The following is a 72,089-nucleotide window of genomic DNA, read 5'->3' on the forward strand; positions in this document are numbered from 1 at the left end:
CGGCAGCTGCCTGTTATATGGAGGAGCATATTAACTATTCTCTGTGTGTTCTGGTTCCTTGCTCACAGGTGTGCACACCTCAACACTCACGGGTCTTGCTTTGACTCCCAAACCTAATGACCTGTTCCCTGTAAAGACAGATGCAGGTGGTAGCATAGTTTAGGCTGCACCTTAGCCACCAGCAACAGTTAGCGCATCTGTCTTTTCCTTGATACCTTGGGACTGCCCTCTAATGCAGACAGTCTGAAAGAGATAATTTTCCTCATGATGCTATTAAAGAACTGTAGCGTCTCTATCAGATGAGAAACCACTCAAAGAAAGAAAGACTAAAAATTAAGATCATTATGCTACACCTTTTATGGAAAGTCTATGAGAACAATTCAGTGAGGGTTGTGAATTTAAGAGTATGATTCTTTCTATCAAAATAAAGTGATTCAGCAGGCTATCATCTCAGATTCTCTTTTTAAAGCTTCCCAACTGCCTTTAAAACTTAAGGATCAAAAGCAATTGTATTATCTTCCTGTTAAAGAAGAGTAAAGCAATTTAGTCTTTGATGGTTAATCTTGAGCTGTCTTTCTGCCTGCCCATGGGCATGATCCTGTAAGCCGTCAGGAGCCTCCCAAGTTGCCTGCAGCACTTAACAGGGCTGGGCCAGCTCATGTCTCTCCATGAAGTCAGAGCATGGAAGGCCTCCTCTTCATCAGTTTTGTGGTGCAGATGCTAGACAGGCACTCCAAAGATCCAAAGCCCTGTGGATACCTATGACACCTTTGACAATGTCACTCCCTGTGACCTGAGTTCCTGATCTTAAGTGCTAGAGGTGGGGTTTCATCATTCAGTTGTTTCAGATGCAAGCTCTTCAAGGCAGAGACTGTTCTGTACAGGAACTTCTCTGCTGGTCTAAACCAATCTCCTTTCTCTCTCTCTCTTTCAAGAAATGCAATTCTTGCAAGTAACCCTTTTACCTTTCCTTACCCATATGAACATAGAAATTAAAGGCACACAAGCTGCTTGTTCCTGGTTTTTTGTGTGTGTGTGACTCATGCTACTTCAAAACAAAGAGCAACTAGATATAAAATAATTCTTCAAGGCCCAACCTAAATGCACAGAACTTCAGAGTGTATATATGCTTTTATGTTTGTAGATATAGAATTCCAAGAAATACATATTGAACAAAAGTAGAATTTAATCCCATGTCCTGGCTGGCCCTGTCATGGGGGCTTGTCGCATCTATGGGCTTGTTAATTTAATCTCACTTTCCTATATACTTCGACAGGTTAAAAAAAAATAGGGTCCTATAATGTATATGGACATCAAGATGCACTTTATTCATCATTCTCCTTTTACACTCATGGAAAATTATCTTCAGTTACCATATTGACTTGAGGCAACTTGTAATAAATTGAGGAATTTGTTCTGAATTACTGTCTTTTCCCAGTGGTATCACTTTCACCCATTGAAGACCCAGCACTTTTTTAATATCTGCCTCAAATTCCCTTATCCCCATTACAGGCAAAGATGAAGAAGATCATGCTGAAGATCTTTCACTGTCATAAGAGCAAGATCCTGTTGGAGGAATGGACAAATCACTCTGATTCATTTGCAAAAAATTGGGGCTCTTCTGCAACAAAACTCAGTCTCTTCTTCATAAGACAAAGTAAATTTATTTTAGCTGAGTGTAATGTTAGCCAACAAGTTCATGCAGAAAGCAGAAAAAAATGCTGTTTCTCAAGGTGATGAGATTTTTAAGGACTGATCCCACCACTCCTGCCCAGCATCACCATAGGTGTGAGGTTTTTTCCCCCCTAGAAACATCGTAATTCCCACAGTTTCACATTCCTGTCCCAGATTCAATGATGTTTAAACTAGTTGTTAGATAGGAAACGCTTTTGAGATGAGAGACTGTGAGAGAGCCACCTGAGAATGCTTCAATGGGCTGGGGCACTCTGGAAACTTCTGCTGAAATTTTGTCATACTGGTAACATAGAAACATCATGTGTTCAGACTGAATTTCAATCAGAGCTTTTAAAAAGCTTCATGGTTGCATGACTGTTTAGTGTCCCTCTACTGTTGTCCTTCTGTTTAAAGCCTAAACTAGAAGATGAGACTATTATCTCTCTGTTCAGGTCCTATATTCAAGAATCTTAGTGGAAGATCATCTAGACTTTGAATCTGTGTAGGACTGAGAAAAAAAATGCAAGGATTTTGGCTTTTGTGCTTTAGACGTTAGACAAGAATTTTGAAGATCTAGATGTCAGATTCGGATGCATACTGTGGCCATCCAGCAACAAAAATGTTTATAGATGTGCTCACAGATGTCCTCATTTTGCCATCTTTTTTTACTGTAATGCAGAATTTGATTAAATACTTGATTTCACATGGGGCAAAATCCGGGCTACATAAAAAAAGTCAGTGGAGGTTTTGCTGTAGATCTCATGAGGTTTCAGAAATTGCCAAATTTAATGATTTCCTCATTAAGAACACACTATTTTTGGTACCTTTGAGTTTCATCTTTCAGGAGGCAGAGGGCTATGAAAGTCTTTCTTTCCAATATACATGCAATACACACAGGTGCATGTAAAGCTTAAAACTGTGAATACTACAGAGCTCTGAAACCAGATAAAGTGAACACTAACTGCATGATCTTTCAAACAAAATATCACCACGGCCTTAAGACTTGTAAGCCAGTCTCACGACAACTCAGGGCCTGGCAGTAGAGAATGCATTCAGTATGTAAAAAATATTCCGTTTGATATGAAATCACTGGAAGGTTTGGATGATTTGTTTTGTTCATAAATAACCATGTTTTGATATGCCATTTGCATGAAGGTTCGTAAACAAGACCGCTAGGTGATTAAAAAAACACAGCAAAAGGCAATTTGGGGAATTTAATTTTGAGACTACTTTGCAAGTAATATTCAGCACGTTTTCACCAGCTCTGCTCAGCAATCTCTAAGCAGCTTTCAAAGTCCCCACAAATCTGTTGGAAGGTAGTAACTCAACAAGTGAATTGAGCTGATGCTAATGTTAAGCTTGGTGTATTTACCGTACTTTCAGAAAGAGAATATATATCCTTCAGAGATGTTTTTCTCCATTTCTGTGGAAGCAGAACTTTTGCAGCATGAGAGAAGGACGTGTTGTTAGCATGATTATTCATTTAGGGGAAAGGTCTGCTGTCTGTAGAAACAAAGCCTTCATTCTCATACATATTGACAGAGCGTAGGCACAGCCATGGCTGGAGGTGGCTTTTCTGCTTCCCTTGGTCATGTCCTCTGTATCACTAATCTGGAATGATGCTGAAAATATTTGTTGTTGTTGTTTTTATTAAAAAAAAAAAGGAAAAGAAAAGAAAAGTACCCATGAGCAAGGAGGATTTCTCAAATACTTATTTATGTGTTAGTGAGATGATGGCAGAAGGAGCAGCTCTTCATGAACATATCAAGAACTTCACTTAACCGGATTCCGAGGACCCTCTGCATCAAACCTCTGAAAAAAACAGACAAAACAGACAAAGCAGAGTCCAGCATTCCCTTTAAATTGTTTTCCCAGTTGATTAATGATGCCACAAGAGAAAAGATCATATTCAGCAAAATCTTCCTAACCCTATTGGTCTGAGAAAGATCCTTAATATCTTACCAGGTAGAAAGAGGAGGAGAGATCTGAATTGGCCACGGCCTGTGCAGCTTCTGGACTCTTGGAAATGTGCGGACAAGAACTGGTTCACTGAGCCTTTCCTATGTACAGACCCACAAACAGATGGGGAAAGTTACAGGATGATCTAAATAAAATGCATGAGCACTGCTGGTGGCTACTAAAATACCGAACATGCAAATATCATTGATACATGGCAGCATTAAATTGCGAACGCATGCCGCAGTAAAGGGCGTGCAGCCACTAATAAATGTAAACTATTAATACCAGCTCTTCAATAAATAAAGCCACAAATCATGCCAAGACTTACCATGAGTGCTGCAGAGTGTATCGGCAACTGCTTTATTTCTGTTCAGGAAAATAATCATGACAATGACAAAAAAAAAAATCAGGCAGAAAAATGTATTGAGATGAAATAATAATAATAATATTAATAATAATCTTGCTTCCTCTTTAACAAAAGGTATAAGATCTTTCTTTGCGCTAAGTGAAATATTTTTACAGGCTTATACCTTAAGTTTGATTTTTATTCTTTTTGTAGTTCTTTCTGCATTGTCCTGCCCACATGCAGGACCTTGAAGTAGGAATCAGGAGCTTTTACTCCTGCTCTGATCATAATACATATTTTTAGAAAACATGTTTAACCATTCGGTCTCAAAACACTTTGAAAAGGAACTTTTTAATCGCCAAAATGGGGCAACAAACTGCATGAAAAAACAGTTTCCCCAGTCATCACGTAGACCCCAAAGGTGGTTGGAGGCAGAGCAGTTTGCTGAGCACCATGCAGTTCACTCTCCAGTTTGCAATCCTGCTAATTGTGGGGCCGGGCAGGGGAACCTGAGGGTTTGTGCAAAAACCCATCCCCAAAGACCTCAAGCAGAAGGTGCCTTCGACTTCAACGACAGCAGGCACAAACCCTCAGGTTTCAAATTCCCACTGGTCTTTGGGGATGGGTCTGTGTCGGCAGTCCTTCTGCAGCATAACGTCCTGGTGCTCACAAGGTCTTGGCTCCTCTTTAGTCAGGGGACTGAGGCAAGTGGGAAGGAAATCCAGGGGTGAAAACAAAGAATTGCAGTCAAATAGCACTTCTGAACAATGGGGCTACATTTTCACACAGACCCCAGCAGTGAGTTTAATTAAATACTACACATATTTACTTACTGAAAAATCCTGTTTCATTAACATAAACAGATAGGAGAGCATCAGTGCATGACAACCCATAGGGCACTGGGGAAAATCTGTTTTGAATTTCATACATCAATCAAGTAATTCATATACATGGTATTTGCAACTGATGGCTGACTGAATAGAGTCTAGTGATTTTTACACCAGGGTACACCACTAAAAACCTCTCATTAATAGATAATCAGCTTCTACTGATCAACTCCTCGGCTGCATTCCAAAGCATCTGTTTCGCCTGTTTTGTGATTTAGAGCTGCTAAGTGTGATGAAAGCAGTTTTGTGTTATTTCTTTACTCATTAACCTTATTATACTATTTCACCCTCAGCAGTGCATTTCTATTTATTTTAAAGAAAGATGATAAAAAGCAAGTGAAAAATACATTAGCCCACTAACTGGCCCATTATTTCATTATGCTTGTTCTAACAATGTAATAGCAAAAGCCATTCCAAGCAAATATTATTTTTAAAGAAAAAAGTCATGAGAATAATTACTTTTTTAGCCAAATTGAATAGTTTATCACTAGACTTTTAGACTTCAAGTGATTTTGTTGGGATTTTTTTCCTACTAATGTTACACAATGAGATGAATGGGAAATTAGTACATGAAAAATGGCTTACAGGAATAACATTTTTTACTTAAGGCATGTAAAATGTTTATCATTTGCTTTTCAGAGCGATATTCTAAGAGTTGCTTTAGGCCTTTTTGTTCCACTGCATGGTAATATACTTCAAAATGCAGGGATATTTTTTTTAAAAGGTGCTAGCTGTGCCTATGAACATATGGTGGTTTCCAGCTTTGTTTTATGTTACTGCACCTGAAGCTATTTATGGTCAAAGCGCTCATGTAACATCTATATGTTGTTTATATATTTCAATTTGGAGATAAAGTAGCCAAGGGCTAATCACACCTAGATCAGATTTGCCGGTACTGTTTTCTGATGTCACATTTTTCAGGCCATATTAAACCTGACACAATGATAGGTGGAAAGGAGAAAGAATACTAAATAAATAAACCAACAGTAAGCTTTGAGAAAAGAAAAGCTCTCAGACCAGTTTGCTGTAGCTGTAATTTGTTTCTTTGAAAATCTTAGCTGCTAAAAACCTAACCTGCGGCTGACATCCAAATTACAGCCCCAAAGGTAACCCATGCAGGGCTCTGAAAAGCATTCACTTATCCTCTCTGCCCACTCTTTTTGTCCATGTTGCTTTAGCTCTGTGGATTAGGCAGCAAACCCAGAAAGATTAGTTGCTCAACAAGATCTGCAGAGCTCAGTAGCAATCCAGGATCTCCAGGGTATACTCAGCCAAAGCGGATGCCATGATGCTGTCACTACTCTGGCTTGTTGGTAACCCACTGGCTAAAGTGACCCTCTTCTGACCAAGCTGTGGTCCTTGGCCCATTTCCCAGGATGCTGGCCCAAATGGCAGCTTGCCTCTCTGTGAGATGCCATCTCCTGAATATGTTGGCCCTTGCTCTGAGGGAAAATATCCAGAGCCAGCTCATGCTGGTATGAGCTCAGCCTGGGCTTCAATCCATCCTCACATAATTCTGCTCACATGGACAGGGAGAGGCTGTATGAGAACTGGATCCCTCTTCAGTGATACCTTCTGGAAACATGAGCTTGTCCCTCACTATTTCCCCTTGTATTAGAGCATGTCAGGCTCCTACCTCACACCTTATTATTATGATCATCATCATCCTGAAACATTTATATTCTCAAGCTGCTGAAACTTTGCTTATTAGGACCTCACAAATTCCATTTAGTGAACTATTGCCCATAGTCAGTAAAGCCACCTTACTGGCAGCGCAGTCTGTAAGTGAGCAAGGTTTAGCACAGGCTTTAAAACAAATAAACATGGATAAATGAAAAAAAAAAAAAAGTTATCCCATTTCAACAGCAGATGTAAAACAAATTACACAGGAGTCTCACTGACTCAATAGAGCATCCAGAGCTGAGGGGTTTTCTAGAGTTGTAGCTGGCACATGACCCTCTGTCCTGGTTTTGGCTGAGGTAGTCAATTTTCTTTCTAGTAGCTGGTACAGTGCTGTGTTTTGAATTTAGTATGAGAACAATCTTGATAACACACTGATGGTTTTAGTTGTTGTTAGTTGTTGTAGTGCCTGCACTATGTCCAGGACTTTTCAGCTTCTCATGCCGCCCTGCCAGGTGCACAAGAAGCTGGGAGAGCACAGCCAGGACAGCTGACCCAGGCTGGCCACAGGGATATTCCCTGCCATAGAACCTCATGCTCCGGATAGAACTGGGGGAGCTAGCTGGGAGGCAGGAGCGCTGCTGGGGAACAGACTGGACATCAGGTTGCTTTTCTCTGCAAGCAGTGAGTAATTGCATTTGTGCATTACTTGCTTTATTATTATTGTTATTTTTGTTATTATTGTTATTACTATTATTATTATTCTATTCCTTTGTTATCCTGTTAAACTGTCTTTATCTCAACCCACGAGGTTTTTTTCCATTCTCCTCCCCATCCCCTCAGGGTGGAAGGGGTGAATGAGCATCTGCATGATGCTTAGTTACTGACTGGCTTAAACCACAACACCCTCTGACTTTTCTATCACTTACTCTTTCTGGGAAAGGGATGTGACATCCACAATCCCACACATTGGGTTTTCTCTGTCAGTAGTGGCTATTGGCAGCCCCATGTAAATTAAACCAGTCCTGGGACTTGCAGCTTTATTTGCCTATGGCTGGGCCATGCTGGGTACAAGTCTGCTGCAGCCTGGGGCTGGGGCCATCATCTCCAGCTTTCCTCAAGGGCCATGTGGAGCCCTGGGAGTTTGTGTTTTCCAGCTGCTGTGATCTTGGATGCTTCTGCACTGCAGCTTCTACTTTTGATTTTTAATGGATTTGGCTCCTTTTTTTTTTTTTTTTTTTTCCAATTCCAAGAGAGAAAGCTTCTGAAAACGAAATTGTCATAACTGAGATTTATCAGTGGTTGAGCAAAAGACTTTCTGCTTAGTAGTGCAAACAGCAATCTGAAGGTACAGTTGAAACGTCTCCTCCTGGTGAGTCGAGTTCAGGTACAGACAGTCTTCACAACACCCTCTGGTGGCTCTGTGCGTCATTTCAAGGTATGGGTCTAGTTTTCACAACCACTTAAGAAGTATCTCCACATAAGTGAATTAATTTACTGTATTTTGCAACTGAATCTCTTCCCAGGCAGAAAATTTTATTTTTTTAATTTATTTACCTACTTATCAGTGAGAAGAATAATCTGTGTCAGCATAAACAGATGCTTTGTATGCAAAAAACATTCATAACTGCTACCCGTTTTTTTCTCTTCACAGAGGAAGACAGAAATTTGTACATTTGTAATGTTTAAAAGTTGGGGTAGAGAAAACTGCAACATTTTACTACTAGATATAAACCAAATATCTCAATGCAAGCTCAATTGCTTTGCTCACCATTAATGAGCTAAACATCACGGGAAGTTTTGCTGGCTTAACTTCATGGGAGTCCGTGGAGTTGGAGCGGTATGAAAACTAGATATTCCTCAGCTACAGGCGCATGGTATTCAGCAGGTCTAGGTGTGGTTTTCTCCATCCACAGGATATTAGCAATGATGTCATTCACTACGGGACTTCCAGTGATAAATAGTACATGCAAAATGCAGGATAAAGTATGTCAGTAACCAGTGGAATAAGACATTAAAGAAGGCAGAATTTGATCCTAGGAGGTCTTTTTACAGCACCAAAGTTAACTTGCATTAGTTTCATACCTACCTATGTTCTCACAAAGAAAAGCAGGCTGTCCGCTGACTTTCTGGTAGTGTCCAGGTTACAACATAAACTGTTTGACCCAGACAGAGTCATACACTGAGAAGCTGAGAGCTGCAGTCCAAACGCATGGACTGTCTCACTGCGTCAGACTTGCGGGGCCCTGGCTGCAGACTCCAATGCAGGTAGGAGCAAGCACTGGAGCAGGGTCCTACAATACCATGTAGGGACTTAGACTAAAATCTTCAGAGATGCTGAATGTCCTTGTCTAAGACAACCTCATCTGGACCCAAAGCTTCACTGCAAGTCATTGCTACTTTCGGTCTAGTGTACCAAAGCTAGCTTTTGAAAATGAGATGTAAGTTCTTAAATCACATACACAATGCCAATGATTTTATTTGCAATGGAAGTAAAGAAATGAACAAAAAAGAAACATCACCTGGGAAATAAGAAAATTGACTTCTATTAAAGTCTCATTCTATTAAAGTCTCATTTCAACTCTTTGACTACGACCAGGAAGACTGATGCTTTGTCTCCTTTCCAAACTCTGAAGCAAATACCAACACTCCATGAGACATTCTTTGATTCATTTATGTACTTATTTTTAGAATGAGAGTAAAAAGCTGTCTTAGCTTTTCTGACATCTGATAGGCTAACTGAAATTAATACAAGCACAATTAAAATTAACTAATTGGTCTCAAACCTGATCTTTAAAGGCATGCCACAGTGGGCAGCCAGGCAGAGCAACACAGTCAGCGTTCCAACAGCGTCAGCCTTAATCAGCATCCAGGCAGCTCAAATCTCTGGAGGGTTTACTAGACACCTTCTCTCATTATCCCTTTCCTAAGGAAAATACCACATCCCCAAATCAATAAGAATATTTGATTGAACTATAAATATGCCAAATGGAAAAATCAGCTTCAAAGAGCGGTGTCTCCACATCGGTAACAACTCTCAAGAATGTCATCTTAGTTTCAGCCAGATTTCTTGGTATGGTTTGAAATGGCAAGCGTTCTTGTGTTGCCTGCCATTCAGACTAATGTGGTATTAATGGCAACGGTTTCTGTCACTTTTTCTACCCCTGTTTTGTCTAGGACTGTTCTTCTTCTCTTTTAAATGGCTGCAAGAAGTAAATGTGTGCTATCTCTATATATTATTGCGCTTCCAATAATGCATCCATTATTTACTGCCTTCATTTTTAAAGCATCGCTTCTTTTTGTCAGGTCTGTTTTAAATCATCAAAGTAGAAAAAAAATGCCACACAGTTATGAGGAAGGTCCATGGGCAGAAGCTTTGCAATCTTACTGTGCACTTCTTTTCCTTTTTCTACCAGTTTTACCTACCAGTGCAAGCTTCCTGTACAGCTGGAGTGAGGATCTAGACCTGTCCCTGGCCCCACTTTGTCATGCCCATCATTTTCAACAGTAATGGTCATCATAGGAGTGGACCATACCTTAACATATGTTTCTTCAGTCCTCATCATGATAACACCATAAACTTACTTGTTTGAAATTTGATGATTCAAAGAATTTGGGGGGGGGGGGGGGGAAGGGAACACAAACAAACAAACAACAACAACAAAAAAAAAACAAACCCGGAAAACCCCAGAAAAGAAACAATACAAAATACAGTCCTAAGAATATATTGCCCTGCTTAGTCCATGCACTGGGAATGAAACTCGATCAGTATTGTTTAAGTGTGGCACCAGTAAATCAGAGAGCATAGCTTTATTTCTGGAGAACAGCTGTACAATTAAAAGAGAGCCCATCATCAGCATCAGCTCCCCTCACCCGATACCATTCACTGCTTTGCCTTCTTTCAGGAACCTCACGAGGTACATTGAACCGGCCCTCCTCTCCCTCACCCCCAGCATTCCTGTGCAAACCATATGCCAGGACGGAGGAATTCAGTGACAGGCATTTGCCAGTGATGGCATCGGGTGCCTATTCTGCCACAGAGGTGAGCAGGAGTTGAGATACCTAAGGTGAGCTGCAGCTGAAATTAAGACATATATACTGACATTCAACTCAATTGGCCAGGCACATAGGTATAAAGCTATAGGATATGCTTAGGCTGCCTGAGGTACCTGCACAGGACTGGTAGATGTGGCACAGGACCTATGGGAGACCTGTAGATGGAGACCAGGCAGAGCAAGACAGGATATCTCAAACAGTAAGAAATGCATATTGATGGAGAACAAAACTGAAGGCCTTGTCAATACAACATGCAGCAGTTTGGCTGAGGCTCAGCTTGGTTGCCTAACATAGCTGTCCAGAGCTATTCGACATGGTTTTGGTTATTTGAGGCAGCCCTATGGGGCTAACAAATATTGCGTAAGTTGGCACTTGGACACCTATATCTAGTCAGCTGGATTGCGCTCCTGCTGCCTCCTGAAGAGTGTGCTGAATGCTCCATTAACTATATTGATTAGATCTTCATGATTTTTCTCTTTATCACTTGTTTTTGAACTGCTGTCTGTGTACTCAAAAACATTCACATTCAAGTCGACCTTTTGAACCTCCTCATATTGTTTAAGGAGGTTCATAATGAGGCAAACTAAAAATCTCTGCTTTTCTTTGCCCTGCTTAGTCCATATATTATGCACTGGGAATAAAACCCAATCAGTATTGTTTAAGTGCCAGTGGAGTAAATCAAATAGCATAGCTTTCCTTTTAGAGAACAGCTGTACAATTAAATAAGAGGCATGTGATTACTTAAAAGTGATATCTATGTAAAAAGAAGTGATTTAAGGTAAGCCTCGCTGTAAATCCATTGTGCTCGTTGCCAGGTAGTTCAGACATTCCACAAAAGCTTGAAATATGGAAAAGTGTTACCTGCAGGAGCTGCTCTTTTAAAACATCCACACAAGCTCCCGACCCTCATTTATCAAAAGCTTGCAACTGAGCAATTGTAGTGGTAGTGCTCATTGCAGTAAATTACCAGCACGCGTGCACACACACACATGCGCGGCTGCTAGGCAGTATCAAAAGAAAGGAGAACAGTCTTCCCCAGGTCACTTTGGTACTTTTCCTTAAGAGTTAAATATTGTTATCACTTTGACCAGAGCAGTCAGTAAGTAAATGGGAACTTGTTGGACTATTTCCATTTAAAGAAATAGTAATGTCTGGTTTGAAACAGGTTATAGTCTTTGATGCAATCTTGTTTCTTTGCAAAGGGTGAACAAAGCTCAGTTTCTCCGAACAGGCAGAAACAAATGACAGCATACAACTCTTTCACTCACAATTTCCAAACCTATTTTTCCAGTGCGTTACATTCCCTAAAAGCACTACCTTGCTGTTTTCCCTCAGGGATATGCTCACAGCTGTTTCTCTAGTTTTGTGCTGGTTTTGTCTTCTCTTCCTCCCACACATTCAACTTGTCAAACAATTTCTTAGCCTCTGTATTTGTACCCAGTGTCAGGGACCCCTCTCCCATGCTCACTATTGCTTTCCTATTGCTGGGTGCCACCATTCCTGGAGCTGTGGCTTTTCATACTTTTTCTTTACACTGAAGTACTCGACCCTCACATGGTTCCCTTCAGTTAGCTCCAGTGAAGGCTGAAAAAGACCTGTCAGCTTTAAATACATCTACACTGGTCTTGTGAGCTAAGAGCTGCTTGATGGCAGGTGCAAACTCCAGTACAGCCCAGTTTAGGAGTTGTATCACTAGGATAATATGTGCAATGTTGGTTATACCCATCTTCCCACTCAGGCCACAACATTAACTTTGAATGTCAAATTAATTATAATCGTGCAAGCAGTCACATACACACACACACAAATAATATTACAGAGCAGGATCAAAAATCAGGTATAGTCTCAAACATGTTTTTCACTCATACATATACAAGAAACTGAAACTATTTTTTGAAGACAGAAGGAAAGGTGATGATTCATAGGCCAAACTCTGAGGTTCTTACTCTATTTTGAAGCAATACTACTCTAAAGTGAAGGAGACAGTCATTTCCAGCAGGATTTATGAATTATTTTGGATATACTGTAACCACGACAAACACAAACTTCTGGAATAAATCAGATTTGATAGTAGTGTTGAAAACATTCATAATTTGGCAAAAGTAGGAATAGGAGTTTGATAAAAATGATCTTATTTTTATCTTTGCCAGAGTTTTAGACCTATTCCAGGATATCAACATCGAATGGTGTCCAAAATCAGCTGAGGAATAGCGCTTAGACAACAAACCAGGCTGCAGCTAGAACAGATCCATGGAGTTTAGGCAAATGTAGGCAATACCCAATTTTCATCTGTCAGGCTTTTCGGTTTCACATACAGACTGCTTATCACAGCAACAAACCACTCCATAGCACTCTTTCCCAGCGTAGCAGTGTGGAGATAAGGAAGGCATCTCTAGTTCTTGCATCTGTTTTACACACCTACATGAGACAGGGTGGTAGTGAGACCTTATCAGGCAGCGTGCTCCGTTACGGACTATCTCAGGCAATAAAAAGCTTCTGTAAGCAACAGAGCTTAGATCTATCCAAGTTTTCCTGTATCTAAAGTGAACAGATTTCACTGGAGCTTTGCAACCTTAGTGATGTTCTAGTAACAAATAGTTTGGGTGCCATAGCCATAATATATGGTTGCTTTGTAGCAAACGAGAGGATAGCTATGGCTCATCTTCTAATGACTGGAGTGTGCATTTGTCATTAGAAAGATGCAGAACTCCACCAACTCCGATTGAAATATGGCATCTCTCAGCCAAATGGCAAAGTGAAATAGAGAATGTCTTTGTCTACAAGTAGTCATTCAAGAAGGCTTAGAGGTGCGTAAGTATGGAAATGTTAGTCATCATAGATCTCATTGTATGAATACAGCAAGCCAGGCAGCCTCAGGGTATCACTAAGTTGCCTTTAGGGAACCAAAAAAACCCCACATAGATAACTTTTCTCACACCAGTTCTTGAAGCAAAACAAAAACCTGTGGCTATGGTAGAGCAGTGACCACATGCACTAGTGCTGTATTAATCTTGCTTATGATTGAACACTTGGGAAAATAAAAGCATGAAAAGGTCCTACAAAAGAATCCAAAAAAGAATCACATAAAATTCCCCACAGATCTATTTCAGCCATCAGAAGAAGTGATTTTCAGCTCCATCCGTTAGAAAGAGTGTTTATAACGCTTGCTTTTCTTCAGAGAGCTGAATACGAATTCAGAACTCAACTATGTAGAAAAAATTAATTATTGAGAGGGTGCTGAAAGGCTTTTATGAAGCTAATGAATTAGCTCAAATTGGAAGAGAAGGTCAGTAAATTCAAGGCTTTCTGAAAGCTCACTTATCTTCCTCTATAAAAATAGCAGAGACCTGCTAATACTCATTGGGCTGTCCATTTCCTGCAAGCTTCTGACTTGCTAGAGCAGGAAGGAAGAATTTGGCGTCTCTGTGTTAATGCTTGGGATTCGTACAAGGAGATTTTTACACTTGACATGTTTTCTAAGACCTCTAGACCCTACAAAAGGGCTGGCCTCTTTTTTTCAAACATGGCATGACTGTTGATGGAGAATTAGTCATGATTTACATCAAAACTGAGAAAATAAAATTCTTGGTATCTATACCTTTGCAAAAAACCAATAAATATCCTACACTGCTTCTTTACTGCATAGCAAGCTTCAGTGTGCTCTTGCTGTCTGGTGATTTGAACAGACTCTGCTGTATACCTACATTTCTCATTTTGTAAACAGTAATACTAATAAAAAGAATTTTAAACATATTTTAGGGTATTTTACACTAGGGAGTATGGCTTAGCTTTGAAAAAAATATGGCACGACAGAGTTCTGTGTTTGCTGTTTCTCAATGATTTCCAGATCAAACACATTGACTTTATAAATATTGTACAACCCTCCGTGCAAACTCTACTTTGAATCTGAGAGCTCACACTAAGATCTTACTTTCTTGTGTATCTTTGCCAGTGGTAATGATTCAACAGAACATACTGCATCCTCAACACTAAGTCTCTACCTGAAAAATGCAAAATGGTACAGAAATTCTTGAGCAAGTAGATTCCTAAGGGGTAAGTCATTTCACATGGCTCTGCACAACAGCTTGGGTGTGGAAATACCTTTCTGTGCTACCACAATGTTAGGCAGACATAGCACCGTGCTAACATAGTTAAGCCGCATCCAGACCCAAGCTGATAAAGCCTTCTTTGTCCTGTATCATGTGTAGGTGTCCACAAACTCAAGCATATCCAGTACACCTAAATTACTGTGTTGCTTCTTCCTGGGTCCCCACTGCTTTAGAGAGGGAGGTGAAATAAAAACCTAGAAAACATGGGTAATTCTGGGGAAATGCCAAGTAGGAAAAAACAAAACAAAACAAAACAATCTAGCACCAGTGAGAAGGGAGGGAGGGACTAACAACTTAAAAAACTGCCTTCGCAGCAGGGTTTGTCTTCAAGCAAAGCTTTAATGATATTTCAGCACTCAGGCATTTGTCATTATTTTTGAACACTGAAATGAAAAAATCTCACCCAAAAATGTAATTGCATTTTAAAATCACAGAGGCATCACAAGGGACTTAGAAGACACCTAGGGCCAAGTACTGTGTAAGGTAAATGCAGCCATTCTGCTCCTAAAGGAGCTAACAGCAATACAGCCAGAAACAATTTGCACCAGTGTAGGTGTAACCTACAGGTTACAGGGTTTTCAGCCAAGTCAGGTACATGTGATTAGAGAGGGACCAGGCAATTTAAAGGAAGCTGTCTGATCCTAAGCCCTACATGCTTTTAAGACAGTCCACTGTCTGAGAGAAGAGCTACAGTTTGGATGAGAGAATCATCACCAGATAAGTCTTTACTGCTTTTACCCATTGTGCTCTGTATGACATAGCGTTTGACAAACAAAGAATGCTTTGCTTCTGAGAGATTGTTCCTGTGACACGTTATTTCCTGATCTCGGAGGGAAAGTGTTTTTGAATGCTGGTAAAATGAGCTGCAATGTCAGTGTGAAAGTGTCACGTGATGCCATTCAGATCTGGTTTAACAGGTGAAATCTGTCCCCTGTAGGCTAAACTGAGTCTAAAGCATATGTTCTCTTTAACATCCATCTTCAACCTACATATAGTGTACATAGATAAATAGGTTAAAGAGACCATTTGCACCATCTGGCTTGTCTTTATGCACAGTTTGGACCATATATTTTCACTCAGCAGTTCCAGAAAGCATGGATGAACTGGAGAAATTCTTTACAAAGACATGAAAATTGAGTTTAAAGATTGAGAGTGGAAGAGAATAAAGAACATGACGAGCAGACATATTTTTTTCATCTCTGGCATAATACTGAATCAATAAAGGAGTAAAGCAGTCAGCCCACAGACATCTTTTCACTGCAACTGGTGGAAAGGAAGAACATGACCTTAATCAATATTAAGGTAGTGTAGAATCTGTTCCTAACCTACCAGTTACTATGAGCAACCTTTTAATTTGAAAGATTATTCTATACCTTCAAAGTTCATCGGTTAGAAGAAAAAAAAAAAACCAACACCGCTAGGGTTTGGGGGTTTTTTGCATTCATGGGAAACTCATCAAAGGCATAGAACTAAGAACCAATTACTGTGGGATAAGCTCAAGGGGAGTTTGGGGGCCAGTATCTGGAGAAACCAGCTGTTAACCTCACTAACCTTTGACAGTCATAGAGCTTATGATATTGCCCAATCTACCTCTTCTTTTTATATTAATCAGTTTGCATTTCACAAGAGAATTCATGGCAATACTGGAAAAATTCACCGTTAAGAACAAACAACCTAAGAATTCTTTCTCACAGTTTCCTTCTTTCTTAGGGAGCTGTAGGTAGCTGCTGATGGAAATACTGCATCAGCACACACTGAAGTTTGAGAAACAGAAAATGTTCTCACTCAATATGCAAGTGATGAGATCAGTCCAGTAAAGAACATGGTCTTTATCACACTTGTCACGTTCACAGGACGTTATCATGACTTACTCAAACTCCCACAAAAGTAAAATAAAACCTGAGGTTGCTTAATCTTTGAGGCACATTGAAATTCAAGAGGAATAATAAATACAGAAGAGCTGTTCCTAGAGAAGCTTAGGGATTTATCTATGCAACTTCCAGTAATATATATTTGATGGGAGCTGAGGAAGTAAATCCCCATGCACTGTGTTGAACATTTGCAACAGGGTGCTGAAACAAATATTTATATTTGAATATGATTTTCCCCCTCCAGATGCTAAATACTGTGTGTATTTTCCCATGCCTTTCCAAGGCCAGTAGTGTCCCCGGTGTCTTGCATCTCAAAGCGTCCCAGTAGAACTAGGAGAATCATTTCACTGATGCAATGCTGCCCACTCGGAAGTGGAGGGTAACAACCTCTTTGTGTCTGACAGAGAAATTTTGATCAAGCTGAATGGCACAATTCAGACCTTTAATAGTCACCGTGGTGCTGTGATCCTTGTGGAATTAATGGATAACTAAATTAGACTGAGATGAAACTTCAGGCAAATAAAAAGCGCTCAGCTCGGTTTAAGGAATTGCCTTGGCTTCCACCTTAGCAGGGCAAGATGTTCAGGCAGTATAAACCAATGTGACTCTTTTGAACTCGAAGGAATGACAGTGATCCATATTAGTTTCAACACAGCAGGAAGAAGGTGTGAGGTAACATTGCTGCATTTAAACCTCTGATATCAGTGTATAAAGAGGGGAAAATCACAAAACAAAATCAGATATCCACACAGACCTTCCTAAAGTTTGAAAGCCCTCTCGGCACAGCTAGCATCATCCAGCTCTGCTATTACACACAGAACATAAAATTTGTCTAGTCAGAATGACAGTCTCAATGACTTCAAGGAGATAGGCTTTTGAATTATCTGGGAAAGCCTCTGTACAGTGGCATTAAACTTAAATTTATGGATATGCTACTTAAAATCTGAATGTAGCAAGCTCATTTTTACAAATAGTGGAGAAGATCATTTCTTTGTATAATTAAACAGCCAGTGGTGTCATTATGCTAACTTACTTCCTTTGCTTGTTTGTGATATGTTGTCCATCTTCCCTCTGCTTGAGTGCTTGCGCTCTGAAGACAAGCTTCCTATAGTTCATTAAAAAAGAAGAATAAATTTTCTAAGACCATAAGCATGCATTTTTACAAACATACAAAAGTCTGCAGTTATTTTCATCATATCAGGATAGGAAAACAGAAATCACTGCGCTCTAGTCCATCAATTCAGTTTCGGATAGGAGATGGTATCCCATGTTTCAGAAGAAGGTAAAAGCCATCCCAGACTTGACAGATGTTTTTTAATATACCTCCAACCTCTGGGTCTCCTTCTAATCTCTAATAGTGTTTGATTGGCTCAAGTCCAAGAGAGAAAAAGAAAGCTAAATGTATTCCAAAATGTTAGCTTTTACAATTGCATATGACTGTATTTTTATTATCCCTATATACTTTCAATCCTTACTGTGACCTATCTATGTATTTCTGGCCTCTATGCCATGGTGAAGCTGTGAGTTCCAGCTTAAATTACAAGCTGCATGAAAAGATATGTTCTTTATGCAGTTTTGAATTTACCATCTCCTTGTGTCATTGAGTATGTCCTTGATCTAGGGTTGGGGGAAAAGGAGAAAGGAAACTCCCAATCTTTGTCCTTTGCACTGTAATTGCATAAAGAAGCACAAGACTGCAAGCCAGTATAAAAAAGGACTTCCAAGAATTTACTGTGATTTATGTGAAAATACTAACAATCTGTTGCAAGGGAGAGAGATTTGGTGAAAATGGCAGTGGACTGGATTGTGAATCACCTCCTCACAACCCTTCCCAGGAAACTAACTCTACTGATATCAGAACAAATAGAGCAACAACTTCTTGTACAAGAAAGGCAGAGAACTCTAGAACGCTCAAACCGGGCACAGATGAACAAAATTCCACTTAAATTCCACTGTGATTCATCCAGAATTTCCATAGCACTAGGGTTTTATTCAAAGTTAAGAGAGATGTGTTCTTCATTTTGAATAGAATATCATCTTCCCAACCTGATATACTGGGAAGAACTTTTGTAATGGGAAAAACACGGCAAGATCAGAGACAAAAGATACTTGCTTCATCTTGGAAAAAAAAAATGAAGTAAACCATGTATGTGGAAGTTGACAAAAAGAGAAATGGAAGAGGAAAATATTATCTTCAGTGTAAGGCTCTGGAAAGCTCTATCTGAAACTTAATAAATTAAATAGGAAGTGCTAGATAGATTGTTGCCATGGACCACAACCAGTAGGACCAAATCCTAGTAGGGAAAGATAAATTTAAACTCTAAAACAGCAGCTTCCTGGGAGCAAGGGAACAAAGACCAAATCTTAGCTCTCAATAGGAAAAAAAGAAGGTGTGGTATTCCATTCTCATGGCTGCAGAGCAAAGCTGAATCCTCAGATGTGAATAAACCATAGATGTTTGAAAAAATGTGGCGAAGAAAATAATTAGTTATCTATTATTTTAAGACTTTCCAATGTTCAAAAACAGACTCATGATTTGTGACACCTCCCCCATTTTTCTTGAGACTGGGATTGGGAAGATCAGCAATGTTGCCTTTCTGTGGATCTCCAAACCTTATGGAAGAAGAGTGAAGCTGTGAGCCTTTGGTGGCAAGAAGCCCAGGACAAGGCAGACACCAAGCTGAAAGCAAAAGAAATGGGAGAAGCTGGTAGCAGCAACCTGTAGATTGCCAGGATGCAAAGGGTCAGCAAAGTAAATTAAATCACGTGACTCTCCATACAGGTGCAGCTAGCTTGTAGTTAGGACTTGAACCAGCTAGTTTAATCCTGAATCAAGGAGTTTGTACTGACTACCCAGGTACCTCAGTGTAGATGCACCCTAAAACTGTACAAAAAGAAACTCCATCAGACTTCTGCTTTCCCCTTCCAGACAAAGTTCTTGTGGCCATCCTTGTCTGCCATTTATAGAAAAATAAAATAAATGCAAATAATCTAAATTTCTGCTGCTACTTTCAGAAAACAATTTTGTAAAAATAGCATCATCCTATTTTGACACCTCTAGAGTTGCATTTCAGGTTGCTTCTGTAAGCTGTAGAGATGAAAGCAAGAATTTGATGCTTTTCTCTGCTTTCAACCCTTAAGACCCACTGCAGCTCCAAGAGACAAAAAGAAGAGTAGTTCTGTTCATTCTTTTCCATTTACCACTGATTTGCTCACTAATGTTCTGCCAGATCCAGCTGAGCTTATTTGCTGAAGAAAAAATAGCCGGACAGGTGTCTCTGAAGTCATAATTTGTCAGTCAGATGACAGAACTGAGATTAATTCTGGCACTGCACGTTGAGCTCTTCAGGGATAAATTTTTAAAGCCCCAAACGAAGAAAATAACTTCAGGTGAGCAATTGGTCCGGTACTGCTGCATTTGTGGAATGAAATCAACTGATTTTGGGAATCACTGAGAAAGAAAAGGAATTCTGAATACACTTTTTTTTTTAATCAAGATTTCCCAGTATAGCCAAATACAGGAGGGTTCTTTCAAATCAGCTGTGGTTATATCTGCTGTGTTTGGATATTTGACATTTCAGTCAAGAATCTCTCCTTCATTACCAGGGGCTGGCATTCATTCTATTTGTCAGTGAAAAATTAATTTTCCTTGACATGCAAAAACCTCTTGGAAATAGCCTATGACCTCAGTTTTCATGTACCAATTCCTCTGACACTAATTAGGAATTATAGGCTGTGTCCCAGAAGATTCTATTTAGCCCGGTGAGGACTTTGCTTTTGCTGAGTTCACATGAAAAGTTTTCAGAACAGAGCCAAAAACCCCAAAATGTCCTATCAAAGATGTTATTAGAGCTGAAAACCAAGTGGAAAACAGAGCTCGGGTGTTTTAGGTCTTCTATTGCTTTTGCTAAGCCTCACAGTGAAGAGGTGACAATGCATCTGGACCATCCCCACTGATATTTCGCATCCTTGGCATACATTCAGGTCTGTGCAGCTCCAGAGTGGCTTTGGCAGGGTAGTGCAATAATGGGCGACTTGAGATGTCTTTCATCTCAGTGATAAGCGAGCAAGGAGCAGAGGTTTGGTGAAACAGGCTCTGTGAGAAGCAACCTCTATTTCTAGAACAGGATTTTCAAAAGCTCTTACCCCCGGTCTAACATTTCCCGTGGAAAGCAGTGATAACATCTTCAGTGTGTGCAGTCAGGTCAGCGCTAAAGACTTTCTACCGTACTTATTGTTTTTCATGAAAAATATCCTTGTTTAAGTGTGTCACTTCATTTTCACTGGCCGGTTGTTTGAAAGCCTCTGCGACCCTCTTCTGTGTTTGCATTGAGCTGTAGCTTTAAATTGAGAAAAATGTATTCTTTTTTTTCATAAGAGAACAATAATCTCTCCAGCATTAGGAGGTATAAAGGAAGAATTGTATAAATTGCAGCTGGCTGAGGTCAGCATTAACTTAAGTACTGGAGCTGATTGTTGGCATCCGTTCTTATCCACCAAAACAGGAGCTGGTTTTGGGTCTTTTGGAGTTCCTGTATAAATCCATCCTTCCACGCTTTAAAAGGAAACAGGCAGGACTACATTTGTAGTGAACCTCTAAATACATTTACTCAGCTTGGCAATTTCTCTGCTCACGTTACCACTGCTGAAATTTGAGGGTAAGGGGGTGGAGGGGGGGGGGGGGGAACGGTGACAAGTTTTATCTTGCCAATTTTTTAATGAAAATTTGTCTCCATTTTGCAGCCAGCTCCAATTTGACTTTCCAGGGAGCTCAGTCCAGATTAAAGCCAAGATAAATTCTCCTTTTCTGGCTGTGTGAGCTCGGCTGGAGCTGCGCTGGGTGACTCTCTCCGCAGACGGGCAGTTCCGCCAGTGACCCTGTGAGCCTCACGTGTTGTCTCTTAGTTGAGCCTCATAAAAAATATGAAAAATAGAATCAGAAATCACATAAATAAGAGAAGCTTTTAAAGATTAGACAGACACTAGTTACTGGCATTTTGGGGTAGGACTAAACACTAGAGTTGCTTGAAAAAAATTTGTTTCTATTTTACATATTTTGACAGCCTTTTTTCATTCCAAGATAGTTTGAAAAATGTAAATCACAAAATATAGAAGCATATTTTTCATTATATAGACATCTTGAGGGACAGCTTCTGGCCAGCCTTTTGACAATAATTTTCCATCTCCCACTTTCTTTTTTGCTGCCAGCGTCACTTACAGCATTCTCTTATTCACATTCCCAAGCATAAATATGGAGATAAATTGTAACCTGTACACTTACATAGCTAGATTTCAGCAATGTTAGCAATATTCAAAATTAAAAATCAAATTCTGGTAGCTGAATTGCTCATTGCTTCTCCTTTCTTCTTTTTTTCTCAAAGTAGTTTGACATATTAGCATGAAAAAGAAAGATTACAATTTTTTTTTAAATTCCACTAGTAGCATAATTTCCAACATATAGATGTATTCAGTGAAAGGAATAAAGTAAAATTCTTTGAAAATTCTTTTTTTTTTTGTCACAAGATAACACAGCTGTCAAAATTATGATAACACCACGTTTTTCTTGTAGTTTTGACCTTAGAATAGATTAATTGATATTCTATTTTGTCCTTTTCTGACGAAAGAAAACTCCTTGCCTTCATTTTTGACAGAAACCTTCCCATAGTTTTGGACTGATAAAGACAAATGCAGAAGAGAACTAGGATTTATTCTAGCTAGACGAACAGATTTGACACCCATGTCAAACATTATTACAACCTATATGCTTCAAACATAGACTGGAAGTTAAATACTGCACAGACTCAAGCCAAGCATTACAAAAACAAAATGTTTCACAGCCCACATACTTCTTTCTATATGTTCTCAGTGATTCAGTAATGAACAACATGCTGAGACAACATTTGAAGCACTGCAATGATGCGCAAAGTGCACAAAACAAAAATTAATATATTTATAGGCTGAAATTCACTGCAGCCCCAGGAACCTTTCATAATCAGGTTCTGCATGAGGGGAGAGGATGCTTGGGGAGGTGAAACAAATTCACAAGCCAGACTACGGAGCTGCTTGCTCTCTCGCCCTCTCCCTCAGCATGCAGCAACCACATTCCCACATCAGTTTTTTAAAGCCCTGAGATTACTGTGTCCTTACAAATAGAAGTCCATAGCTTCATGTGCCTTCACCTTACTCCAGCAAGCATTTTAAGGGGGAGGACCTTCTTTTCGGTGGGCATGAGGTACCCAGGTATCCCCGTGGTGTTTTCCAAACTGTTTTCCCTAGGAAGTGAGTAAACGGGTACAAAGTTTTGGACCAGCTACATGATACCAGCGAAAGTTTTCCCACACTTGTTCTCCACTGCAGGTGGCTTGCGCTCCCTGGAGCAGTCCTTTCCAAAAAGAGCCAGCCACAGTGCAAAATGAGGGTTATTTTGCGGGGCTACCAGGACTGAACATTTTATCAAGCAGGATTCAGGACATGGGAGGGCTCCCCACTCCCAAAGAGCCCCATCAGCACTGAAAAACAGTGACACAGCTCTGCAAACCTTTACATGCTGTGAGCTGCTATGCCCGTGTTCAACCCTGAGCAGTGCCTGCTGGTAGTCTCGCTCTAGTAGTCCCGATTAAGAACAACCACACGTTTCACTGAAGACCAGGGCCTCGAGTCAATAACAGGCATATTAAGGATGGAACATTTTGGGCCCAACTGAGCAGAGCAAGAAGGTGAATGTTTAAAATTAATCAAGTTTTCTTCTTCCCCATTGGATCAGAGTTCACAATATGCTTCTCCCTCCTTCTCCACGTGTAGGTATGTAGCTCTTTCCCCTGCTCCTAAAGCACATACAGATTTCCTTCAATATCCCATCTGCATAAGCAAAGCATCATCAGTACTCCATGGATGCATTACAAGGATAAACTCAGCAGCATTTAAGAGGTTGTCAGGCCCTGTTAATGCAAGCTCTGTGAGGAGGGCTGTGTGACATAGCAAACAGCACTGCTTTTGGACTCCCAGCATCTCAGCTCTATTCCAGCTTTACCACTAAGCCATGCCTCAGCCTTCCCATCTGTAAAAATGTGTATAATAACATCGTCCCCCTCTCTGATGCAAATCACCGTATAGGAAGAATGAGACATGATAAAGAGTGGATGCCCAGTTCCTGCTTCTTTTTTCCATATTTACACTGAGGAAAGCAGGAATTCTGTTCAAATTTGTCAAAAGAGCGGATGCTTACACATCTGGTGCTGATAAAATATGGCCTGCTAGCTTGGCAAAACCACACGGAACAAGATGAAAAATCTGCTCATTTAGCTTCCTGAGAACAAACACACAAAACGAATGTCACGCATTTCAGTAACAATCGATGTCTATGTAGTTCAAAGAAAAACTTCTGGTCCAAGGAGACAACAGATTTTAGTATACAAATTAGGAATAGCAATCGCCTGCCAAGACAAAGGAGCGCTGGTCAGAACACAACACGCAAAGAAGGAAGAAAGGAACTCAGATTTAACCTGCAGGATACTAAAATTATTTCTGGTCAGGTTATGTGTTGGGGAGTTAAGCTGAAATCCCTTCTGCCTGCAGGGCTCGGCGCCTGAGGAGTACATGTGATGAGATCCCCCATCAGCTCTGCAGCAGCAGCGCCGGGGAAGCCGTGCCCACCTGCCCTGGGAAGGAGCGGGCACCACGCCACAGCAGCAGAGCCTTGCCTGCCCACACTCCTCCTCTTTGCTCCCCAAAACTGTCCTGGTCCCATTTTTATGGGATATTTTTAAACCTTCAATAAAAGCTAAGGTTTGCCATCCAATCTATCATTTTTTCTGAGTGTTACAAGTGCTGGAGAAAGAAAAGGTCAGATTATCTGCAGGCAGGCAACTAGCAGCAGGAGAATCTGCCCTGCATGGGGCCTTGGCTCCAGACAAAAGAAACCTGGCTGGGAATGAGGTCAGCAGAGGTGAAACTTGCTAAATCTCCTATCTTCCTAAATCCCTCCTCTTACTAAATCTTCCATCCAGCCTGCTTCGACTAACCGCTGTCTGGTCCTCTGTGCTAGACTGGGAAGGGCAGTTCCTGGAAGGAGCTGGAGTGAATGGGAGATGGGAGGCACAGGCTCTGCCCGCGATGGCATGGGAAAATACTGGGGGGGAGGAAGAGAGCCTGTCTCACTGCGGCATCCTGGGCTATTTAAACCTGCTGACTTGTCCCATCCCTGTACTGATTAGTACCTGAACCAGTAGCACCTGAAAACAGAAAACAAAAAAAGGACTGAGAGTGTATGCTTGGCCCAAATATCTCCATCAGCTCCTCCCTACTCCCCAGGTACACGGACAAAAATAATTTTCAAGCTGAGTCTTTGCTGACATATGCTGTTACAGGTCTGAACACTCAGCACCACCCCAAACCAGAGAGCGGTAAAAAGGTAGCTATAATTCTGCTCTGCCACACACCACTGCGGTAGAACCATTTGTCTAGTTCAGCTTAAACAACGCAGATTTTTTTACATTAGAATATAACCATCTCTGTTTTGAATAATGTGGAGCATTCATTAGGCCAGTCTGCTTTTCAGCTGTTTGGTCTGCTACCTTGTCCAACCCTGATCCATCAAGACCAGATACAAATGGTGTTTGGGGGCTCAAGTGTGGGTGGATTCATTTTTATGATGTGTCGTGTCCTGTCTGACACCTGAGCGGGGAGCCTGTCCATGCACCAGCTCACCTCCTATCACAGGATGCTATGTCCTGTGTGGGTAACCAGACAGTAACAGAATATAGGCAGTAAAGGCACCACAGCATCCACTCTGGTTTAAAAGGCAAGAGCAGAATTTCCAGTTCTCTGCAGGAAACAAGTGGGGAGCGAGACAAGTTGCTAATGAGCCAGCATGAAATCCTTTACTCCCTGGCATATTTAGAAAAATGTTATTTTTCCATACAACATGGTTTCACTATCTCTCAGCCTCTGCCTGCAAACTACACTCTGCCTCTCTCATGGTAATACAAGCATGCCATTTTTCCTCCCTTTTCCTAACAGGCTTGACATCTTAAGAAAATCTAGCCCACCATTTTGATGAAATATATTCGGAAGGAATTTCCTTCTGTTTCCTAACACTGAGCAACAGAGCCTCTAAAATGCTTATAGAGAACATTTTCCTGGGGCTGCAGAGAATGAATCACACTAGATATATGCCAGATCAAATACAGCAAATAATCGGCAAGCTGGCATGCTGGCTGGCCTGAGAAAAGAGCATTTCGCTTGCTGGTCCTGCTGTACCTACCTACAGCGATAATTTTCAGGGTGCTATTCAGCAAGAGGATAGACTGTCCCACGCTATCTTCCCACTTCAAAGTCATACAAATTAACGTGAAATAGATAGCTGTACATTGTGAAAAAGCCATTCTGCGCTTGCTCCCACATGGTGCTGAGCACTCTGGCTCAAGGCCACGCTGTGGCTTAAGCACCGATTGTCCCATTGGCCTCAGTGGCTACCGATGGGAGTCAGTGCCTCCGAATGTCATGCCTCAAGGACTCATCTTTTAAATACCATTTTAAAAGGCATTTAGGCACCTAACTATCTTCTGCAGATTTAATTACTGCATAAATCACATCTGTGCAATAACCCCAGAGCGCTGGGATCAGAAGGAAGGTCCCTCAGCTCCAAAACAGAGAGAAGTCTTTTACTTCTGCATTTTGCTTGTGATTGCCAGGAGGGGTGAGACATGAACTCTCTCAAAAATGGTTTTCATTTGGTGCCCAGCTCTGCCATCCATGCGTAACAAGTCACGGTGAGGTTTAGGGAAGCAACTTAATGACTCTGCCCCAATGTCCCCATCTGCAAAAGGGGGTTGTCCCAAGGTTGCACTATCCTTTCTGCCGGAGAAGGTCCATCAAAAGCATGTGCAGCTCTGAAAGCAGAAAGTGATGATGAAGAGCAAAGCCACGTAGCAGTTTGGGTGTTTTTCTCTATTTCTGTGCTTGCAGCAGCATTCGTTTTCTTATTCTATCTTGCCAACTCGGCATATCCCAAACCCGCTGGCCACTATTGGCTAAACACAACTCGGGTAGAAGAGGACAGTGTGAATAAAGTTGTGTGTGCTTTGTTCCTAACAACTGAAGGAGCAGTTTAACCCAAAAAAGATCTACACCAAGCGATGAAGTCCATTTTCCCAACCTTCTTTATCAGCCATGCTGAAGCATGGCAATTTTCGCTATGGTCAACAGTTATTGAACTTTCATGTGTTTTTGATCATACTTATCACCTGAAATAGGGAAAGAATATACAAATAATTTTGTTCTAATTAAAAAAATACCCAGAAATAATTATTTTTATCTTTAAAGTATCTGCATTAAAATTACCTCAAGGTCAGTTGCAAAGGTGTAGTAATTATTAGCTTAACTATTAACATCTCTCAACAAGCTAATTAGCTGGGCACCAAATGAAAACCGTTTATGCCTGAGGTCTAGAGGGGCTAAAACAGAAGATTACTTCAATGTTTCAAGTTAAATTTTCAAGGAGGAGAGAACTTCTGCCTCTGGGAATTATGAGCTATTTCCTCGCTCAAAATGAAATAAGAAAAGGCAAAAAAACCCATCAAACGAAAATGATGAAAATTGCCCCACACCCTAACTCTAGGCACTGCTAGAAGATGAGTGTATCACCTTCCCCTGTCAACGATGGTGGCTATGCTTTTCTGGCAGGCTGGAGCCTGCATTTTCCTCATGGAGGCCCCACCAGCACAACCTGTCATGTCACTGTCTGAATGGACAGTCCGTCACTAGACAGGACAAATCCTCCAGGTTTCTTACCATTGCACCTTCATGGGTGACATGGTGAGCCCTGTGACTCCCTCTGGAGCAGAGGACACACCACCCTGCAGGGTGAGACTGATGGGGATTCATCTGTAACCATCAGCAGGGACAGGATGGATTGGGCTGTGATGAAGAGAAGCCTTTGGAGTTTGGGGGCTGCTTTGCCTTGGGTAGGAAGGCCATCTCATACCAGACAGCCTGTGTCACGTGTAAAAGAGACCACTACAAACTCTTCAGAGAAACTGAGCCCTCTGGACAGCGAGGGGCAGAAATGCACATACTGCCAGGTCCCACCTCGCCTTCCTCAGCAGTGGTGCCTGGCTCTGAGGAGCGGGCAAAGCCGTATCGCAGCCGCTCTCCCACTCCAGGACCCTAACACCGCACTGGCCTACTCTATCTTCAACCATGTCCTGCATGAGGGGTCACAGCTGCAGTGCAGCAAGACAGTAACTGTGACTCACCCTCCCCATTGCCATGGGGCCAGTGAAGCAGCCCACAACCCACGCACAGCCTGCAGGCCGAGCGCGTCCCTGTCTCACTCACTGGAAAATAAGGTGTGAGGAGGTTTGCTCACTGCTTCTGGAAGCGGAACCCTGTCATGATTGCAGACAAAGAGGCATAAAGTTTTATCATGCAAAACCCTATATGTTATCCCTCCTGCTAAAGGAAATTCAGCTGCTTACCCACAGCTCTTGGATCCTCGTTTTGTGGATATGACAAAAGTTCGTGTTACTTAATTCTTGTTTTACAACCACCACGTGCCCCAGCGGCCCAGAAAGGCTCTGCCTCCCAGCCCGCGGCAGCCAGCCTTGCAGGGCAGTTGCAGTCCTGCAATAGCAAGGCACACCACAAGGCAAGCCTGGGTCGTGCAGCCTCATCCATCACTATCGCAGGCACCATGTCACGCTCATTCATCTCAGAAACGTATCTGGCACCATCTCTCAAAACCTGATGTAACAGCCGCGGCTCTGTACACACTCAGTGGGAGGTTGACAGAAAAGCCTCTCGTTTTTTCAGGGCAAAAGTCTTTCCAAGGCTGCTGCTTTACTTGATGTGCTATGAAAGATAACAGCTTCATACAAAAATAAATAGGTTTGCAAACTGTTCCAGGGTGCTAACGTCATACTGGTGTAATATACATGGGGTCTGATGCAAAGCAGCTTTTCAGCAACCAAACCATCCTCATGCCTTCACCTGATACGAATGCATTTTCACGGAAAAAGCTAAACTTACTTTCTTCTTTTTAACAACTCAAACCCAAAATAGCTTAGTTAAAAAATGAACCTCCAATGAAAAGCTAAACCATCAAAATATTTAATTGAAATACAGCAAGAAATTAATTCCTTACCAGCTGTTACTGATGGAACTGAGACAAAAACTACAGCTGGGTTTAAGGAAAGAACCTGATAATTTTATAAAACAACACATGTACTAAGGTAATAGGACCCACATGCGGCATAGATTGAAGGAACCAGAGCGAATTTCACCCATTCCCCTCCCCACTGTCGGATGTGAACAAGCAAAAGTTTTTAGGGCCAAGGAATGAGAAGGTGAGAGGATTTGAAGAGCAGCAGCCCCACCACCCCCTCTGCCCTCCTGCAGTCCTAGACCCCGTGCACCGCTCCCAGCGCCGTGCGGAAGCTTCCTCCCAGCGCAGCTCCTGCTGGGTACCAGCTGCCAAAGCCACACTGGGAGAAAAGGAGGCAGGAGTGGTTTTGTTTGTGCTGCGGCTGCTCTTGTCCACGTTGAGAGAAGATACCAGGTTTGTTAAGGGAAGGTTTCCCCTCCCTTTGAAGCTCTGACCACGTATCAAGGCATATCAGGACTTAGAAAGCCATGAGTTCACCACGGTAAGATACTCACCCTGAGGATGCTTAATCAGACTGATCCAAGCACAGAAATAGACAAATGCCCACAATAAAAATTAAGATGCGGGAGAGAGTCTGTGCACAGACCAAATCTCTGGTCTGTTTTAATCCTGAGAGCTGGGCTTTCTGTTCCAAACAGCCCCGCAGCCTGATCCCCACAGTGAGCCTCAGAGCCTCTTTGGCCGGATTATAGCCCATTCAGATTGAAAGGGCTGGCTGAGGACTCTCGATACTCAGCTTCACTTGCAGCATGATAATGCTTTATCCGCAGAGATCAGCTGTACCCTGTTTCCAAGTATCTGTTGCACAATTACAATGGTATTCAAACAGGTCTATGCAAGACTGTAGTTATTATCAGTTTATAATTATTTTTTTAACTGAAGCGGGATTAGCCTCTTAGTTCCTTCAGTGTCAAAACACTTTTATGATCAGATACAACAAATGTCCAGATACATTTCTGAATAAAACTTGGGCTATTAGTTGGTGACTTTACGTTCCCTTAAGGATGCAGTCCTTATAAATAAAGTTCATAAATAAAACAATTAACCTTACCTTTAACCAGACATGAAAATAAAAAAACTGGTGTGGCTTCCTATATACAGCTTTTATTGGCAGCATGTGAGCATTTTTCCCATGTCACTTTAAAAGAGAAACAATGTACATCTTAAATGGAAGGAAAGATGACTTTTTAACTAGATTTTGTGGCATGCAAGGGAGTCTCTCCATCACAAGAATAACAAATTTGGGGAGCCTAATTTACATCTGAAATGCTTCAGGATCCTTTGTGAACTAACAGTTGTGACCAAATCAAACTATATGAAGAGATAAATTGCATGCGGCTTACAAGCACTATGACCACAAGTGAGTGTTTGGATTTTTTCTGAGCTATGTGTGTTTTAGCAAAGCCATCTGGATACCACCAAACTGGTTCTGAAGAGCAAAATACATAGTCATAAAGCAGAGACTTAAAAATAGTAACTTGTCTCCCGTCCAAGGCTGCATGTCAGGGCTCCCTTGTTTGCTGCACACCTGTTTCAGAGCGTAGTGTGTAAGAATTAGCCAGACTCGCCTCTGTGGATCCAGCAAAATAAGGGTTAGTAGGTTAGGCATGGAAATCAGAGGTGGGAGTGGTGCAGTGTAGGGCAGTAGGTATAGAGACCCTAGGGGTTTGCTTTGGGAAGGGAGGGAAGAGTTGTGGGAAGTGTTATCTGAGAGCTGGGAGGAGGGGTATGGAACGGAGAAGTCAGACATTGCCCAGATTTCTCACACATCTGGTGCCTCTCATTTTTATAGGTGGCAGATAAGGTAACAACACTTGGCCATCCCTAAAACCCGAGGATTAGCAGCGTAAGAGGAATTTAAACTATTGACGGGTTTAAGCAACATTTCAGTCTGTGCCATTTGGGGGTTTCTTAACGCTGTTGGCAGCCCAGCAGCAGTGAGAGGCCCCCGGTGAGCTTCCCAGCAGGGAAGCATCTCTGCTTGATATACAGGGGGAATTAACTTTGGCTCCAAACACCTTTCAAGTTAATGGACATGAGGGTCATGCAGCAGAGCAGTACCTGGCACAAAACCATTTTGTTTGGCTCTAGAGCGGTCTACTTGACTACTCACTGCTCTCTCATAAATAATCACACCCATGTGTGAGCAGGAACTCTCTTCAATAATCTGAAAAATGTTAGTCTCCACCATTCACACAGTCTTTGGAAAAGAAGAATAATTAGAAGCATTAAATCTGAATCATCATCTTTATCCAGAGATAAAGAGCATTGTTAAAGCTTTTAGGCTTAAAATTAGTCCAAATCTTTGATGTCTCTGTGACACCTGCCTTCTATTTCATGAGCCTTGGGTATGCATGCAGATAGACTAGCAATTTTATATTTATGTGTAAGTATAAATATGCATACAAATACATACATGCACACACTAAACCTCCTTTGTCTTTCAGAGAAAAAAAAAACAAACAAACAAAAAAGCAGCTCACTTTGTCTGCAACAGTGTCAAACCTGCAAGAAAAGGCACCTGACTACTGTCTAACACACTGCTTATCTGATCCTGAAAAAAAATAATCAATGAGGAAACACTTTATTGTCTTTACCAGTCATTGAGTTACCAAACCTGAATCTATACAACCTGGCACCTTTTCCCATGAAAAGCAAAGTGGGATCAACTTGCTACTAACCAGAATTCACTGTCCTCAGAGGTCCTGTGGGTCCCTTTCACCCTCTGGGCCAGAGCTCCTCCTGCAGCCTTGGACTACTTTGCCTTTTATTGTAACGGTATACTGAGCAACCACAGCCTAAAGATCGTAAGACAGCTGTTGAGTGGCTTGAAGAACTATTCCAGGTGAATAAGGGTCATATCTCACTCCCATTTTTTTCTCTTGGGTTTGACCTATGGGAGTCAATGGAAATGTGCAATTTTCAGCAAAGGAATTTAAAGTCTCCTACAAAGAGATGGGGGAGAGAAGGAGCATTAAATTTCTTTCTCCTGACTGTCCTAACTGAAGTTAATAACTATTCCACTTATTTCAGGAATGGAAACATCCTTTTGCATTTAAATCACTAAAAAGTTGAAGTGACTCAATTATCAAGTATATTCCCACCATGTAGACCATTCTAGCAGCATAACAGACTCTATCAAGTGGATAGAAGTGCAGTTTATTCTGTTCACGTGTATAGATGACTCCCCATCACCAAAGAGGTATAACATTTAATGGAGAAAGAAACCCAAAGCATCCAAAAAAAGAAATTGTCTCTTTGAATACTCAAGAGTAGAGTGACAGTAAAAAGGATGACAAAGCAAGCTCCTTAACCAAGATTTTAATAAATATTGCACAAAATTGATGAGACTTTGGGCAACGTGGTCTAGTGGAGGGTGTCCCTGCCCACAGCAGGGGGGTTGGAACTAAATGATCTTTAAGGTCCCTTCCAACCCAAACCATTCTATGATTCTATGAAAATTAATGAGAAATTCCAAGCACTTGTACAAGAAAAAAATTGTTCCCCCTTGATAAAACATACATTACTGCTGGAGGTGTCTGAGGGGTATTCCTGTCATAGCACTGGAATTCAATGTTTGATCTTCCTACCTGAGTTTAAACTCACATACTGGCAGTTCCTTGCCTTTTTGGTTTATAAATGTGTCTCTTGGTCTCCTTTTTAACAAAAAGGTCAATGTTCTTCACTTAAGTAATGTCATTAAGAAATCAAAAAACATTTTTTCAGCTTGTGTAGCTGGGCAACTGAAAGGCATAACCTCCATTTACCTCACTTCCATTTTTTGAACATCAGTAAAAAAATATGAATGCAGATAGTCACAGACAATGAAGAGAAATATCTAGTAGTCTGTCTCCAGGATTGTTCCCTACAGTATATTTCCCAACATTTTTTTCCAATCATTTTAAATTACTCATTTAATAAGCTAGCTATTCCTTCCTGTTCTAGGGGAGACTGTTTTGCAGTGCAAGATGTTCATGTTATGAGGGTCTCTCTGTTTAACTTACCCCATTATTCCTAGTTATATATTCTAATATCAGTCTGCCTGACTACCCGTTCACCACCCTGCTTTTTCGTGTTTCTGCCAATACAATAAACTTATCTTGCACTGATCAAAGGAATGAAGTTGTTATTGGTTTCCCTGCCACTCTGTCTGTTCCACTCAGGAGGTGTTATTTAATGTCATGTACAGTACCAGCTAATTCTCATTATAAAAATGTGGCTGGCTGATTGATTGTTTAACTACATGAAGATAATACTGTTTACAAAACTGATGTCGGTTTAATGTATTGTGTTGCTTTCTGGTTAGGAGGTGGGTCCCCCTCTTTAAAAAGTGAGACTGTTTTTCCTCCAGTCATGAAATTAAGAAATTTTGCACCAGTAAGTAATATTCAAATTGAGCAAGGATTTGAAGTAGGGAGGGTTGCTTCAATTAAGCTTTATAGCTCTTTGTTCAGCTCATATTTGTAGTCAAAAGCCAAGACTGAATACAAACGTTTTAGTTTTGATGCAATGACCTATTGGATCATAGGTCCCAAGGAGAATTTGGAATGGGGTGAGAGTTTAGAGTGCAGTTGTTAGGTACACCTTTAGCCTGTGGTTAATGCAAGGCCCCCCAAACCTGTCCGCAATGTTCCCCTCATGGTTATGCTGATGTTCCCTTCCATCAGCAGAGCCAGACTGGGACCAGGGGTATAAACTAGATTGAGCTATGCCATATTCCAGCTGCTTCACACATCCTTAACTCATGTTTTATGTGAGTTTATATGGTGCTGAGGGCACTATTTTAGCAACGTCCAGTTGCCTGTTGATAGCATGGCCATATCCAAGTGAAAAATAGTCTTCTCCTGGGAGATATTTCAGGATGTTTCTGTTTAGTTCAGCAAATAGCATCAAAATGTACAGGAGCTGAATTTCTGTTCACTTCAGTAATGTGATATTCTACTGCTGACAGTCTCTCTGGATGGCTTGTAGTCAACTGTCCAATCCAATAAACCAATGATATGGGCATAAAAATGAAGCAGAGTCAGATTGCCACAAACGAAAGAGCTCTGCCAAGGAGACTGACAAAGCACTGTGCAGGGCTTTGATAGTATAAACAGAGAAATTAAATAGGCCTGGGATGTAGGAATTTTCCTAATCAATACCTCTACATCATTTCCCCTCCCTGAAAGCACTACTTGCCTCTTTTTAGTTCCTCCAGGCCTAGCAAGATCTGCTGGACTATGAGTGAGATACTCTTCTGTGGAAGTTAACGGTACTAATCACATCATTTTATTCATCTGAAATTGCGCCCATTGCTTGAAGCATTCAAGGGCAGACTTGCTGGGCAGAACTGTGCCGTCACACAAGACGTTGAAAATGTTCGTGATACCCAGCAAAATATTGCCCCTCTCCTTGTGAGTGTTGGCCTCACCTATGCGTCCTTCTGCTGCCATCTGTCATTCCCATCTTGCTGAAGAGCTGGAAGTGCTGACCGGTTCCCAGGCCTTCCACAAGTCTCTACCTGAACAGAAAGTGCTTCTAGCACAGGTACCTCAGCCCCGATCGGCATGCACAGAGGCCCACAGGCATGTGCAGAGAAAGGTTACTGCCCTCATCAGAGAATGGGAAGAATAAGAAAAAAATTAAAGGTAACTAACAAGAAAAAATAGCTCTCCTATGTTCTTCCTATCACAAGTTCTGCATTTAATATCTCCTGAGATGCCACTGCTGTGTGCTGATGACAAATATCATGCAGATAAACTATGGCAATGGAATGATTTTTTTTTTCCAATGGAATTACTTGCCTGAGCTGAAAAGAAATATGTTACTTTCTGACAAAAACTGATCAGCACAAATCTGTGAAGACTTGATAAACCAGCACCGAAATGGCTATTGTTTGACAAAGTAGCACTCTGAAAACAGGCAGCTGTGGCACAAACACAACAAACGCACCTCCATCTGAAACCAGAAATGCCATGTTTCTGTGAGCAGTGTCACCCAGTCTGATTTCAGCTGGTATAAATCACTGCCCTGCTACTGACAGCGAACGAAACCAATCAGTTACTTCATTTGTACAGGACCATGCTCTTACTTCGACTTGCATTGGATTAGAAGATGTAGTGAAAAGACTGGCATTGATTCACCTTGGATTTTAATATAGCCTGAGAGCTGGCTTTAAACATCAGCTAGAACATAGTTATCGTGATTGGCCTATCTAATCTCACACACAAATTCACAAGTATGATTAGACATATACATGTATCCTCTCCACACACACATAGACGTTATATCTATTATGCACGTGTACCCACGCCACGTTCATCTGACAGTTAGGACTGCAGGAAAACTAAACACAGTGGCAAGCTCTGCTGTAGAAGTTGTTATGAGGAGTCTCTGCCTGCATAAAAAGAAGCTGCTTTAGGATCCAGGTTTCTTTTTAAACTGTAGTGGTGGTCAGACATCTGTTTAGAAGCAGTGTTGAGTACTGAGTTTATAATGGTGACATTACATAAACTGAAGTTTCCATCAGATTTGGCACTTACTACCTATAGCTCACTCCATCCAATCTAGCCTCCCGTGAAATGCCTTTCTAGGAAACCACCATACTACAATCAAAATGTATCTCTTCACAAAGAGAAATAGCAAATTAAAACAGTAAAACGCGTCACTTAGTGCTGAGCTAGCCTTTTTTCTGCTCTCTCAGTAGGTCTTTCCAACTCCACTCCCGCTGATCAGGATTTAAACAAAAAGAAAACCATGCTTTTCTATGCAGTCTCTGCTGCAAACCTATCTAATCTCCTACAAAGAGATAATAAAGACAGACTGTTTTGTCTTAACATGAAGCCTATTGCTTGTAAGTCAAATTCATCAGAAGGACTTTGAGAGAAAGCAGAAATTGATGTCAAGTTTAGTGGTTCTTCAAAGCCTTAGAGTCTGTAAATTTGGAAGTTCAGGGATCAGCCATAAAGGAAAACAGTGAAGAAGTTCATGTTCTCCAACACAGTACTTCTGCGTGCCCCATCTCACCATGCATAGTGCAAACAGGAGCAGCTCCAGGAAACTCAGTGGAAGGAGTCTGTCAGCATAAAACACTCTCATACACTCAAATATGCCATCATTTTCATGATCATTCACCATTAGAGATAAGAAACCCTGGCAAATGTGGGTAGCAGAGGCCTGAAGCAAGGCACAACCATCAAAATACCTCAACCTCACAACTCCTCCAGGTACCTCAAGTCTTTGGTGGATCAGAAGACTTTGTACCTTGGTACACACTGTTAGCAAGTGACATGGTAACACATTTGATGGGCAGAGGTGCTGATTTTGTTCAGGTTTTTTTTTGTTGTTCTACTCAGATTGAGTCAAATAAGAGCAAGAATACCTGAATAGGGTTCAGCTCCTCTAGAAGTAACTTAAACTAGACATTAATGCATATTTTTCTTTTGCAAATAGCTGATGTCCACAGTGAACTGAGTGCTGTATAAAAGCTGCATAAAGGAGATGAGCCTGCTTTGGAGAACTTGCACTCCAAGGACACAAGAGGTAAAAAGGGGGAAAGAATAACAGCAAGGAAACAACAAACCACTGCAGCCTAAAGCTTGAGACTAGCCAGGCACTGATAATAAAAACTGTTAGAAACACAATACACTTGCTGAGACTGGAAGGTGACATATTTTGTACTGATACAAGGACAGTTTCACACCAATTTCAATTCATCAGTGGAAGCTTTTGGCATGATGTATCATGCCAGTATTATAGTAGTAAACCCAAAGGAAGAAAAAAGAAAAAAAAAAAAAAAAGGAGAAGAAGAAGACGACCTACAAACCTTCCTGCCTCCAGGCATAAGTGAATTTTTCACTCATGGAAGCTAGGAGGAAATTTCTCAAAGGTTAATTTTCAAATTGCCACTAGCTGTGAAACTTCTTGTCTCCTCCTTTGAAGCAGCTGGTGCTGTCTGCTGCCAGCTGCAGAAGACTGACCTTCATAAACCTTGGGTCTAACCTGCTCTGGCGATTCTCCTTGTCCTATATATTGCAAAGTGGGAAAAAAAAAGTCTGCTGTCACCCAAGAAACCACAGACAAATATGTTTTAATAGACAAGGTTATCCTTTTCTCCTTCCTCCATGAAAGCTTGGAAATAGAGCTGCTTATATCAGGGATTTTCAAACATCCCAAATGTTTAGAAAGTAATGTATGACACCGAGAAGTCTGATAAAAAAAAAGTTCTATTCATCTTGTAGCATAACACCACAACAAGGGGATATTTAATAAAAAACATTAGTGCAATGAACAGAATTTGAAATTGCCTTAAAAATCTCATCTCCACTTCGACGATTAATCAATTTCAGCAGCCACTTATTGCTTAACACACAGCACATCAATAGAGATTATTGCTGAAACAACAATTCCTCTTAGTCAATCCTAGCAGCGGCTGAAATTTTCCAGAGCAAAACAAATTATTCACACTGATGGGTCAATGATTGTCTGTGGAGAAGGACAGGTAACAGAATCTTTTCAAAAGACAAAGGCGACACACAATTTGGACCGCTAAGTGTGTCAAATATGTTTTCCTTTTTTCAACTTTACAAAACACCAATGCAGCAGTTTCTAAATGCACTGTGACTTGCTAATTCTCTTGAAATAGAGGATAATTATATTAACAAGTGACAGATCAGATATTACTTTCCTAGCAATGAGAAATGTGGCTCTAAGGCTCATAAATACGCTTCTGAAATCTCTAGCTGGAATCCTTGCCTCATTACCCACAGCTACTTTCTGTACAGGACTGTTTTACTCTGAATATGCATTTTAAGCCCCAAATCTTTATTTGGTGGAAATTGTGTTAGTTCTTCTAATTTCAATAGAACTATGCCAACCTGCATCACCTATAGATCCAGCCAGAAAAGCAAAAAGAGAGATGAGACATATCCACTGTTTTAAGCATTCAGAACAAAGTTTAAACAACACTTAATGTTGGGGGGGGGGGGGGCGGGAAGCCAGAGGGAAGGTTCTAGACACAAAGCTGATTGCTCTCAGTCAGGGCTTTGCTGTTACAGTGCTAAGTGTGTAGCCCCAGATCTGTATGCACTCCTCCGGCCCAGCCCTTCCTCGAAGGAGCATTTTGTGGGAGGACGCCAGGGTCCTGCAGATGCGGAGGTCTGTCTTATACACCCAGTCTGGGAATAAAGTGGATGAGTCAGAGTGCAGATGGCAACTTTGAGCAATTCAGAAGAAACTTCATTACAGAAAATGTCAGCAGCAATTTTGGTCCACACCACAAAAATTGGGCTCTTGGCAAATGTTTGTTGAGACAATTTCTTTCCATTTATTTTCATCACTGTCTTTTTCTACCTTCCCTACTAAACATCGATTCTTCTCTGCAACTTTCACAACACCTGCTTCTGGCAGCTCACATGCTACCTGAGTCGTAACAGGAATCTTGCCATGATAGTTCTTGAAGGGTTTATTAATCCTGCAGCTCCTTACTGAAAGAAACAATTTTAAGTGCCATAAATGCTGCCTATGCTCTTTAGAAAGAGAGATAGCAATCCCTTACTATACATATAAGGAAAACCACATTCATTTAAGAAAAGCAGTAAATGCCATCTCTCTCCTTGCTAACAGAAGCAGATCCTTGAAGAGCCTTTTTTTGATGAGTGTCCCTAGCTGAGGGTTTCTTAGCCTGTAAGAAGGGGGGCAGTCACAGTCGTGTGTAAATGCGGTCAGTGCAGCCTCCTGACAGGTATGAGGAATTCAGTTTCTTCAGTCAGGTTTGCTCCTTTTGTGGATACTCTCTAAACTCCAGGCTTTTCTGTGGTATAATTACTATTTTTAACTGTCAATATTGATACCAAAAAGAATGAGTTTTAAAGGATGCCATGCAGAGAAACCTCTGTGGTGTCTTCACCATGGGTCATTAGTTTGCGCAACATCCATGGTACGCATTGCCCCTGCGGTCGATGCTGATCACAGAGCTCCCATAGCACAATATACAGGTAATGAAAAGCAAACCCAGACGTTTTCACGTGACTGGTATAAAAATTCCCCCCGCCCATAGGATGCACTCACAGATGGCTTTGCAAGGCCCTGTTTCAGCCCTAACTCTGATCAAAACAGGTGCTCAGCTTTGACCCAAGAAGAGTGTCCATTGTCTGCCTTATAATACCAGACACGTTATTCACATCTGAAGAGGATGGTGAACAAGGGCTCCTGAGAGAGCCGAGCAGCTGCAAGGGAGGAGGCTATGAGCTTGGATCATGTACCAAAACACATCAAATCTACTGTCATTCAGTTCTGTAATAAATCCATGAATGGTTCCCAGGACCGTAGTACCACAGGGGACAAATCTCCCAGTCACTGCACCCAAGTGACCGTGCAGTATCATCCAAATCATACAGTAGGTATCTTATATACACACACATGCTCGAACACACAGTTATAAAATCCAAAACACTGTTTCTGAGAAATATTCACATTTCTCCTCGACCCCACCGCTGTCCTTTAAAACTCTTCACCAACAGCTCAAGTGAATATCCTGGGAAATGGCTCACTGAAGAAGACCCCACACAACTTGAATTCAACCAACACAGAACCCACCTGTTCCCAAATCAGCCAGCCTTGTCTTGAGTGAAGGTCAAGATAAGACTCTGCAAATGCAATGATCACCTTGGCAAGTAACGGGAAACACAGGTGGCACTCCAAACTCAAGCATTGCTGCCAAAATCCTCTGGATTTCCACGGGAGCATGACCCAACGGCACCGAACAACAGAAGTGCCAGCTCATGTTTAATCATGCCAGCAAGCGGAGCCAGGAGTGACACGTTCACTTCTGAACCTGCCTGCGACTTGTTCAGAGAGTGATGTATTACAGCAAGCACCCGTCTGACTCCCCTCTCCCAGGACAACAATGACTGATATTCCTGGATTACTTTCTCCTGACACACTTTATGTTGAATAACAGTAGGTACACTCATGGTTCATAATACTCAGTGCTGTAGCTGTTCCTGAAACTCTTGCTTTGAGGTAAAAGAGGAGGAAAACAGCAGGAACATTTTGTCCCAGGGGGATGGGGGTTTACTTTGCTTTTTCTTTTATTCAAATCCTTTCATGCAGCTCAGAGGAGCTATACCAATGGAAAATAATAATGAGCGGGTACTAAATTCTGTTGAAATCATTGATAACATTTCTTAACAGTAGTCCTGGATTAACCTTTTCTTTTCAAAGATGGGGGTTGTACTGGGTCTAACTGGGATGGAGTTAATTTTCTTCATAGTGGCTCATGTAGTGCTGTGGTTTAGATTTGTGACCAAAACAATGGTGATAACACATTGATGTTTTACCTATTGCTGAACAGTGTTTGCACAGCATCAGAGCCTTCTATTTCTTACCCTACTTCTCCCCCCACCAGTGATTAGACTGGGGATGTGCAATAGGCTGGGAGGGGACAGAACCGGGCAGATGCCCTGAACTAACCAAAGAGATATTCCGTGCCATGTAATGTCATGCTCAGCCACAAAAACAGAGACAAAGGGGGTTTAGGGAGGTTCCCCATCTTTTGCTCAGGAACTGGCTAGGCATTGGGCTACCTGTGGGAGGTGGTGAGTGATTGCCTTTGCATCACTTATTTTGTTTTGCTTGCTTGCTTGCTTGCTTGCTTGCTTCCTTCCTTCCTTCCTTCCTTGCTTTCTTCTTCCCTTTCTCCTCTGCTTATTAAGTGGGTTTTTTTAATCTTATCTCACTTTTCCTCTTCCTTTTCTCTTCCTCCATCCCACTGGGAGTTGGGTTTGGGGGAGGAGTGAGTGAGCAGCTGTGTGGTGCTTAGTTGCCTACCAGGGTTAATCCACAACAGTGTTTATAATTAAAAACTTTTCACTTCATAGCATACAGCCTTCTGCCACTGGGAAATGCCTGTGACCAGTGGGCCACACTGTCACTGGCCCTCAGCAGCTGTGCAACTGAGTGTGGACAGGGTACGGCAGCGACCTTCTCTCCAGGGGGGTACCATGCCACAGCCGATGCTTTCCCTAATTGCAGCTGCAGGACAGAAGGAGAGGCTGACCCCAGGGTTCCGGCCCTTCTGCTGCACACAGCTGAGGAAAGCCCTGGGTGTGTGGTTTCAGGCTCAGAGAAGCTGAGTTTTCTTGCCCAGAGCTGAGGAAGGCTGAGAGGAATGCTACAACGCTAGAAGCTCAGTTAGTGACTTTTCTAATTATGTCACCAGTGTACCACTATGCAGTGTTTTCCCTCAAAGTCCAGCTCCCAGCATCCTGTGATTACATTAGAATTTCTTTTTCTTGTTAAAAAGAGAAAGTTTTAAACCTTAGGGTCACACAGGAAAGCTAGATAATGCAAGGCTCAAAAAAAGACAAAGGCAACCAAGATCATAGAATCATAGAATGGTTTGGGTTGGAAGGGACCTCAAAGATCATGTAGTTCCAACCCCCTGCCATGGGCAGGGACACCCTCCACTAGACCACATTGCCCAAAGCCTCATCCAACCTGGCCTTGAACACTTCCAGGGAGGGGGCATCCACAGCTTCTCTGGGCAACCTGTTCCAGTGCCTCACCACCCTCACAGTAAGGAATTTCTTTCTAACAACCAATCTAAATCTACCTTCTTTTAGCTTAAACCCATTACCCCTTGTCCTGTCACTACAAGATCAGCCTCTCATTTAATTGCATATTAAGGACCTGATATATGAAAAGTCATATGTGATGTTGTTGGAGAAGAAGTGAGGAGGGACAGAGCAATGGCTCCCAAGCACTTTGAGCTAGAAATAAAGTTGGACTGACAGTTTGGTTCTTCATTCCCATGTTGTGTCCTTGGTGGAGGACGGTGATAGCATTGATCTGGCATTATGTACAATACAGGGCAAATGTCCTTCAGTCACATTGTCAGACACAATGAGGAGGGGAGTTCACACTTGCCATTGGAGACTATTAATAGTGAAGGTGTCTAACTGCACTGTGACCAAAGTTAAGGATGCAAAGTCTCTATAAAGCAAATGGAGAGAGTCAGGTCTCTAATCAGATGCAATAATATGTAAGTTATCTATTTAATATATATCATATGAGTGACCCACCCACACCCACAGTGAGTATATAACATGTAAAAATTTACCAATTGGTGTTTCCATCACCCAGAACAGAGCAAGAGACAGTGACTACCTTTATTACCTTAGTTACTTGCACTAGTTTAAGATGAATTATTTATAGACCAATCTATTTCATTGGTCATGGACCACATTCTGCATTTAATTGCTTCAGTGTAAAGTGGAGTAACTGAATGGCATAATTAGAAACACTACAGATTCACAGCAGCCTGAGAGCTGAGTTCCTGCTTCTCCCCATCCTCCACATCCAAGGGTCACAGCTCCAATGGACTAACAATGATTTCTTGTGTGGGAGCAGCTGGGCACGGAATTTGGATCTGATGGAGTTCATAAAAGAAAGAAAAAACCCAAGGAAACAATATACAACTACTCTTAAGCTCTAATGAGTTAATCAAGAAACTGCCACAGATTACAATATGCAATTTAATTGGCCAGAAGAGTCCCAGACCTTGGCATTGTAAGCAAAGGTAACCAGCAGCACATTAAAAACTCACTACTTTGTAATTAACCTTTTTAAATGTTTATAATGAAGACTAAAGAGAACAAGACTTTAGAGGACAGGTCTCATGAGGAGCAGCTGAGGGAACTGGGGTTGTTTAGCCTGGAGAAAAGGAGGCTGAGGGGAGGCCTTATTGCTCTCCACAACTACCTGAAAGGAGGTTGTAGCCAGGTGGGTGTTGGTCTCTTCTCCCAGGTAACAAGCAATAGGACAAGAGGAAATGGCCTCATGTTGCACAAGGGGAGATTTAGATTAGATATTAGGAAAAATTTCTTCACCGGAAGAGTGGTCAGGCATTGGAACAGGCTGCCCAGGGAAGCAGCTGAGTGATAAATACCTGGAGGTATTTAAAAGACGTGTAGATGTGTTGCTTAGGGACATGGTTTAGAGTTTGGACTTGGCAGTGCTAGGTTAATGGTTGGACTCAATGATCTGAAAGGTCTTTTCCAAACTAAATGATTCTATGATTCCAAAGTCCTACAGAAAATTATAGAATACCTATGCCATTGATTTCATTTGTGTGGCATGGCAAAAATAATAAAAATGGTCTTGCAGGCTTATGAGAGATTCTTAAGGACAGAGTAACACTATTAATGCATTGAGTCCAGCTTGACAGTGTTGTTATTACAAAAAGAACCACACTTGGCACACTTGCTACACATTCCTCAAAATGCTCCGAAGAGAAATATGCTCTTAATATTCTCATACAATGCCTCCAACTGTGGGTTTCTCTTATGCTCATAACACTGCATTTAGGTATTTCTGCTATAATGTTGTGAAATAACTTGTCTTGTTTGCTTTCCAGCAATTAAATCAGACCTTGAAAAGGTTGCAGGGTGAAAAAAGGGAGTAAAATGAAATAAGTTAATAGTAGTTACAGTTTATATGAAGCTACAGTGGTTTCCTGCTTATGGGGAGTCCTTGGTTATATTGTTCTGCCTTGATTGCTTCAAAGTTTTTAGGCAAATACTTTTGTGTAGCCCCCTGCTCAGATACATCGAGACCCTTTGCTCCAGAGGCAGCAAAACTCACATTTCAAGTAGCACTGACAGATAGAATAAACACAGCATAGACTGCTTTAACCTTTAAGAGATCTTTGACATATGTAGATATTTATGTAAAAAGACAGTACAGAGGGAGATGCAGAGTAAAATGGAAATGGAGAGAAATACAGAGAGCACCAGTGTGCCTATGGCAACCACACAACTCTGCCTTCCCAAGTTCTCCCAGCTTTGGAAACATTTTGCCACTAGCCAAAATTTCCGTTTTCCCCAATGCCTGAGTAAAGAGATTGAGAACAAATACTCTGCCCATCACCCTTCCTGCTCCACGGGCCTTAGGGTCTGGCCCATGCACAACACTAGGAATGTCCTACAGGTGTCTCGGTGTCTGCCCTCTCTGCTTTCCCATCGAGTGATGCAGTCTGAGCCATCACCCAAATAAATTCACAACTAACGGCAGCAGAATGGCACAGGCTTCCTTGCACAATCAGTGGACACGTCCTCAGCGCTGAGGGCAAATTAGTGCAACATTTGTGGCAAAGAATCACAGAGGGCTTGGGCTCCTGTTTGACTCTACTCTGCTTCGTGGAGGCAACGGATATTTTGTAGGATAAATCATCATGCAATTATTTGCAGAATAAAATGTGTCATCCTGTGCATTGGAGCTATAATGCAGAAAGCAAGGATGACACTTGAATGAAAAATATAACCCTTGTTAAACAAATTAGAGATCTACCATATATTGTGCAACTCCCTATAAAAACTACTGTTTCTATTACATTTGCTCAGTAACTTTGAATTTCTGAATGAAGGCATGCATGAAAGTGGAAGAATCTTTTTCAGGAAATTTAATTAACTTTCTCTCAGAACATTCTAAGCAAAAGCATATGAAATAGGTGTGCTTAAGTCAGTGTGTTTCCCAGAAAATGTTTCTAGATTCTTCTAAGGAAGCTAAATGATGCATTTGTAGGAAAAGTAAAAAGAAAAAAAAAAAAAGTCAAATGCCTTTTGGTAAGTAGTAATTCTGTCCATGACTTTTACATATCCTGAAAAAAACCATGCAGGATTACATCAGCTGATATTTTGGAGTTTCATCACAGAAAATGTCCATCTGATGGATCATTCAGGTCTGGATGTCAACATGCTGGTTCTTAGCTGGGATACAGCATCATTGACCACGCGGGCCATCATGCTCTCCCCTCCATGCGGGTCCCATCAGCTGTGGGAGACCTGAATGGTAAATGGGAATCCAGCCACGCAGAGAAATGTGCCTTTCAGCAGCTCACATACCCAGTGGTCAGGCCCAGGAAGATATCTCACATTGACCACGAAGACAGACAGAATTTGTGAGCGGTATCTGTTAAACAAAGATTGATATCTTATTCTGCAGTGGCTAATACCAGACAGATAAAGCAGAGAGGGAGTGGGGAAAGGTCAACGGCAGATGTAGAGCAGACACCAGTAAATGCACAAATTCCTTGGATTCGAAGTACTTACAGCTGTAGCAAATCTTGGATGTCCTATATTGGATACAACAGGGTTCAGGGGCTGGATTTCAATACCCATTCAGATGTAAGGACTGAAAGCCTGCAGGCTTGTCTCTTACTTCACTTCAACCAGGCTGCTTCCCTCTCTCCTACAACCATGCGTGCGTGCTCAGGCTGTTACACTCACTGTCAGATCACGTTTACATGTTCTGCGAGCATCTATGGGTAAAATAGGTGGTGAAATGATCGTCTTAAGCACTGTATTTGTAATTTCTTTGAATTCAAGTGTAAGCTGGGTAAAGTGATTCAATAATATAGGGAAGGATGAGAAAGGTGCTCCTTAAAACTGGAATTTAAGCCTACCTGAAATCAAGTTTCTAAAATTGAGGACTCCAGTCCTCCAAGTGTTTCTTTTTCATTTTTCTGTATGTGCAAACTCCTAGTAAACCAGAACTCAGAGTGCCCAAATGTAGGGTTTATGCTATTCATTTGACCTGATAAAAACCATGGAGTCTAAGAAAAGCTGATATTTCGAAAAACGGTCAGTACATGTCTCCTTATCTTGCCAGGAAAATTAAGGTTACGCTGTTACCCTTACCTTTACACCTCTATTACCACGTGTCAGTTTGGTCACAACAGAGGCTTTCATAAAAGTCCTATGCAGGATTTTTAGGAGAACAAGTCCATGCCCAAGGTATCTAAATGCTGAACATCTGTCTTACAGCACCTCATAATGCAATAAAAGTCATTCAAAGGAGCTGCTTTAATACTGAAAATCAAGCCAACCAACTCAGACTTTCAGCAGTACTTGCAACCCTCTGCATTGGAAATGACCTCTTAGATTTCCACCTAGCAAGCTGATCCAGTTGGTCCTGCTTTGGGCAGGAGCTTTGGCTAGAGGACCTGCAGAGATCCCTTCCAACCTAAATTATTCTGAGTCCACAAAAAGCATATCAGGTGTCCTAGTACCTGTGCACAGGGTGGTCTCAGAGGGATGCTGTCACCCGTTTGAGTGTGATATACATCTGAGCTGTCTTTCGCTGACCTACTTTCCTTCTCCACTCCCCCAGCTGGAGTCAAGATCAGACACAGCCACAATAATTCACACTCTGGCAAGTGTTAGTTGTAACATCCATTCCAGAGCAATTATTAGCCAGCAGCATTTAGAGAAGCCCCAAGATTTCTCTGCTATGTGTCAGAAGCTTCACCCAGTACCACCCAGTGGAAAGGCAGTTTTAAGATTCCTCAGAGCACATTTCAAGTTCATGCCCTTCTTCTAATGTTCTTCACAGACAGCGTCAAATTCTCTATCTGGCTCCATGCTAAGGTCTGGAGAGTCTAAATTCTTCTGATTAGAAGTGAGGATCACTTCATCTCTCAAGCATTTCTGCCTTGCTGACTCCCCTCCCTCCCCAGAAAAGCAAAATCCTATTATCAATTTGTAGATTGCATTGGCAGGGTGGGTGCAAGGTTTTTTGTTGCCATGAGCAGATAAAAATTACATCCATCCATTCTTATCTCTCCTAAGGTAAACTATGCACGTGTAATAGCAAGATACGTGATAGCTGTCCCCTGATTTCCACCAGGCATGAGCAGCCAAAATATTATAGGTCTTAGATATGAGTACAAGAAATAACCTCTTTTGTTTTGGACTGGCTCCAACTTTATTAGGCAAACTCCCTTCCTGCAAGTGAAAAAACACTGAGTCAGAAATGGGGTTGGTACATCTTAATTCCACAGATCTCTGGCCATTTTGTACTTTTGGTTTTTCATAAAATCATATTTAAATTAAAAAACAGCTTCCCTCCAAGTCTTTTGTTTTCAGCATAGTGAACAAGGCCTTATTTTTCCACCAAAATAAATCAAGATAAACCTATGATCAAAACCATGTCCTCTTTGCCTTCCGTTTCTTATGGTCTCTTTTCTTTTTTGCTCTGTGAGATACAATTTTAAAAATCTTCATCTCTCTGCATCACTCCCATTTTTGTCTCTTCTCTTTTTGGAGCCTGCAATTAGCTTTTCCAAGCTGTACTCCAGCAAAATGCAAGGAACTCAGTCTAATTAAAGGGACCAGAAACAACATGGAAAATTGAAATATTTTACTTTAAGAACCTCAGGGTCTGTGGGAACCTGCCTCATGAGTTTTGAACACCTGTAATTTTGCAGGAATTTAGAAAAAAAACCCCAGGATTTAAGCACCAATAGCTAGAATTGGGACAAATCACCTTGTAGCTAAAGCCTAAGAAAACCAAGAACGCTCTTCAGAAAACGAGAACATGTGCACTGTTTCAACTGTACACTGATTTTTAAGGGTATTAAGAGTTGATCCTTTCACAAGACTCAAAGTCTTGATCAGAACTTGTTCAAGCTGGAGGAGTTTAGATCAATAACTGAAAAAGGCCAGGTGTGATTCAAGGTAAATTGTCCCAAGCTAGACCCTTACATTTTCCTTTCAACTCCTTCCCAACCATTAATTAAAGTCCCCATTTTAGGTGAAGCAGTGCTTGCGGAGATTAGTTGCTCTTAATTAAAAGCTACATACTAAGTGCTAGAAATTCCTGTGTCTGAAAGAAACAGACTAGAGTTTTACAAACAGGAAAGAGTTTTACTTCTAAACTAATGCTTTCTTTTTAAAGATTTGGGGTCTTACACTACGAATATAAAAACAAGTGATTGCAACAGCTCCAAACTTGATCCCTTTGTGGGTAAAACTGAAAAGCAAACATAGATTTTGCAGTGGAAAATTACAACTATGCACATGATCAGCCTTCAGCTCTTGAGTTGAAAAGTTAGAGGAGAATTAACTTTTTCTTAGCATCCCTTAAGGCATATTTTGTGCCATGGGACTGAGCAGCTGGTATAATGCCTCTCTCCTCAGTCTCTAACAGCATTTTGTTTCCAGTAGGCACAGTGCTTTTGGAGACAGAGCAAGAACAGCCATTGCTGAGAATATGGCTGCAGAGCTCACCAATACTGGATTGTTTATAAAAAGCAAACCCAAATGCTCTATGTTCACGGCGGGGGGAAGTGCTGTGAGTGTGTTTGACACATGCCTGGAAGTGCAAAGAACTAAGGAAAACTTTCTTCCTCTTTTTCCAAGTGTTGCCCATGACAGCTGACCAGGTATTTTTGACCATTTATTGTGGCTGAAATATTTTGCAATCTTCTATATATTACTATTATTACATTTATTTTCCTCTTGTGAAACTTACCAGCCTGAAGAAAGTCCTCTTTGCACCCTTATACATACCTATATTTTATGCTTCCCATGGACTTTTGCACTACTCCCCCCTTTTTTCACATATACCTTGTTGTGAGTGTTTGTAATTTTGAAATTGTTCCTGCAGCAAGGCATCCCTTTTCTGCCCACTGCCCATGCAGCCCTCTCAATTAACTTTTGTCATTCCACAAGAGGTGGAAAGTTTTCCATAATAAATAGTAGCCAGCATCGACTAGATCAGAAGCTCCTCCAGTGCTGGCACAGGTCTTGTCTCCGGTGGTGAGCTAAGCATCTTGTCTCCATGCCCTCAGTCCTTCAGCTATTGCTCCACCATGAGCTGTTGTGGAGTTTAATCAGAAACATTGGGGCAGGATGCTGTGTATCTCAGCTGCTTCCTTCCTGAGCTGTCAAACTAGGAGAAGACAACCTCCTGCTACTTAACAGTGAAGATTGTGTGTTGGTAAGAGACCGGGAGCCTGCAGAGACTTAATTTCCATCCTAAGGAAATATTTCAGCAATGCATGTCTAAAAGCTCTGAGCAACCCTCACTTTTGGCAAGGCAATGGCTGAATTTAGAGCCCTCAAGTAGCCAATATCCCATTAGTCTCATCAGAGTTTTTACCAATAGAGGATGCCCAAATAGAGCTATCCAAGTATACTTGCAGGAGATTTTTCTTGAGAGTTTTTGAAATACGTTTAACGAAGATGAGGAGAAATGGTACCTTAATGAGTAGCCAGAATCAACACATGGTTATAAGTAATAATGAACAAACAAAATAGACTTTAAGAATATGTAACGCCAATCATTTTGACATTAAAGCTAATATTATATATGTTGTTGACACGAGATGATAATTTGATTAAAAGGGGAGAGAATTGCACTGCATATTTCTGTCTGGATAGAAACAGGCAGATTAAATCTCTTAAGCTTTGCCAGTGCAGAGACTGACTGGTGTAAATTTACATGTAGTGTCAAGGAAAAAATGAGTTAAAGCAGCTGTAAATGCTGGGAGCAAGTTCTATGCTAATCCTCCAAAAAGCTGAAAAACTCTCCAGAAACCTCTCTGAACTGGATATCATTGGTTCTGTGTCTGTGTATTGTGCAATTTTAAATGTTCAACATTTCAAAAAATTTGCAATCAAACACAGCAGTAAAGAATATGCAGTCATCCTCTGAACGAAGATGTTTCTATTACACTTCCACCTCTGGCATATCAGGCATGAATTCACAGTATTACACAAAAATGCTAATCTCTTCAGCTATTAAGGATAAACAATCATTTCATTATAAACACTTTCAGTTACCTCGTCCAACTTTTCTGAAGTTACGTCAGTCTCATAGAATTGATCATAACTCTTAAATTTTACTGGTCCACATAAAAACAAATTAAAACATATTTCTGAGAGATACAGGTAGAAAGACAAAGTAAAATAATTGGTTCTTTTCCTGCATCTCATGGAAATCCTTTCATTACAGCATAGCACAGGTACTCTGCCGGACACAAAGTTGGGACTGTGTTCTCACAATCCTCAGATCCACACATAGCAAAGGAGTCACAAAACAGGGCGTATAACTGGTCAGGAATCCACAAAAATTCAAAAACCTGGGAAAAAAAAATCCCTCAGAAACAGAATTCAGAAATAAAAATCAAAATGTCTGGGTCCTTTTTCTGCTAAATTGTCTCTTTTTTATAGAAAGTTTGTAAGTAGTTAGCTTCTTGTAGCCTAATCACTTGGTGCAAAAGTGAAGCTCAAGATATGTCAACACAGACCGTATGTGCAGCATTATTCAGTGCTCAGCGCTTTGGGTAGATTATGGCAGGATAGAAGCCAGCTAGTTACATTCTAGATATAAAGAGAATAAAAGCCTATAATTCCTAATTTAAGGCAGTTTAATTACAAGAAAACTGAATGAATATACACTTTACCTTTTCAGACTTTTCTTTTACAAGGGAAGCCTCTTCCGGAGGAATCTTCTGACTGATGACAGTTCAGAAAGGTTCCCAGAAAATACGGTATTGTGAAATCTTGCTGTATTTGGACTATGTTACCCAAGCTTTCAGCCAGAATTACAGTTTCTCCCCCTCCCAACAAAGCAGCAGAAAAGTCATGATCTCCACCATTAGTCTATGCAGCTGAACTTGGTAACTGTGCAACCCTCATCCAGTCACATGGAAAACCTCCTGGCTTAACCCAGGTGCAAACATTGACATGGCCCACAGCACTAGGTGATCCTATCTCAATTCCCAGTACCAAAACCTTGCATGAATAAACAAAGATAAATGCCTGAGGAACCTTTGAGACTGACAAGTTTTCAGATGTGAACACACCTAAAAATCTCATACACTTGGAAGAGTAGGAAACCCTCTCTCAACACAGTGAACAATGCATACAACCAAAATGTAAGACAATTCACAAATTTGATATTGATGGAATATAGAAAAAAAATTGGGCCATAAGATCAGCTCTGAAGAGCTGAGATGCTGAATGATCATGAAGTGCATTGGTGCTGAGAGTAGTTTTCTGTACAAGACATTTTTGTCCACCAGGGTTTTATTCAGAGAAGAAATAAAACCGAGATAAGCAGTATTTCATCACTTTGTTTGTCAGCCTTGAGTCCATTACGACAGCAAATTGGAAGATGGAATGTCAAATAACACTAACAATTACTAGTGAAAAATGAGAGTGGAATTGCAGACAAATAATCTATGATGGCTGAAGATTTTTTTATGTATAACAATCAGTCAGTTAGATATGCCTCATTCCCTCTGTGGCTGTTATAGGGGCCATAACTGTCAACTCTACCATGGTTTTGCTGCAGTCACTCCTGAACTCTCTTCCTGGATTAAATGAACATTAGACATCTGTCTGAGGGTAGTGGAAAGACAATACAGAGCCCTTGGATAGCGGAAGAAGGCAATTTGAAGGGATTTGCCACCTGAAGCTGCAGTAGAGACCTTTAATGAAATGATTTTGCAGAATGAGACTCAATAGTTAAAAAATGTTAGCTGATATGTTCGTGCAAGAATAATGAACCTACCATGAGAAATCAGACATAAAGATTCAGCTATGAAGTCCAGATCAGGAAGCCTCCCTGCTGGTTAGGAGGATGTACTGATGTATAAATTTATAGTATTTTCCCAAGCACTCTCTAACAGACACTGCCAGAAAGAGATACTACTAGCCCATGGGTCCTTCCAAATCATCTTTGCTAATATTTTTGACATGGAGGAACATCAAAGTGATAATGCTAGACCAGATACCCAGTGAGACCAGAGCCCCATGAGGATCTTTCTCCAGTGCTCAGAGCCCTGCACTTCAGGAATTTTCCTCCTGGCCTTAAGACAAGCAGAGACTGTCAACTTGGCAAGTCGCAGAGTTTTCAGTAGGTGACGGCTGCTCTCTCCGTCCAGGTAGGCTAGGTGAGAACATGCCCATGCCTGGATCCTGGTGGGAAGAAGTGAACTCGGACATAGAAAGTGATCAGTCCCTCTGCCTATGAGGTTGACTTGAGTATCATCTCACTCACTTTTTCATTTCCCATTTAAAAATCCCCATGTTCTTAATGTCCATATGTGGTGGTGCAACCCTCCCTCTCTTGAGCCTCTCGATACTTAGTGCAATCTCTCCCCCCTTTTCTGGGCCATATGAGCAGCAGAGCAGAATGTTAAGGAACCCCCTTAATGCGCCTGGCTCTTGCTTCCTTAGTAACGGGAACGGCCTGGTACATCTCTGCTCCAACTGTAACGTTCTTCTTCCCTTATTGTTTGGGAACAATAATGACAATCGATCACCTCTGGACAGCCTGGTACACCTGTACCTGGGCCGTGGCCCAAAAAAGGGGGATACCAGAAAGGGTCTGAGTCTGCGCAACTGGTGGAAAATACCAGAATATTTCACTATCCGAGCTGGGCCAAAGTGGAGATGTGACAAAAGTCAATTATCTCAGACTCTATAAACAGCGATTCTAAGTGAGACCCTTTGAGCTCTCCTGGATTGCAGCGGGCTGTGACCAGTATCCCCCCCAAGCTGGGACACCTGTCAAGGTGCAGACTTCGTGAGAATCATCTGCCAGGGCGAAGCCAGGCTTCTCGAGTATCAACTACTGCCTGTTGACGGATGATGATGCATTGTATTTACTCCAAACTCGAAAAGGGAAATCCTAACTATGAGCTAGCTCCCTTTATCCACCTCTCTACTTATATACATCTTCAAATACGTACATGTGCCTTTATGAGTGTAGGTGGCATATATCGCTGGGCCCAAATATTTCTGTTTGTCTGTATCTGTTTGTCTTATGTTTTATGTTTATATCTATCTATGTATCTATACACTTTGATTTAAGATACCTTTTAGTAAGTTAGTGTGAATCTTGTCATCTTCAAATCTGTATTTAAGTTGCTGTTTTGATCATAATATATTTTACTGAACTTCTTGTAAATCTTTAAAATTAGTCAATCATTAAGCGCTGCTAAAATTTAACCTCTGATCTATCTCACACTATTAATAAATTTTGAATTGACTAAATCATAACCGTGTCAAACACCTTCATCCACGACACCATAAACCCCCCTACATTAAAGTGAATTAATCATTTAACCACCACAGTATTTTTGTAGTAGTGCACGCCATGCAATAATTTTGCTTTACATTAGAAGGAACTCCTTTTCTTAGCTGTGTATCATTGTCTTAGCTGTTGCCTTTCATTTTGATGTATTTTTGTCCTAGCTAGTGCAAGTAGTGAGCTGAAGTTCCTGACTGAGTCAACACTGATTACTAAATGCTTTGTTCATGTCTGTAGTGGATGGTTGATGCAAGGAGCCTGCCAGAACCATACAGAGGGGCCTCAGAGTTAAAGAAAGTAAGGTCCAGTAAACCAAATAGAGCAGTAATATCTGCTAAGTTATGAGCATGAAAAAAACCCCAAACACCACACTTCAAGACCCCAAGGTCACCAGGTCCAGACTACAGTCAGACAAGAAATTAGAGGAACTAATATAAGCTGTAGGACAAAGGGTGACTTTTGTAAAAGTAACCTCTGCAGTATTACATACTACTCATTCACAGCGAAAGAGGGAGAGGACAGAACAGGGACTTCACTAAAAGACTGGAGAGCTAATATAAAGAAAAAAGAAGGAAGCTTTTCCTTTTGTCATGTGCAAATGTCATTTTGAGATACAAAAAGCCTATCCAGATGGGACAGATTTCATCCAAACAGTGGTTTTATGGAAACAATAAGCTCCTGAGAAAGAGCTCATGGGGGAACATAACTATGCAGAGGGAAAGAAGAGTGAAAAGCATGAGGATCTGTCTGAAGAGAAAAACAAAAGGTATGATTGTGCTTGCAAATGAAGTGAACTATCTCAGAGATTAAATCTGGGATTTGAGAGTACTAACAAAGGAATAAGAACCGAAACTTCCTGAATAAGGTCATTAAAGGCCTAATGCCCAAATGTAAGAAGTTTAGCAAAAGAAAAAAGAAGGCCAGGAATACCTATATAAAGAGAAAATGGCAACAGGGTAGCATGCCTGAAAACATAACCATGAAATCACAAAGGCATGCATATTAAAGTGTTTGGAAAGCTTGCAAGTAGTTTGTAGCACAGTGCCCTATGGTGGACGCCATCCTACTGAGTTAAAGGTGGGCAGTCTACCACCTCATGATCTGCCATTCTCTGATTTTTGGATTGAGGGGAAGATGCTGTTGTCACACCGTCACTTATAATTAATTCGATAAGACGTTTCCTTAACTTCATGAACCTGAGAAGTTTACATTTCTCTCCAGAACCTTCTCTTCTGATGGTTAATGCATGACCAGTCTACAGCCCATGGGAAATAACTAGTGTTGTTAACTAGAGGATAATTCATCTAGTCTGTTCCCAGACACCATTTTTCATGCGAGCCCTGCTGTCCCATGAGAAAGGCAGACCAGGCTCCTGGGAGCAGAGAGGGCCTGGGAGCCCGGATCAGGGTGCTGCTGAGTTACCCATCTCCTTCCCTGAGGGACCAGGAGGTGATGCCCAGGTGATGCTTTTGGGGAAGAAGGGAGTGAACTACAAGCCAGATGAATTGCCTTGGCTGGAGGTGGCCCAGCCACTCTCACCCCAGGGAACGTGCACGGAGCAGACACCATTTGTACTGGTGCAACACATCTCGGGTCTTCGGGCACCAGCAGGCAGGTGGGCAGCGTGGCTGCCTTCGACAGAGCGTAGCCACAAGGGTCGGCAGCTGGAGTTACCCTATGGGCTACAAGGGGTGTTCAGAGATGATGTCTTTTTTCTCTAACTGAAAGCATTCAATATTAAAGGGGAAGTTAAAGAGGGTTGTACGAGCAGCATAATGCCAGCTACTACATTTTGTAGTTTTAAATTTTATTTGAGAAATCTTTATTGAGACACTGAGAGTTCGCTGGTAGCCACTTTGCTGGGCAGTTGTCATTAGTTGAACATTAGCCCTGAAGGATTGATTTCAACTATCAGATGAAGAGGGAAAGTGGAGGATGTAGCAGAGGCTCAGCATCCCTAAAAGAAGCACATGTATCCCCCAGCATATAAGCTGTGCTATCTTTGCACAGTAGAAATATGAAAGTGTCTGCAAAAGCCCTGTAATATCTCCTCCCCTGGTCTTGCAGACAGCACAGCTGGCTTGCAGCTGGGTACCCCAGACTGGGCCAGGCTGCAAACAAGGAGAGTCCTTTAGACCCCAGCTAGTTTTCTCTGTTTTGTAACCATCTCTTTAAGCAATACAAATCCAACTGAAACAAAGATACAGTTCCAAGACAGCAGCATGCTTTTTTCTCTGTCTGACAGCCCAGAGAAGCAGCAGCATCCCTCAGTTTGTTTTCCAGTCTTAGCAAGTCATTAGATGCTGACTTTTGCACTAAACTTCTCAGCCAATAACCTCAGCTAAGAATCTTACCAAGAAAAACTGCTGTGAGGAGAAAGAGACAGAGGCGCATAGGATTCAGAGCACATAGGATGTAACTTAAACAAAAGTTTATTTACAAGAAGAGATAAGTTTTATGTTCATCCTGTCTTGTGAATGCCTCCAACAACTCAATTTTCCTGTGATATCACAGACTCTGCAGATATTTTAGGTTTCCAGAAACAAATGTCTGCTCCAAAGACCTTACAGTACAAATGTTTTCCACAGAGGATTCTGAATCAAGCTCAGAGCTGCCTGGTTGGCAAAGTCCACAAATGCAATATATATGCACACATCCCAGAAAACAGAACCAACCACTCTGAAAAAAATCTACCTCTTCTACTTAGCATTTGTGGCTCCTTCTTTTCCCCTGTAATGAACTATGAACTCAGTACCAGACAATGATGCTGCATTAGGCCCTCAAATGTCTTTGATCCCTTGAAAAAAAAACAAGAGGAGGAACAGCTCTACATATACACACAAGATGAATAAGGTTGTTGGGTTTTCCTTCTCCAGATGCCCCACAGCAGCCATCTCGGTCTTCCTTTCCTATCTCACTTGCCATCTGGAACTGTTCTACTGCATGTCATCGACAAGTCTTCTGCTGGCCACGTACCTCCCTGCTTCCTCAAGAATCTGCACTAAGTAAAAGTAACAGAGAAGAAAAGCAGTTTCTAAAAGCTGGTAATTCAACTACTCATCATGTAGCTTGCTCATTGTCAAGAAGGAGAATTAAGGGTGTCATGTTGAAGGCTCTGTGGGCATATTAAATCATGGCTGTTTCACTAAGGAAGCGACACATGAGGCAAACAGCAACATTTCAGAAGGTTTCATTTAAGAATATTTTTTGCAAGAGTAGTATATATTTTATTAACAAGATTAGATGGTAAATTTAGTTATCCTATGAAGTTACTGAACAAAGTTTTTAGACTGAATTCATAAATTATGAAGCCAAAAGAAAACATTGCAATGTTTAATTTACCAACTACAGAAAGAACCATAACACTTTGTTGAATTAACTCTGTCTGAACTAAAGCTTTGGTGTTAGAAATCTTGATTGTTGAGATTTCTGCAATGGAAATTTTATGGCGACTCTTACTAAATTGTACCTGTGGCTGGTTACTCTTACTGCTTTACTGTTGTGATAAAACCTACAGAAATATTATGATAGACTGCACATAGCTGCACTGAAATGCATGGTACCTGCTTGCACCCATATATATCAATCTTCTCTCCTATCAGTGCCCACTTCTTTATACTGCTTTTATCAAGTCCTTTCACCTCTCCCCTGATCCAAATTTCTAACTGTTTGGGGTTTTTTTGTAGCAGGCAAAGCCTTCTGTTCCCACTGTCAGAATGTGGCTTTTGAAGCATCCAGTGAAATGTTCTGCAACTGCTCTCAATCATAATTCATCAGCTTGTTGATAGTCTTTTCCCCAGCCGATTTACCTCCTAATTGTTTTCATTTCTGTGAAACAGAATGTTTTAAAAAATCAAGTATCTATTTTAGTCCATTGATCCTAGTTCTGTTATTTTGCTTGCAAATGTAATCAAGTAAAAATCATTTGTACCTAAGCAACCATATCTTTCAGGTTCGTGATCTATTTCTCTTAATCTTTCAGGAAGGTGTTTAAGTTAGAGTTCCCCAAGCTTAGATGCTAAAACTAAAGAACTTTTAGTTTCTTTCAGCACAAGAACTCGAACATACCTCACGCAGTGTCTCACCGTACATGTTAGCGCAGCTTTTCCCCCGCTGTAAGAGGAGAGGTTAGTCATCCTGCACGCTGCTTGGCTTGGCAGTCTCTTGCCAATATTGCCAGGTTGCGATTGGTCTGGCAACTCATAAGTGAGCTTGGAAGAGTACCTATCTCCTTTACAGAGTCCACTCACCAAAACCACTGCGGGGGTTTTTTGGGGGTTTTTTGTTTGTTTGTTTTTTGGTTTTTTAATTTTCAGTCAAATAGACCTTCCTATCAGGCTTTATAAATGTTCACATGGTTAATAAATTCTGACAAAGAAATAGTTTGAAATTGTTACTATTTTTCAGTTCATCTCCCAGTTATTGGAATTAAGCTAATCAAAGATATTCTCTCTATCTCTCTTGATGCTTTAGTTAATTTTATTCTCAACATCTTTTGGTATTATGCTGAGTTCTCATTTCAATCCATTTTGTTATTTAACTCCTCTGGTAACAGCCTCCTTCCCCAGAAAACTGGGTGCACTTCTGCTGTTGAGGATTGAAAGTTTATTATTCCCCTGTCTCCTTAATAAGAGAATCAGCAATCCACAACAACAAAAACCTACCCCTATTACCAGGTGAGTTGCTCATTTCCAGAACGCTCTTTCTTTACTTTGATTTCCCTTTTTTCAGAAGCTTACTGAGCTCCCTTGGTTTTATCTCCATATGCCAATATCAATACCCATCATCGCCAGCAGATCCGCGGCCTCCCATAGCCAGAAGCCTATCCAAGTCTTGATTCCCATTTCCTATTATCATTCTGGAAATTGCACACTCCTGTTTATTTGCTCCTTGAAAATATTTTCCTATCTTTTTTTGGCACAGAATTCCTAACCGGAGCACCTTTTCTCTTTAGGCTGCTGGAGATCTCCATTTAGGCACACTCAATTGCATTGCAGTCTGGGCTGCCAGCCAGCCACAGGTATGTCATCTCAGAGCTGTCTAGTTCAGTCAACCAGCTGTGTCTTCAGAAATGTTTTCTGCTGGTTTCATACTGGAGATATAAAAATAGCAGGGTTACTTCAAACTGTGTTCCTCCTATTCTTTCTCCTCTTTGTCTAGGTGACCTGAAAGAGCTATAAACAAGGGTTGTACACCACATACATAACTTCATTGGCTGAGTTTTGATGCAAATTTCCTTAGGCTTCCTCTGTAGCCACATGAAAAAGAGAAATCCCTTCAGGGAATGATTCAGGCACCTAAATAATGAACCTGAGGAAGGCGATTCTTAGGAGCAGCCCTTTCCATCTGCCTCGGCTCCAGACACATCAAAGGAATGTGCCTTCACAACACACCCAGCTACGCACAGTGCTTAGCACTGGGAGATCTGGATACCTCTATTTCACAACCGCTATTATCTGCCTTGACCCGTGTTGCATGCTTGCTTGACACACTGACACATCTGTTTGAACTGACCAGTAGAAATTTCCTTATCTGAGTTTTGCCATTGCAAAACTGTTATGTCCTCCATTTCCTTATTCAGGAACTCTTTAGTCATTATAACATGTGGGATCTGCATTTGTCCTTCTGATCTCTTCTTCCAGTACAGCCACCGACTTGCATTCTGGATGAAGTCCTTGCTGACTTCGGGCAGGAAGGAAAACCAGTTGTGGACACCGTCACTGCTCCATCTGAAGTCATAGTGTACAGAAGAATATGTGTGTCACCTGAAGGAAAGTATATATGCCATCTTAAAGTATTTTGTAAATAACCCAAGCACCCCAAGCAATCAATCATTTGCTGTTCCTGCTGCCCTGCTCCACCAGTCTGTTGGCAGGAGGGGACTGTCCCCTAAAGTGCAGAGGACCTCTGTCTCCAAGGTCTCAGCCACACATATTCATAGGCATGCAAAAGTGTCTTATCTGCCATGAGCACCTAATCATGGAAAGAACGAAATGGAGAGAGAAAAAACACCTGCACAAGCCTACACTGGGGAACCATTTTAATCAGTTGCAGTGCCTCCCCCCCCCGCCCCAGAAGAAGCACCTCTGACTAAAATTATCATTTTTATAAAGAATCCAACCTATTAACATAGCTAACTAAAGCAAGGGACATAAATTTGTGGTAGCACATCTCACTTATGCCTGAGGAATCTTTAGTAAATATACAATGTGGCTAATAATAATAATAATAATAATCAACAAAAATGACTGCATCTGCAGGGATACCAAGGATCCATGGTTTTCGACCAGTCAATAGACACCACTCCTCAAACAAAATAAGACCAGGCTCCTTATCTCTGGTGCCACCGGCTCCATCTAAAATTGCAAACGATGAAGCCTGCTGGAGAAATGAAGTGAAGCAGGTTCAATGCCTACTTTCAGTCACCACGTTTGATAGTCCCACAAATCTGTGTAATAACATTTTGACCATAAAATATACTACTTTAACACTCAACATGTTTATGCTCGAAGCTGCCTCTTGAATTCCCGAGGAGGCATTAGGAGAAAATTAAAAAGCACAGCCAAAAAATATAACCATAGTCAGCCCCTACTCATAAAGTCTAATTGGAAAGCAGATATTAAGTACGTATCTTTATTACATTTTGAAACAATGAATCATATATGTTGTTGGCTAAAGACTGAGCTCTGAAGAGTGAGTACATTGTTTTATTATTCAAAAGCAAATGAAAGTGCACTGTATTATCAATTAATATGGGCACTACTTTCTGTGAAATAAATAAATAAATTCACCAGCCTCAGCTGGTGATTTACATACTCAAGTACCTTTAATCACAAGCGTAAAAGCAAGGGTGGGAAGAACAGTAGCCAAAGCTGTTGCCAGGACAACTTATCCCTGGATTTAGAATTATGAAGGGAAAACCTACAAGGAATTTAATTAACCAATACCTCAACCTTCCAGCCTGCCAAGCACTGCCTGCTCCCTTTCAACTCCAAACCCCTCGGGAATGGCTGCACTACTGGTGGCTGCACCAGCTCGACGGAGAGGCAGCGTGGGATATGTCCACGTGATTTCTTACAAGCTGGCGTGAGTCTGCTCTGCCCTCTAGACCACAGCAGGAGACATGAGCCAGCCTCACTCCAAAACTGGCTGTCAGCCTGGAGCCAAGCCCCAGCTAATATATCCTTCCCTTTTAGCAGAATATATTAACCTGAGTTTTGCATTGCACTGTTGTGATCACGCTGCCCTTGGTGAGCTGAGTGAGCAGGCAGAGCTTGCCTACATCTGTCACTCTCAACAGTGCAGAGTTAATCTTCGACATGATCACTGCCAGTGAGGTTAAGGAGAAAACCAATCTATCAGATACATTTGGCTCATGCAGTTGTGTTGGACGGTAGACAAAGGTGTGACAAAATACAGAGGACCTCCCCCATGCTGCAGCTGCTCCCTACTCCTACAGACTCCTCGTGCATCCTGTGTTTGGATGGTAGATGGCAGAATTCTCCATCATTTATGAATAACCTTACAACCTTCCTCAAAACTTGGATTGCAGTGGTAGGGTGACCCTGGCTGGAGGCCAGGTGCCCACCAAAGCTGCTCTACCACTGCCCTCCTCAGCTGGACAGGGGAGAGAAAATATAACAAAAGGCTCATGGGTTGAGAAAAGGACAAGGGGATCATTCACGAATTACCATTATGGACAAAACAGACTTGACTTGGGCAAAACTAATCTAATTTACTACCAATCAAATCAAAGTAGGGTAATAAATAAAACCTAAATCTTAAAAACACCTTCCCCCACCCGTCTCTTCTTCCTGGGCTCAACTTCACTCCTGATTTCTCTCCCTCCTCCCCACCAGTGGCACAGGGGGACGGCGAATGGGGGTTGTGGTCAGTTCATCACACGTTGATGTCTCTGCCACTCCTTTCCCCTCATAGGGGGGACTCCTCACACTCTTCCCCTGCTCCAGCGTGGGGTCTCTCCCATGGGAGACAGTCCTCCACAAACTTCTGCAGCGTGAGTCCCTTCCACGGGCTGAAGTCCTTCAGGAACAGACTGCTCCAGCGTGGGTCCCCCACAGGGTCACAAGTCCTGCCAGCAAACCTGCTCCAAGGAAGTTTAGAATTTCATAAACACCATCAAGCAATAAATCAATATATGGAGGAGAAAGAAAGGACAGAGGTTTGCTTGACTCACTCAAGAAGAGAATAAAAGAAACATCATCAGACTTTCAACACTTGACTTTCTTTCTTCTTTTCTGAGGCTCTTCATACAGTCATGTTTACAATATATATTTTTGTAGTCTCTCATCCTTTACTTTCCTTTCAAGAGAAGCTGAACAGATGGAAGTATGGAACAGATATTCTGTATTAGTCCATCATATCAAAATAACAATACTGGCACATCAGTACTTCAAGTACTGTTGCATTATCAAAATGGTATTTTTCAGGCCTAAGTGCTGATTAATCATCTAATCCTTGTCTTTCTCATGCCATAACTGGGAAACATAAGGATGGAAATCTTTTAACATAATGTGTCAAGAAAGCTTCAGTCAAAAGTCTTTTAATCATTTTTCTTTGTACTAACAGAGAAGCCAAGGATTTCAAAATGGGATACTGACATCAAAGCTTATGCAATGCAGGTATTATAAATACACCATTCACAGAACTGCTGTTCAACATTTAGGCAGCTTATGGGGAAAGATGAAGTGTTCGATTGAAACAAAAATTTTTTAGGCACCTTCAGATTATACTGAAACCCGTGTTTCCGGATTCCCTTTTGTGCTGATGAGTAGTGGCACTGAAGCATTTTCATGCTTGGCCACCATAAATAATAGACATGGTCTTCCTCCAACATGCTAAAAGAGTTTCCCCATTATCTTCAAGGAGAGCAACACAGTGCCCTGAGAGTGGGTTAAATTATGCTTGACTACAAAAATGCAAAATCCAGGGGAAGTCAAGAACACACAGGGCCATTTTCTCCCATGCCTTCAATGCCCCTACTCATGGGCAATTGCAAAGATAACAGCTGTGAGGTGGTGTTTATATCCTCACACACTGATGCAAGTGACCTTGGAAGTGTCCTCTCCAGAGAACTCTTCATGTTTAACACAACCACAGTTATTCTCTCTTCCCCTTCATATGTCACGATGTATATGTTTACAACTTTGTTGAAAGTCCATAGAGTGATTTAGTGATTGATTATGTGATGCACAGAATGGGGATACACAGCCAGGTTGACCTAAGAATCCCATGTATTCTTAAAAGTTACATATAATGTGTCCCTCCCCCTCCTCTGTGTAACAGTGACATCCAACCTTGGCTCAAATCCTGCATACTCTTATGCATCTGTTTAAGTGTCCAAGTCCTGTTGCCTTCAGATAAGGAATCCCAGAGTGAGGATCATCTGGGGTATTCATGACAGTAAAGGAAGGTAAAATCATATAGGTAATGTACGAGTTTCTCATAATCAAAAGAGTTGGAATGAATGCAACCACAAGTCTTTGAGAGCTCCTGGGGATCACATGGAAGGTGTGGAATTGCTCTTTGTGCCTGTGACAGAGATGGAGAAAACGTGGATTTCATCTGAGAGGAAGAGATAAAAGTACATACAATTCTTGCATTAGGATACTCATTAATAAGGGGCAAAGACGCAAGCCTAGGGTACTGGAAGGAAACATCCAAGGTATATTTGCACGTGCCCATGCTGATGAGATCGGCTCACAGTGGATCCTTATAATGTGTAATGCCTCACTGTAATGTGTCCTGTACCAGTCCCTTCCTGCTTACAGAGCTGCCTGGCTCAGAAAGCAGGCAGAGAAATGTATGTTAGTGTGTCTGCGTATATTAAGAGCTTCAGATACAAGTTGAAGGCAGTGCCCAGTATTAATACCTCTACATGGAGGTAATTGTACCTTTGACCTTAATTGTCTTTTCCCCGACCTCAAACCTCCTTTCATGTCATCTTTGTCAGACCATTCTTTTCTGCAGACTTTGCCACGTCTTGCTGTGCTGTCTTGAAATGTTCCACTTGAGAAAGGAATTGCTGGATGTATCTAGAAAGTAAAAACACAGAAATAAGAATCCTGACCCATGATCACAATCATTCAAAAGGAATCACATGGCACGACTGGCAGAGAGGAGGCAACACCAGGGTCTTTGTGTCTAGTGCGCTTGCTTGGATACAAAGGGGAGGAAAAAAACCCAAACATGGAGGTACTCCACAAGAGTGTGAGCAGCTTTTAAGTTTGAATCTTGTGGCTATCAAAAAGCTGGTGGCTGAGAGCAGTTGGCAAACAGGAGGGATAGACATAGCAAATAGGCAGATGCAGGTGGCGGATAAAATCTTGCAGAAGTTGATCTCTTTGATTGAAACACAGACCTACCTGGAATGAGAAGAGCAGTCATACTGGCTGGCAGATGAGCACGCAGTGTCAAAGGGGAAAAAAATTTTGCCCATTTTCTGGGTAAAACACAGATGTAATAAGTCTTTGTGTGGCTGTTTGACACCAGGTTGACTCGTCTGCGGGAATAAGTCAGCGCTGTGCAAACTGAGTTAACTGAGCATCTGGCCCTGTATGGTCAACTATTGTATATTTATGTAACTCTACCCTGAGTCCAAAATACCAACTACCAGCACACAAGACAGCTAAACTGTGGCCTGAACAAAGGTGTGAATGGAGCAGGGGAAAGAAGCAACCAACTGGTATAGGAGACAACGCTGCAAAAAGTGGACAAAGTCAAGAGGGAAAATCATTGTTCTTAGAAGGGACCATGGGTTCATTCTGTGTTTTTTCCAGCATACGTAGCTCAGAGCACTCATGATAGCCTATTCAGTTACTAGCCCAACTTGTTTTGTTCAAGTTTGGGGACTAGATATTTATCACTCAGATTGGCTTTACCACAAATTTACGTTGACCTCAGTGGAATAAGTCCTGATTTATATCATCTTAAGTAAGATTAAGACCAAACTCTTGGGTTTTTTAATGTTTCAAGTGGAGCATCAGGCAAGGCAAAGCTAAGCCTTGTAGCTGAGATTCACACTTCCAGGTGCTTGCATGGTTTTGGATTGTCATGCTCTGTTGTGAACAGCAAGTCTGCTTTGAAAGGTGAGCCAAAAAAAAGAAAAAGCAGAGAAAAGTCTTGACAGGTGTGGATACACTGGCCTCTGCTCTGCCAAACTAGTGTTATTTAACACCTCAAAAGCTGGTCTAAAAGCAAGACACATTGTGTAAAAAGGCAGTGTACTGAAGAGAGTGAGATTTGCTGCACCTAATTTTGTACTGAATTAGCCTGTCAGATTTCCCCCCCCTCAAGTGGTGGTTGTATCTGTGGATGGAGAGCTCCCTTTCTGCCATGTCTGTAACTCAAGCTGGTGTTGCAACGAACCGGTATGGCCCGTGCAGTGGCTGACCATTTTCACGCACAGCACTGCCTGCAGAGCCCTCAGAGCCAGGCAGAAATTCAGCAATCAATATTCATATGCCATTTGCAGCACAGCCCCTTTGGGATATGAGGCAATGGCATTCGGCTAAGGAAACACAAATACCTCGGGTGAAATAGCTTCACAGAACCTTAGTGAGGCACCGAGGTTTTGAGGACTGAAAATATGACCTTTTTGTCTTGTACCATTTTGGGAAATCAATACTTGCATGTTTGTTCTGTTCTCAAAATAAATATTGCACAGCTGTTTTTCTTTTTCTTTTTTTTTGTTTTTTTTATCCATGCTTGATCTCCCATACTCACAAGCAGCTCTGCAGTCAGTAGCTGTCATGCTGGGGAGTGTGCAAGGCAGGAACCTCAATAATTACAGACTCCTGGGTTGAACATTCATGCCAACATGTTTTGAGGCTAACATCATCTCCCTCACACTTAGCATGTGTGGTTGTGGGAATCTTTGTTCCCTCTCTCCCAGTGACTTTAGTACTATTTAGCCTATATGTCAACTAAATTCATCACGTTTAACTAATTTAACTAATTCTTCTGGACACACAACAACTTGTCTTTCTCAGTAAGATCGGATAAAAGCTTTGATGTCTAGTCCCCTCGAACTCATTGTGTCATTGTATGGTGCAGGTGGTTGTGCACTGGATGGCTACCGAGCACCTGCATCCCTCCCACACAGAGCAGAGTGCGCGGCACACAGGGAAATGCAATTCAGGGGAGCTAGGCTCAGTCCTCCATTTCACTCTGTTCCCTAAAAAACTATACCCACTGCATAAATAATGAACTCTTCAGAATAAAGAGATTTTCTTTATGCATGTTTGGACAGTTCCTAATAGCACAATAAAGCCCTGGTCACCTCAGAAGCCTCTACGTGCTTCTATAATATAAATAAATAATCATAAAAAATGAGTTGTCAGAGAAAGAGGTCATGGATCAGCAGAGTAAATCAAACTTTACCAGCCCATCAGGGCCAGACTGCCTAGCAACAAAACAATTCATCATTAGAAGTTTTTGTGCTTTATTATAAATTTAGACTTAAAAGAGATGTTGAAATCCCTGGGTCAAATTTTGCTCTGTTACTTTGGTGCAAACCGAGAGTAATTTACTGAAGTCAATGAAGTTGCTATAAATTGAAGGAAGAAAAAACAAATTACCTCCATATATTGTGCAAAATATTATTTTATGGTTTAAGTCTAGGGAGTACATGTTACAGTTTTAAATATTTACTGCTATATAAATACGGTTATTTTCTCAAACATATTATTGACATGGATTTCTTTGTTATTTACTCCTGTGCCATAGTAATTTCGAACATATATAAAGCAAAAGGCTTGGATCTCAAGTGGTCTGAATGAGTAATTGTATCAGAAAGTTAAAACCAAACCAACGAAATCTTGGTGTTTTCATTAAAATAAAGAACTCAAACTACTTAAAATAAATAAAAAAAAAAATCCGGATTAAAACTGTTTAGACTTCAGGTTTTGCTTGGCTTACTGTTAGAAAACTGATACTGAAAAGCCTATTCACTTAATAGAATATGTGATAAGATATTCAGGAAATGTCTTAACTGTCCAAAATCCCTTTTCCTTCTTATTTATTTATTTATTTATTTATTTATTTATTTATTTATTTGTCTTCTCTCATACATAGTAAGAGATCCATCTCATTTGTACTGCATATCACACCAATTCAGCTGCTGGCCTCAGATCTGGCTCGGCCCATGCAGGCATCTCTCGTCTGTTACACAATCTTGGTGACGTCGCAGAGCTGATAAGCTGATCACCCCATAGGACTGTCCTTTGTCAGGAAGGACACAATTGAATCTAGTCTTTCCATAGGAACACGCCAGCTATGTATCTCCCACTCTTTTTTCCTTTTTCTGCTATCACAGGATGATTTATAAAGCGTCCACCTCTTCCTTAATAGGACTTTGTAGCTGGTTCTTGGAGACCTCAAAACCAGGGATGTTTAATAACTTTCACATCCCAACCCTGTCTCTTACAGCTTTAGGTGTTGCTGCATCTTGGTTGACAGTTTCAGGTGTGGTACTCATCTATTTCTGTAGATTTTTCAGGAGGGTTTAATATCAAATTTTTACTATATCAGCTGAATAATTTTCTGTAGGTTATGGCTTTGTCATCTGGCAGCACTTAACTGCCCTCTTTCCCTCTCCTTCCTCCTCTGCAAAAAGCCAATAAAATAAAATGGACTTGTCAGCTACCAATGGTTTTCACAGTATTAGCTCAGCTCAGAGGCTTGAGATGGCCAGCTTCATCTCGTCTTTGATTATGTCATATATGCCAGTTTGATCGGAATATAAATTGTGTTTGTCTTTCTGATTCTAATTCCAAAGGCCTGGTAAATTTTTGGGTAATGTCCGAAAAAAGACATCTGATTAGACCGATACATTTTATAACAGGAAGCTGTTCCATATTCTGATAGGTTGGGTGATTTTAGTGCTTTGAATGTTAGATTTTTAATTGTAAACAGAAGGTCATATGCATAGATTAATAATTTGTGGGTGTCTGGCTTGTCCTTTTATTTGCTTTTTGCATCCTGTAGTGTTTGCTAATATTTCTAGTTATAAGACAAGTAATTGCATCTCTCTGCGTACTTTTAGCGGTGGGGGTTTTACTATCACAGATCATGACAGATGGGCATGTGTACAGAGCTTTGATTAACACCCCAGATTTATTTTAAAAACCTTATATTTATTGAGCCTGTAGCACAGATAGTCAAGAATGAGACTGATTTTTTTTTTTCTCCTTTCCTAATATTATGTCATTGAGAATCACCAGAAGTCAGTATTACAGATGGCCTGTAATGGTACATATATTAAGACATTTAAAAGCATCTGAATTACTTAGGATGTTTAAGCTATTGAGGTTTAATGAAACTTTCTGAAACTGAGTGTCCAACCTGCTTGAAAATCTGTTAGAGTTGATAAAAGAATTTAACTTAAGGATGACCAAAAATTTCTGTGAGGTTTCAATAAACTTCAAAAGAGAGAACCAAAAATCACTCAAATTAAACAGCCAGAAACAAAAAGTAAATAAAACAGAAAACCATGGGCATTTGGAGACCAACTTAGATGGTGTTTGGATATCTACCTCTGGAAAGCTTGATGAAACTCTAAAGCATCAGGATGTTTCCTGGGACTTATGTTTCACCAAGACAGAAAATCGGTACCTTCTGCTGCCATGCACAGCATCATGATAGCACAGAAAGTCTTAGTACCTGTTCACATACATACCCCCATCAACCTGTAGCACCCCTTGCCAAAATCCCCTGGGGCCTCCTACCTCCCTCCTTGATCTCAGTATGAAATTCCAGTAATTTCAGCTACTTCCACTGAAAAATGTAACCAGAATAAAGAAAGGAAGAGTGGAACTAGGAGATGGTCATCAATTTTTAGTATGATAGCCTAAAGCGCTTATTTGGACAAATCCTTTTTTGAATCACATCTTCATCCTGAAGGTGTTCAAATCCATATCTCCTACCTCTGGCAAGTGTTCCCAAACATTAGATTTTTCTAACAGCTGTGAAGGAAAGAGGGAAGAGACATCCTAACCCACATTCGTGGGAAGGTGGGCAAAGAAAGGGGTACAGAATGGGAACAAGAGTGCAGATCATGGGGCTACAGAGAGCACACAAAGAGAAAGCTTCTCTTCCCAATCTTTGCTCTCCCTACTACTCTGATATTTTGCATTGAAATGCCATCAAATATATGCAGCATTCTTTTTTTTCCTTTAATTCTTCTCTTGCTGACCATCCAGATCAACTCTGAAATGAAAAAGGAGGAGGGAAAGCTGCCACAGGACTACCAGTACAGAAGTCCTTTTCACATGTGGTAATATCCATGTCAATATAAACCAAAATTCACAGGAAAGGAAGACGATAAGCAAAATAATTTGGAGATATTTCAAAGCAGAGGGTAAGGGGTGGGATTGTTGAATGTACGCCACTGAGCTTGTTTTGGATAAATGAATAGAATTAGTGCCAATGATCCTTTTCCCTTAAGGGGTAACATCTGTGGTTGATCTATCTCTAAATATTTATGGCAACCAGAACCATCCCAGATATCTCTTTGCCTTGCTAAACCAGTTCATCATATATGAAAGCTTTGAATCAGAATACTTGGAAATGTGGCTCTGATTGGAAAGGGGAAAGAAAAATATATCCCTATTTTTCAGTGTTTTAAAGGGGACTCCCTTTGAACTTCATGGTTTAGGACCCAATCAAACTCCTGTACAGATTTATGCTCACATAAATATAATCAAACAACAGGGAGTTATCATGCCATCAGGTTACATGCTGAACCTCTGTTAAAAGTCAGATATATTCATGACTCTGCTGATTTGACCCTATATAATGCTTATCTTTCCTCAGCAGGTATAACCCTTAGACAATTGTTACACATACAGATAATCAAAAAGAAAGATATCTGGCCAGAAACATGTCTGGACAGAAATATGGCCTTAATCTTCTGGCCAAATATCTTTAGGGCCTCACAAATGGCACCAGAAATCAATGTGTGGCCACCTGATTGAAGCCCCAAATCATTCTAGTCAGGAGAACCCAAAGACCTCTCTCTAAAGCAGATACCTGCTGACAGGTCAGCTCTGTTGGTGGCATCAGTCAATGGGAGGAGTGCCTGATTTGGTTGTCTAAATACAGGCATCTAGTGCCATCAGGATATGCCACCTGGCCTCCAGCTGTTCTCCCAAAGGGTACAGCTCTTCCTTAAATCCTCTGCCATAGCTGCCAGTCCTCTGCTGCACTGACAGATCTATGTTAGTAGGATACCCTACGACCTCACAAAAACCAGAAATGACCGGGTTTAAGAAACTGCATCCCACTCTACCTCTCCACTGCCTGTAATGGAAGCTCAAGCACTGGCAGCCCACGTAGACTCCCGTGCATCGATATCTACATTTAGGTGCTCTTGACTCCATGTCTGTAAGTCTGCGCTATACCCCCAGAATAGGGATAACCTTAGACTCTATGTGGCAGAAGTACCGTGTAGAGATTGTCTCACTAGCTACCAGAAGCAGCATGTCCTGGTTTGCATGGAGTTTGCCCTGACCTAATTAGCCCAGCTTGGAAACAATAACTGTTACCCTGAGTGGAATTTACAGCTATTAATGGCTTTACTGCTTTTTGTGACTTCGGTATCTCTGCACAGGCATTTATCTTGCCTTAAAAGGCTAAGTCTCCTGATTCCAGGCCTGTGCTTTAATTTCATGAAGTACTGCCCCGTATTGTTGTATTAAATTTGATCAGTGAGCCAAAGTGGTAGCTAAGAGGAGACTTTCAAATGAGATACCCCAATCTGCCCAGCGAAGTCAGTGTTGGAGTTCATGGTTTCCATCACCATGCAGCACTCACCGATTGTTTTCTATTTTCTTTCCAGACTACTTTACTCCTCTGCAACCTGGTGTATATCCCCTTTATAGCTCCCTGATTCCAGCTTCCTTAAGATCATACCCTCTCATCTCCTCCGTTACTCCCTTTTCACTGCTTGCATTTCCTTCCCATGGCACTCCTTTCCTTCAGCAAATCTGAAGGGAAACAGAAGCTCTGAAGCACATTAGCTTTGGCTCATTTAAGTGTTTTCACCTCTGCTCCTTCCCCTCCTGCTGCTCTGTGCCAAGGGAATGGGAAGGAGAAGAGTAGGAGGAAAAGCTATTAGCATACACTGAAGCACAGCTGTATTAACATGCTTCAAAGCACCGTGTTATTTTGGCTGAGCAGGCTGGAGCCAAGATGAATGTGTTGTTGCATGGCACGGACATTCACTGACCTTGTCTAACTTCTGAAAAAGCCTGATTCTGTTTGATTTCCACAGCAGCTGTTATTGTGTGACCTGCAGAATTATTCAAGCTCAGAGATACTGAATCAGAGCAACATCGTGAGCTATCCTACTTCTGTACAGAATAAGGTGGGCACACAGTGAGTTGAAATCCAGCTCATGTGGAAAATGAGGTATTTTTAAATTTATTGGATAATCTCTTTCTCCTGTTAGCTTGGACACTCTGAAGGTGAAAGGTCATGAAAACCTATAAAGGGGTTCAACATTTCTGCACAATGCAGTGGAAAATAGAGGGCTGGTCCAAAACTGGTCGGCAGGCAAAGCTCAAAAATCCCTTTTTAGGCTTCATTGCATAATGTTCTTTGGCTAGAAAAGAAATATAGAGGGAGAATGCAAGTCATTAAGTGCATGATCCAGGTACCTACACAGAGGTGCCCAGTGCCATTTTAGACACCACTGGCCTTCATGTACTGCTACAGAAAGAGACTGTTTCCGATACAAGTCATGGCTTATCTGTGTGTCCTGTGCAGGTTTCTAGGGTTTTTTGGGAAACAGAACTACACACCTTGGTTGCAATAGACCTCAGGAGGCAACCTACACCAGTGTCATGCTCAAATACCCAATAACTTCAAAAGTTACATTTTAGGAACAATAAAAAGCACAAAAGAAGATGAGACTGAAAGCTAGAAAAATCTCTCACTTTTCTGCATTTCGGCAAAACTCATCGTTATCTTTTAAAATAAAAATCTAAGGATGGCTTGATCTAAACTTAGTTTGGGATCTCAGTCCAGTGTAGTGTTGCTTTCTTCAGAGATCAAGTCAGGTAGCAGAAGTCCAAGTTTTCATACTGTTGCCAGCAATGCTTTTTATCCTAAACCCGGGGAGGATAGCTTAACTACCAATGTCTTCAGTCTTCACAGAAAATGCCAGCAAAAACACAGCATGGTGCCAGCAGTAAAGAATTATGTCCCATTAAAATGGGACAGAGACCTTTAATTGAGCACTGAACAGATCTCAGGTGGTCATAATTTCAAGTTACTCTCTATCAGGACTATAATTCACTCTCCTTAGGAGGATTTCAATGACTTGTTGCAGTTACAAACTATATCATGCTAAAACTTTATATAAATATTGTCACACATCTGAAAGCTCACAGGTCCTATGCTTGCATAATACAAGCTCATACTGATTTGACTCTGTTCAGCCCCCAAGTCTTCTCATGCCCTGAGGAAACCACTATAAAATGCAGATCCAGAAGAGCTTTATTAATGTTAGACCACAATACTGACGATGAGCATTTGCCAGATATTAGAGACAGAGCTATACTACTCCTGTTTATACAGAATAGTATATTAGTCAAAAAATGGACTGCAGTGGTCTATTAAAGTAAGGATGACATTATATGCATTTATTTGTTTATATGTGAATGCTGAAAAATCTTTTCTTGAGTTGATGATTAATCCTTTGATAATCCAATATTAATTTTGACCTCCACCTACTATTAAAAATTTTGATGTATTAACTGTGTGAAAGATTAAAATGCAATTATTTGTTTAGGATAGCAAATTAACATTTTGATAAAGAGGGATAATGCACAAGCAACTGCTTTTCAAATGTTTAATTTCAGTGATTTCCCTATTGGCAAGTATTTAAAACAGATACACAATAGGTCAGTAGAAAATTAAAGAATCTTCTTCTCTTCTGTTAAGCTATTTCTGTTTCCTTCTTTGTGGCCAGAATGAAAAGCAGAGAGTAAAAGAGGTTTGCCTATTGCTTATATTCCTGGTCTGCCAGAGGGATATAGAAGTAGACATTACATGGGAAAATCAGAACACATTCTTGTAATTCTCCACAGATACATACAATCTAGCATGGTGGCAGCTAAAAGAAAAATGATCTCTAAAAATAACCTTAAATGTGTGCATATTTGGGCGGGTGTGGTTTCCTGCCTTAATCTCTTGGAGAGTTCATGTTTACGAGAATCTTTTATTTGTATATCAAGAGGCTCAAGCAAACGCTGAATAACATCAGAACACTAAATAAATTGTTTTATTCCATCTCTCTGAAGCCATCAATATCCTCTGGTCTAGGAAAAAAAAATACAACTAAAAATACTCGCACATATTTTTGCTGGTAGTTCAGGCCATGGGGATACTAAAAAAGATACAATCACATGTATTTTATTAAAAAAAAATAATCAGTAAGGTCGCAGCTGCCAGTTGCAACCTTAAATATACCAGCAGCTCCTGAGTTGCTTAGTCCTGAAAGAGCACTCTTTAACT

At 41.2% G+C, this 72,089-nt stretch overlaps 1 long non-coding RNA gene across 3 annotated transcripts; it reads right to left on the bottom strand.

The window, feature by feature from the left end:
* Window positions 1–3,370: 3,370 nt before the first annotated feature.
* LOC129203460 (uncharacterized) lies at window positions 3,371–50,083 on the bottom strand. Of its 3 annotated transcripts, XR_008576043.1 has the most exons (8): window positions 49,915–50,083; window positions 44,777–44,985; window positions 44,570–44,636; window positions 17,556–17,627; window positions 8,258–8,433; window positions 3,962–3,999; window positions 3,637–3,734; window positions 3,379–3,486 (listed from the first exon to the last, which is right to left on the bottom strand). It is a non-coding gene; the product is annotated as an uncharacterized LOC129203460 (long non-coding RNA). The 3 variants fall into 3 exon arrangements; XR_008576041.1 differs by lacking the exon at window positions 44,570–44,636 and having other exon boundaries at window positions 3,371–3,486; window positions 49,915–50,076; XR_008576042.1 differs by lacking the exons at window positions 44,570–44,636; window positions 44,777–44,985 and having other exon boundaries at window positions 3,389–3,486; window positions 49,915–50,070.
* Window positions 50,084–72,089: the final 22,006 nt, after the last annotated feature.

The sequence above is a fragment of the Grus americana genome, chromosome 2, assembly GCF_028858705.1.
Source record: "Grus americana isolate bGruAme1 chromosome 2, bGruAme1.mat, whole genome shotgun sequence".
NCBI classification, from domain to species: domain Eukaryota; kingdom Metazoa; phylum Chordata; class Aves; order Gruiformes; family Gruidae; genus Grus; species Grus americana.